The sequence below is a fragment of the Equus przewalskii genome, chromosome 17 (assembly GCF_037783145.1).
Source record: "Equus przewalskii isolate Varuska chromosome 17, EquPr2, whole genome shotgun sequence".
In the NCBI taxonomy this organism is placed as follows: domain Eukaryota; kingdom Metazoa; phylum Chordata; class Mammalia; order Perissodactyla; family Equidae; genus Equus; species Equus przewalskii.
This window is the reverse complement of record NC_091847.1, coordinates 54,138,428-54,206,799: the sequence shown is the minus strand read 5'-3', so window position 1 is coordinate 54,206,799 and position 68,372 is coordinate 54,138,428. Positions and strand designations below refer to the sequence as shown.

Below are 68,372 nucleotides of genomic sequence, written 5' to 3'. Positions count from 1 at the left end.
TCAAGTAATGGAAATTTTATATGTTATTAAATGCTTTATTTCTTCTTTCTCACTCCCAACTATCTTGAATCCAGAAAAAGAGACACTTGGTCATTCTGTGAAGACAAAAGACCATTGAACAGTTAGTTATACAACAGCCAAAACTGTCCACTGTGTATTCATTCTTGTAACGGATTGCTGGAGGGTAAATTAGCATACTTAGTTTGAAATCTTACCAAATAGAAGTAGGATTGTTTTAGCAGTTTCCCAGTTTGCGTAGTAACCATCATGCTTCACGGAGGATCTGACTCAAAATAACACAAGGCTCCGAATAATGAGAAGGGGAATGCTCTATCAAGGATCCACATGGGCTAGGTACCTCCACTGATGAGACGTATTTAATAATGTCTAAAATTCACCTTTCTTGTATAAACATAGTGTTGTATCCCTAGGGACTGCATTTGGTTTCTTAGACCTGAACTCTCTTTCTTCCAATGATAGGCCCAGAATAAAATGTGTAGGAGTCACCGAATTGTTTCTGTGGCATTTTCACTGCCGGAAGGGACCTCTAGACATCACCTAGTTCGTCTCGATCTCCAGCCAGGACTCTCCCTAATACTGAATATAGCTGTACAGCAATCTGCATTAAGAAAGCTTTTAAAGATCCCTGGGGTTGGTCAAAAAATAGCTAATATTGGCCTGATTCTTAGAACAGCATTATATGTATGTCAAAATAGCCACCTTCATCCCGGAAGACATCCATCAGAGCTAAGTGCTAGGAGTAGCTTCAAAAGGAAAAGCAGTATTTTCTCAGAGAAAAGGGTGGTAGATTAAGGAAATGACCAAGCGTGTTGGTATTTTTTTGTTGAGGTGTACATTTAAATGCTTATCAAAAAGGAAACATCATCTTGTCAAAGACCACTGCAGGGGAAGCCCAGAGGTGGCTGTAAGCAAGCAGGTTGCAACTCCTTTAACAAGTCTTTTCAAATAGCTACAGAACTCAGAGGGGGGCTGTTGCTTCAAACAAGATCTGATTAGCATCAAGTTAGTGAAGGGCGGCCGGTGAAACAGAAGCAGAGCATTGACAGACCTGTTTGTTAAGTGATACCTTTTCCCCCTCATCACCTGAGTTTGTTAGAGCTGAAAATTTCACTTTCTCAACTCCATTAAAATGTGGGTGCAAAGGACGGGAGTTTAAGTGTAATTTTAATCTTCTAAGACAACTAATCACATCACTGTTTTATAGGGAAAGTAATCCTCCATGATTGCTAAATTATTGGATTTGAAGCACTACACTAGAATCTAGAAATCTAGCTAAAAGGAGAGCTGAGCTTCTTACCTGGATTATTTGGGACTTAAAGCCTTTCAGTTGAACTACACAGAGAACGTAAAGATACAGCTGTAGCTATTTGTAAAGTGAAGAAAATAACCTGCCCTGACAATTGTCCCAAGTATCCAATTGATTTTGTGTATTAACATTGCATTTTTCCAAATACTATTTCTGTAAGGTTACATAAAACCCTGGTCAGCCATGGGTGCCTTCAGGGTTGGGAACTGGAGAGCTGGGTGAAAATAAGGGGTTTTGCCACATACCCACTTGCAAACTTTTACATTTTGTGCTTGTGCTTCTTCCAAAGAATTCATTTGAAAATATTTCATTTTTGAAAACAGAAAGGCACCCTTTGCTCTCTTATAAGGCCGGATGCACCATCTGGGGTACAGGAAGCGGAAAGCTCTGACTACTCTCCCCGCCTCCTCTGCAATTCTTGACTTTGGAAATGGGAGTTTGGCTGTTGAGAGCTTTTTGTTGTGCAGCCACCTTTCTCAGACAACACTAAGCAACTAACCAACTAACAGTCTTCAGGTCGCCTTTCTTCTCCTTTTGTGAGAGCAGGAGACAAAAGAACAAGGAGATCTCTCCACAGCATCTCTTTGGCTGTAAGTCATTCCCACAGTGGACTCCTAATCTTTGAGTCAATGCGCAGTCTACGCATTGACCATAAAACTGGGGCACTGAAGCCAAGAGTGCTTCCTTAGTTACTTGGATATCTGGAAGAGTAGTTTTTCCTCTCCCTTAATCTGCTCAGATAATTGTCCCTAACTTGTTGTTTGTGTATACAACCTATAAGAGGTGTTATTTTTTAAAGTTATCAACCTTAAACAAATCACCATAGCAGAATCAAGAAATTCCAACCAGAAGAAACTGAATCAGCCTTAAAGAAAGATAATCAAAATGAAGAGTGCAAGGAAAGGCAGAGAATAGCAGATTCTGTAGTTTTATTACAAAGGAAAAGTTCAAACCCTTTACATGCTCTGACATTAAATGTCATACATAAGTTCATTGCAAGCAAACCTTTTAAAAAATATACACACTGTATATATTTACATTCAAGTTTGAGTAACTAGTATCAAGATGTAGTTGAGGTTCTAATCTTTACCTGCCCTATGGATGTGTTCAGCTACTAACTAAATAGCGATTGTATCTTCTTCACTCAGGCACATGGAGAGGTAGAAATTGGTTTTTAAAGAAAAAGAAAAGAACTGGAGTGCAAATGTGAAGATCATTGAAGCAGCTTAGCTACATCAAGAGGCCCTAACTAGCTTTGGTCATCTCAAGGAGCTGCATACAGGTAGCCTTGCCCTTTAGATTAAAACCAGAAAAATTTTGGGCAGATGCTCTTCTGAGCACAACAGGGAGTTGGCAGAGTTCAGCAACTAATGCTCTGCCACTCTGCACCCAAGAATTGCATATGACTAAGTTACACAACATAGCAGCAGGGCTGGGCTGGGCACCTTTTCCCTGATAAGACACAAGTAATACACAAACGAGTGGCTTAAGAGACCTGAAATTAATATCTGTACACTCCTAGCCTGGAACTCAGAAGCCGACTAAGATACTTCCTCTCCCAAGTGAAACCTCTATTAATTTCTGCCCATGCCCACCTCCCTCCCGAACTGAGCAAGTCTAGAAAGGGATGGGGTGGCCTATGACTTCTGCAGGCCAAGGTTCCTCAGCCTAAAGACTAAACCTCATGATGGTTCTTGGGCCTGAGAAGGGCTCCCCGGGTTCTTGCCCGACTTGGTGGGACTCGTTCCTGAGAGGGGAAGTTGGAGAGAAGCCACGGGCGTGGCCGAGGGCAGAAGCCCTTCTCGTTCTCTTTTCTTCTGTTTCATCCTGCGGTTCTGGAACCAGATTTTGACCTGGGTGTCATTCAGCTGCAAGGAGTTGGCTATCTCGATGCGTCGGGCTCGAGTTAAGTACTTATTAAAATGAAACTCCTTCTCCAGTTCTGTCAGTTGCTTGGTGCTGAAGTTAGTGCGGATCGCGCTGGAGGGGCTAGCGGCTCCATACTCGGCGAGTTTGCCTGCAACGGAAAGACAGGGCGTCAGCGGGGCGAGAGGACGCGGGGACAGGACGCGGGCGAGCAATGCGGCTACAGTTAGAATCAAAGTCACAGCGCAGCGCTCCTGGGTCCCTGTAAACACACTTGTGCCAGGAGAAACGCTCCACGGAGAGCTCTTTCCTGCAACGTTCTCAATGCCCGGCACATTTTCAGAGCGTGTCCCCGGGGCACGCTCCATGGAATTCGCCTACTTTAATAACGCTTCGGGACGCGTTTCCTCCATAAAACCCAAGTTGCCGTCGGGAGGGACAGCTGCACCGCGCTCCCAGCGCCACGCCGCGGAGGAGGCTCGGTCCCCGACCCCAGCTGCGGCCATCCACGGCCCAAGTACTCACTTTTCTTGGGGGCGTTCCTCTTCACTTTCATCCACTCGAACGTGCTGAAGGCGGCGGGGAGGCCGGAGGCCGGTGAGGCGCACTTGGGATAGGCGCCGGGCGCCGGGGACGCAGTCTGGAAGACCCCAGCGTGGCCGTCGGCGGGCTCCTTGAGACACGCTGGGAAGGGGCCGGGCTCGCCGAAGGCCGCGTAGTCCACCTGCCCGCTGAGGAGGAAGGGGCCGCCGCCCGAGCAGACGGCCGAGGTGGCGTAGTGGACTTGCGCCCCGCCGTCGTCGGCCGGCCGCCCCGGTGCGCCCGGGAAGTCGTAGGCGGGCCCGGGCCCCAGGAAGCCGTAGTCGGTGCCCCCCGCCGCGGCCGGGGCGGCGCCCGCCTCGTAGGCCCCCTCCAGGCTGCACGGCGCGTACGGGGGCGCGGCCGAGGGCGGCGCGGGGGCGGCGGGGGGCGAGGGCGCAGGCCGGGCGGCGGCCAGAGCCAGGCAGCTGACGAAGGCGCGGTCGCCGCTGCCCAGGGGGAAGGCGGGCTGCAGGGCCACGGGCCGGGCGTCGGCGCGGCAGAACTTGGGCGCGAAGCTCAGCACGTCGCCGCCGCCGCCGCTGGCGCCCGCCACGTACTCCAGGTAGGAGCTCATGGTTCCGGCCCACACCCCTGAGCGCGCGGGCCGGGGCAGGGGCCGGGGTCGGGGTGCCGGGCAGGGCGGGGCCGCCGCGGTCTGCGCCGCTCCGCCGCTCCTCTCTACCCGAGCTGCCCTTGCCGAGCCATGGCGAGCGAGCCGGAGGTAAATAGTGGCCTCATATAGCGGCGGGGGTGACCACGTGGCGCGGGCCGGCCAATGGGCGCCTTCCCCGCACGGCCCGGGGCCAGACGGGCGCGCGGCTCCACGCGCCTGCCCCGCCGCCAACTTGCCAACCCTGCGGGAGGCCGCCGCCCGGCGCCCGCGGGCCCGGGGGAGAGCCGGCGCGGCCCGGGGGGCTGCCTGGGGGAGGCGGGGCGAGAGCGCAGGACGCCCGCTCCCCGGGCAGCAAAGGAACGAGGTGGCGGAGAAAGGGGGGACTGGCCGCTCGGGTGAGGGCGAGAGGATGGAGAGGGCGAGAGGATGGAGAGGGCGAGAGAGCTTGCTCTCCTGGATCGTGGGTGGCTAGTCCCTCGGGCGCGCAATGTGGGCGCCGCGGTGCGGAAGGGGTTACAAGGGAACGTGGAGCTCGGCCCGTGGGGACTGCTCCTAGCCCTTCTCCAGGGAAGGTAAAGTTATTCTCCCTTTTTCTCTGAGCTCTATGAGCTTTCAGTTTCCTTGGCACTGGTGTTATCTCTCTCCTAAACCTGGCTGGGGTAGATGTTTGAATTTCCCTCTTTTTCCCCCCTCCCGCCGACGCATGGGACTCAGTTTTATGCTGTAGGTGCTGTGTACCTGCGGAGGCACAAAATCTTCATTTTAGACTAGATTTTCACATTATTTCGCAGCATTCCCTTCAGCTTCTGCCACTCCTTCCATTTGTGGCGGCATGGTAAGGGCGAGTGTTGGAGTGCCAAGTTTTGATTTGGACAAAAGATAAAGTTTCTGCCTGGTGGGGAAGTTTAGCAGATTTCCCCCCTAGATTGTCAAAATAGAGGATCTGCCCTTTGGTGGAGCGCTCCTTGTGCTCCTGTCTGGGAGGCTGGCTCATGCGCCAGTGCTGCGCACGCTTTCCCGAGGCGTTTGGCTCTGAGAGCGCATAGGCTTCCCAGGGACCGGTCCGATCTCAGAGGTTTGGATGGGCTTGTACCTCAAGGCAATTAAAGCTTCTGTTCCATCAGATAAGTGCTGCGTTGTCTCTTGCGAGTGAAATCTGAGGGCTCACAATGTTAATGGGCTCATGTCTTTCCCTTGATAATATGGTTTTGTTTACTGAGTGGAGAGAGACGGGAAATAAAAGTGCAACTGGCACAGGAAACGAAGAGTAGACGGGTTACAAAGACAAGCTTTACATTGACAAACTTGCCAACTTCCTTGACCATTTCTTTTAGTGTTTCCCACTCTGGGGCTGTTGGAAAATAACAAATTAAATAAATAAGTGTTATTTACACACAGCAGTAATGAAAGAGGGTGGTTTCCTAAAACTGTGTGAGTAAAGAGTCCTCTTGGCTTGTTCAAGTGCCCTTGAGAACTTGATGTGTTACAGCCTCCGAGTTATGGTGACGAGGTTTTGTTATTGTTTTAGTGATCCACTTGTTATGAAAGAGCGATTGAGCCCTTGCCTAAAATTCCAGTCAAAGGAAGTCTGGAAAATAGGAGCCATCACAGTCCAGGGAGGCGGTTCCTTACAGGGATGTGAACCTGAGGATAAAGAAAGCCGCTCCAGAAGTGTTAGTGCTGGCGAGGGCTGAAGCTGAGTCAAGATGCAGAGGGCAGTAGGTAGAGGAATGAGCACAAAGCTAAAGGGGTGTGGGGTTCCTGCTCTGCTGGAGTTCTTGGATTTGATTGGGAAATACAATCCTGTGCTAAAATAGCCCTTCACACTTGATGTTGCTACTTCAGTTCTCTTCTGTAGCCAATCAGATGACAAACATCCTAAATCTTTTTTTTTTTTTTAAGATAAAGGCTCTTCTCTAGCATCCTGGTCAGGAGATGATAGAGCTGTTCAGACCTAGCTCAGGCTTCAATGTAGATGCATTTCTTCACTGTCCTCCCTCTGTCCTCTTCATACAAAAGTACCAGCAAGTCCGATGCTGCTGAGTTCTCAGTGTCCTTCATCCACCTCTTGCTGGACTCTAATTGCCAATTTTTACCAGCATAATGTCCCAGCTCTCACATTCGTATCTCAAAACTATAAGGCCCTTTCTCAGAAGGTACTCATCTGATCATAACTCCTAGGCCCAAGGGACCCAGAGGGTCCAGAAGGAAGGACGGCCTTGTAAACCTTTCTGGAGAAGATGTCCAGATGGCTGCAACCTAGGACGTAGGACAGAAAGTCCAGCCTTGATTGTCTGGCAAATCTGACCCAGATCTATCAAATTAAGAGCCTTTTCTCTAAGGTTTCAGGAAAAACAGGCAGCCTAGGTGCCTTGGCAACCTTCACTGCGACAAGGACCAGGTTTTTGCTGTTAAGCCTTTGGGGCAAAGGTGGGGTCCTTCCTGTCAGAATTAAGCATTGACTTTGATGCACCCACAAGCTGTCCACAACGTTTCCCAGAAGCACAATTTTGGAGATTTAGCTTTTGGTGAGGGAGTATGTCCTAAAAGAGAATGAGATCTTTAAAAAATTGTGTTTTGTTTTCACAACTGTGGGTGAGAGTGGGTGGGTAGGGTATTCAGTGTTTGCTCAGACCAATAGTAGTTCCCTGGCAATTGCACACAGAGGGCTACACTCTGTGCATCCTTCTCTCTAGTCCCTTTAATCTCCCAGTCTTTGGCATATCCTACACCTCGGGGCTCAGAGTTGCCACCTCCACTCCTGGGCTGGTTCTTGACTTGCTCAGGTTGGAAGTCAAGACTCTGGTCATCTCAGGCTCAGATTCAACAAACTTTTGCCAAGGACCTACTGTGTAAGAAGATTTTGCTGGGGGAGGTCTAGGCTGGGAAAAAAGATATTCTCAAGCCAAAGGAACGAGGGATTCATTTCGGGCACAGGTCTTAGCTGTACTATAAATCTACTCCAAGAGAATCTAGATCTGTAATTTTCTAAGGAGAGATTGGAAGATAGTGGGGGAAGTGTGTGTAGAAGGATGTGAGTAGAGAATATTTTGAGTAGCTTTAAAGTTTGTCCCCTAGATGTTCACAGGGTATGGGAGAAATGTCTTTCTAATTTATTGCTTGTTCAAGCCATGAATTCCCAAGGGTCACTTGCCCTGCTGGGTCCCAGTGCTGTGAATTCTCAGCTGGAGGTGACAGCAGAGGCATCTGATTGCCAGGTTGTGTTTGATGTAGGAATGCTTTGAAATCTCTCCCATCCTGCTCACCACAGCAGCCACCCCCTACCACCCCCATCACTACCTTTCTCTCCCACTGGAACAACAACAAGCTTCTTTTCTGCAGACAGAGGTGATAGAGGGTGGCAGTGTGGTCTTCTGTGTGTTTACTGTTGTTCCAAAGAAGCTTCTTGCAACCCCTGTCCACAGGCCACACTGTGTTACCCCTTGGAGATACCTGACCACATGAACTCGGCTCCACCACCGCCAAGGATAGAAAGGCTCTTGCCTGTTGGAGTAAAAAAAAGAGAGGAGTCTTCTTTTAAGCAAGATTTGCAGTTCTCTGCAGCATCCTTCAGTCATCCCAGGATGGAGGTGGGGATAAAAGAGATCCTAAGGACAGGAATTCTAAACCTGGCAGAAGTCTGATAACGTGACCCTCCCCGAGGAAAAGAGTTTAGAGTGCTGTGTCTTTCCCTTAGAACTTTATGAGTAAAAGGCTTATGGGTCAAGTCCATGCCTGACATACGGTAGGCATTTAATAAATGTTTGTTGGACAGAAATAAAAATGGACAGAATGGTGTGTCTTCACCATGACTAACATTGACTAAAGGATATCCTTAGATTATTGGCTCCCAAAACCACTTCATGTGGGTAGGAATCACTATAGAAGCTTGTGTAAAAGTGCAAGCTCTTCAGCCCACCCCCAGAGATTTTAATCCAATAGGTCTGACTCAGGAGTCTATTTTTATTTTATTTTTGTGTGTGTGTGTGTGTTTTGAGGAAGATTAGGCCTGAGCTAACATCTGCAGCCAGTCCTCCTCTTTTTGCTGAGGAAGACTGGCCCTGAGCTAGCATCCGTGCCTATCTTCCTCTACTTTATATGTGGGATGCCTGCCACAGCACGGCTTGACAAGTGGTGTGTAGGTCAGCACCCGGGATCCGAACTGGCTAACGCCGGGCTGCTGAGTGGAACGTGTGAACTTAACCGCTGTACCACCGGGCCGGCCCCAGGAGTCTTTATTTTTAATAAGCCTCTTGGCTGATTCTAAAGCAAGGTTCTTCGGAACCACACTTAGGGAATTGCTGCTTTAGGAGCTGGGGGGTGGGCAGTGTGGGGAGAGAGGGGTGATTCTGTGGGAGGGGCCCTTGACCAGCATGATGAGAGCTTGTGGCCAGCTGGAGCTCAAGTATACCTGAAGTGTCCAGAAGCCTGGTGGATGGTAGGGGCAGAGAGGTCAATATCAAGGTCAAACTTAAGTTTAGTTGGGCTGAAGTTCCGGAAAATATCCTTAAGTAGTCAGTAGGAGTTTCCCAAATTTTGCTGACAAAATAGTGCTTTGCAGAGACCTGGCTCACTTCTGCTCCTTGCCACTTCCCTGACTTGGCTTTGAGGATGCCAGTGGGGCAGAAAGTGAAGAGTTTGTCTCTCTCAGTCTCTTCAGAGAAAATTTAGAGTGGTTCTGAGGCAATGGGAAGAAGGAAGGAGTAGGAATGGGAGTTTTAAGAGGGAGGAGCCTCCTCTCATTTCCTACACCCCTCCCAAATTGTCTGGGATGAGCACTGAACCCCAGCGATCCAGAGGGGGTGAAATGTCCCTTGGTCTATGAGGTAACTCTTCCTCTGGCTCAAGACTGACCTTTCACAGCATAAGATGCCAATGTTAAAAGGCCCCTTAGAGATAAGTGACATCAAACCCCTCATTTTAGAGAGGGAGTCACTTCACTCAGAGTTAAATGGCAAAGCCATCCTGCAAAAAATGAGAGCACCAACTTGGCTCTCTGACTCTGCCAGTCGGCTGCCTTTCCACAGTCTGCCATGAGCGAGGAGTGGGGCAGCCCCTCCTTGGCGCCATGGTGGCCTGGATGCTGAGTGAACAGTGTTCAAGGAGGCACCCTCATTGGGAGACCGCACGGTCCGGGTGCCTGGGAGGTCTGCTGCCCTCCCTTTGGGATTTGTGTGCTAAACTTGTGGCCCAGGCTTCTGGGGCCCCACCTGGAGCTACTCCTGCAAGAGAAGACAGAGGTGGACCTGGGGCCCCACTCCCTCCACCAAGCAAGGGTAAAGGATCCCCCCATTTCTTGCTGAGCCCGATCAGCATCAGGGCCCTGGGGGGACAAAACAAGAGGTGTGCCTAGATTTATGTACCTGAATAGAGCAAGTACAAATAAGGACATGTGTAAACACACACAGGTACACCCAGGTCACTCTTGTACGATCATTTACTTTTTTGCTCCTTTATTTTATAAATAGGTAGTAAATTTAAATTTACATGGTTTAAGATTCAAAGGGTACAAAAGGATATGCCTGAAGGTCTTTCTCCCACCCTCATCCCCAGCCACCTAGTTCCCCTTCACATAGGCACCAGTTTTATGAGTTTCTTATATATCTTTCCAGAGATCCTTTATACCTATACATTTATATAAATATGTGTGTGTGCATCTCCTCACTTTTTTTACAAATGATAGCATATTAGATAGACTCTTTTGCACCATGCTTTTCCCTCTATTGTATCTTGAAGATCATTTCATATAAATGCACACAGAAGTTCTTGGTTTATTTTTACAACTTCATGCTGTTCTACTGTATTCCTCCACCACAATTTATTTAGCCAGTCCCCTATCAATGAGCATTTAGCTTATTTTCAGTCTTTTGCTATTACAAACACATGTTGAACTTTTTACTTATTAGAAAAATTCCTTTTGAAATTACTTAGTCAAAAGCATGTGCACTGGCAGTTTTGATACATGTTGCCAAATTGCTGTCCTTAGAAGTGAACCCCTTTACACCTCTACTGGCAACATGGGAGAATTCCTGTTTCCTCACACCCTTGCCAAGTCAATGGGATATTAACGTGTTTTATTTTTGCCACTCTGATAAGTGAAAAATAATACCTTTTACTTACTCTTCTAGCATCTCCAAAAATGTCATTCTTCCTTATCTTATTTGATCCTTTCAAAATTCTATTTTACAAATGGTAATGCTGACACAGAAAAGATAAACAACTTACTATAGTCAGACCCAATGTAAATGGCCAAGGTTAGATGTTCAGCATTCCTTCCTGTGCTACACTGTGCCACAAGGAAGCTTAAGGAGGTTCAAGGGAGTGGGTGGCTTCCAGGATTCCTTGAAAGACACGTGATAGAAAAAAGCACAGCTTTCTGACATCTGTTAAGAGGCCTCCTCTTTAGTGGTCTGATACCAAGACCACATTTCTGCATGTGTCCCCTAGAGAGTACTCTCCGGAAACAAAGGGGCTCTGATTAGCAATCTGATCTGAGCTAGTCCTAAGCATTAGCTTGGATTCAATATCTGGGAAGCAGGAGGGTGTTGTTTTTAATTTCCCTGAGACTTATTTCTCAATGACCACCCAGGACCTAAGTATTGATCAGCATAGTGTGGGTAAAAGGATGTTTCCCCTAGATTTTAGCTTTATATAGGACACTCACTTGGACCTGGTGAGGATAATACCACACACACACACACACACACACACACACGCTGCTTGAATGATAAACTTATGAGGTAGGTATGTTTATTGACTGTTTCATTGACCATGAACCTGAAGGCCAGAAAGATCAAGTGAATTACTTAGGGTCAAAATACAAAATGTATCAGTTAGCAAATCAGAAGACACAATGTAGACCTAAAGTTGAACTCATTACTTTCCCCTGCAAAGTATTCTCTGCGCCCTCCTGTATTCATTTTGGTGAGTGACCTATTCACTCCGCCTTCAAAATAGAAACCTAGGGATTAACATCCACAACTCCTCATTCACTCATCCAGCTGATCACCAATCCCTCTGAATTCCTCATCCTGAATGTCTCTCCTCTTCATCCTTATTACCTTAGTTCCTCTCTAGGCTGGATTATTTCAGCAGCCTCATGTTTTGTTCTTCCTGCCTCCTCTTTCTCTTTTCTCCAGTCAGACACAGTACCCCCAAGGGTGAGCTTTCCAAATAATGACCTCATGTCCCAGTTTAAAACCTTCAGTGACTCCCCATTGCCTATAGATTAAGTCCAGATCCCTTTCCATGGACCTTATACAGCCTCTCTTTCCAGCCACATGACCCACTCCCAACTACTCTCCGTGTTCCAGGGCCAGACCTTGCTCTTTCTTCCCTTCCTGCTTTTAGCCTGCACAGCTCTCTCTTCTTGGTATGTCTCTCCCTCCTGGGCCTAAAAAACTTCCATACTTTAGGGACCCAAATTCACCTCCTCTGAGAAGCCTTTTCTGAGAGTACAATGCTGTTAGTGGCTCCTTCTCCGTATTCTAGGAACATTTTGGCCACACCTCTGTTATGGCATCTGTCACACTGTTTTAGGATTCTTTTTCTCCCCCAGGAGATAGAAGGGCACACACCATTAGTGACTCATTTTTGTATCCCAAAGCCCAGCACAGTGCACATAGGAGCTGTTCAGTAGGTATTAGTAAAAGGCAAGAAGAAAGGGGGCAGAACAAGGACAACAGGACCAGTTATGTTAATTGCTTAATGGGTTCAGGACACTATGCAAGGCTTAATGCTTCAGCTTATGTCTGTCTGAAGTAAAATGATAGAATATTTCTCCAAAACAAGTTAATTTCCACCCAGAAGATGATGAGAGCGAGGAGGACTGAGGGGATGGGAGAGAAAGCTGGGACTTTCTGTCCTTCAGGGGCTCTTTCCTATAGGCTGAGGCCGCTCATTTAACTAACTTCAGAAACTTCTCAGCTGATGTCACTCAGAAAAAAGGTAAAAGGGGGGTAGCCTGGAACTCTTAGAATTTACAAAAGAGGACACATGTGCCACTCAAGAAAGTATAAGAATGCTTCACCACCGGCTCACCCAGCCCTCCCGCTGTAAACAGCTCTAATGCTAATCACGGCCCCCTCCCCAGCTTGCAGTCTCTCCCTTTATGGTGTTTCTAAAATGAACCAGAAAGAGCCGAAGTAAAAATACTCGAGTCCTTCCCTCACTTGAGGAAAGAGAGGAGAGGCATATCATTGTGGTTGGTGTTTTAAGTCTATTTTTATTTTACATGGCATTCAAGTTTAGTTCCAAGTTCAACGGAGGTCTTACCCTGCTTCCTCCTACACAGATACTCCTGCAGGTAAATAAGGGAACGAAACTACTTCAGACTCTCCACTGAATTCTAGTCCCTCGGGACATCTTTTTTAAACTCTTAGTCTGCAAGAACCTTCTGACCCATTGGGACTTTTCTTGTCCTGTCTTCAGAAATGGATTTGTCCCTTTCTGGTGCAGAGCAGCGTTTATGTGTGTCACTTGAGCAAGGTGGGGAGGGGGGCGTCTGGGGGGATGCAGAGGATGCACCGTGAGTCAGGGGCGGGCGTGGGGGCCCCGCGTGTTGGGAGGGCGCTGGGCACCCTGCGTGGTCCGGGTGCGGTGGGGACCGGCGGCGCGGCCCTGGGGCCGGGCGCGGCGGAGCGGGCGGCGGGTCGCGCCCTCGGGGAGCGCTCACCCCGCGAGCCTGCGCCGCCTCCGCTCGCGGTTTCTGGTCGGATCCCAGCTGGCCCAGACTTGCTCTGAAGTAGGAGGAACCGCTGTCGAGCGAAGAGTGCACACCGGGTGATTGATGAACTCTTAATAGGACTAACCTCGCGCGCGCTCCCCACCCTAGACGCACACAGAAGACTCCTCCCCGGGCCGCCTCGCAGGCCAGAGGGGACGCTGCCGCCAGCCGGCTGGGTGATTAACTCACCGTTTGTCTTTCCGAAAGTGTTCCAGGTGGATTCAGGACAGCCCCCACCCCGACACCCGCCCCCAACACCACCCCCCCCAACACCCCCCCCCCGCCCCCCCCCCCGCAGCCGGGCCGCTCCGCCGCTAGCCGGCAGAGCGCCGAGCGAGCGCGCATCACATAGTGGCGCGGGCCCACCCGGCCTTTGTGCCGCGTGACCGCCCAACCGACCGGGGGTGGGGGTGGGGGATCGACGGTTATTGTTCCCCGAGGGGAGGGACATGCTCAGACTCGGGGTCCACGCTGGCCGCCTCCCCAGAGCGTCCCCAGGTTCGAGGACGGCTGTGGGCTTCCTTTGTGTGTTCTCTGCCTGCCGCAGGCGTCGGTGCTGCCCCCAGGGGCGGCAGACGGGGGTGAGGGAGGTTGGTGCCAGCTCTGCCGCTGCCTCGAGCTCAGCTCGTCCGACCCAGTTTCCAGCTTGGCCCTTCCTGAGGAGGGTGGGGAGGGACGTGGTGTTTGTAGGGCAGCCTTTGAACAATAGAACCATCAAAAGACCTTCTCCCCGTCTGCTCCTCCAGAAAGGCCCTGGCCCAACAGGTCCTCTTAGCCTCGTTTTATGCCTCCTTCCTCAGCACAAACATTTCATCTCTATCAAGGTTCTCCACGCATCCTCATTTAAATTAAGATCTCCTCCTTGGGCTCATTACTGATGTTAAAGCCCTATTTTCATGATTTTCCAGATATCGTTCTTCCATAAAAATAATCCAGACTAGCTATAGGAACCACTCAAGATATTTTGCCACAAGATCTAGGACAAGAGGACTCACGGAGTATCTCCCACCTTGTGGGTCTCTTGGGGTCCCTTCACCTGCTTCTGCTCCTGAAGATGGTTGGACATCCATCCACCTTGCCTCTTCTGGCTGGACCTGGCCTGAAACTGAGTCTTTTGGATTGTCTTTCTACTTTTCCAACTTGCCAAAGTGGGTATGAGACCTGAGGGAAGTGTTTAGGCCTGGGCTTTAGGCCAGGTATATAAATCCATTTGGCACTAACTTTGGACCCCCAAAATAAGGGCATTTGTAGCTGGAGTACAAGACAAGGGAACAGTGAAAACTAAGATTTTTTCCCTCTTTGATGATCCTGTCCACCACCAGCACCACCAGTGCAGTAAGTGTGGAGGATTCATCTACTCACTGTTTTTCCCTCCATGCAGGCCTTCTGCAAGAGAGATCTAAGCGAGCCAGTCCTCAGAGGTGGTACGGGCATGGCTGGCAGTCTCAGCTTCCTGTGTCCAAAGTGTCTAGGGATAGGTCAGCTCACCCAGGCCCTTAGCTATAGCCTCTCTGGGAAGTTACAGTGCCCTGAAATGATAAGGCTGTAGGCCCATGGCAACTGGAGCCTTCTGCCTCTAGTTTTATTTAATACTCACAAACTTCAGTTCATTCTCTTCTTTTCCTACAGTTTCTGAAAGAAGGACCAAAGTAAAGCCAAGAACTCCCAGATGAAGAGGACCTTCCTGGATTTGTAACAGGGATTAACCAATTCTTGATTTCAGGAGGAAGTTTCAGCTAATTCTCAGGATAAAGTCAAAACAGGCCTGTCCCTTGGATACTAAACGTGTAAACAAGCTTCTGGCCCCCCCAGGTCAAGCAGAGACACGCTTTTTATTGGAAGGTTGGGTTTGTTCTTTGTTATTCAAAAAGACACCCCCACACACACACACATCCTCTTCCCCCTCCCTAATGAAAAACCTCAACAGATGGAGAGCCTAGGCTCTCAAGCCTGCTGGCTGAAAAGATGCACTTCACTCAAGGGTCAGTTGGCTGGTATGGAATGGGGGAGGGAGAAGAGATGAGTAGCTAATATAGGTAATCACTGTCTTTTAATACTCCTTATAGATAGAAATTCGAAAAATCCTATTCAGCAAGGTTAGCAGCCTCTGGGGCCTGAGAAACCAGTCTAGCTGATGTGTCTCTGATAGGGACGGGGCTTGGGGCTGCACCAAAGAGAAGTACTCATTCTGTGTTCTCTCCTTCTTTCCTTTGAAAGCCTGTACAAAGAAATGGCACAAATGGATGGTTAACTTAATGATTCCATCACAGGCGGATTTTTCTCTGTCAGGTCCCTGGATGAGGCTGAGGTCTGAAAGCCAGGAGGCAGAATGTGAACTTTAATGGCCCTTTCTTACCGCCTTTCTGGGGCCAGGACTACTCTTCAGGGCTTTCCTCTGCAACTTCCCCATCCTCCTGGCTAGCTCAGTTGAGTCTTCTCACTCCACTCCAGGCTGGGGCCTGAGCCTCTCCTGGTAGCCAGAGCAAGCTCTCCCTCTCCCTAAATCTCTTTCCCCACCCCAACCTCCCATTTTGCAGCGGGCCATTCCCACTGCCTCACCCCTACCCTGCATTAATTCACATTTGACTGCCTGGACAGAACAACCACGGGCTCCCAAACGACTGCCACCCCCCAGCCATGGGCCTGGGCTTGCAGCCCTGATCCCTTTCTTCAGGCCTCAGGAGGATCCCCCACAACCTCCCTGGTCCCCACCTTCCCCAAAGCGGTCTCTATGGGAAGAAAATAGAACAGGCCGAGGCCTGAGCCAAAGAGCCATTTCCTCCGCTTAGGCAAGCGAGGGGAGCCTCCCAGAGACCACGGCCGAGCGCAGCCTGGCCCTCTCCCACCGCCCGGCGCCGGCCCCGCGCTGCCTTTGTGTGGCCTTCCCCGCCGCGGAGGCCTTGGGGGCGCCGCGCGCACAATGGCGCGGCCGCTCCCGGAAGACCCGGCTGCTCCGGGCGGCCAGGGCCAGCAGCCTCGAGGCTTCGGGGCGCACCCCGCGGCCCCCAGCGCGACGGGCCCGGGGAACGTCCCAGGCTAGGGCAGAGGCTTCCTCCCCCTGCCGCCTGGTCCCTGTCCGCCGCAGGTCCTCCTCGGGAGAGGGAGAAGCCTGGCCCAGGGCGCCATTGCCGGGCCGGGCTCCCCTCCCCCACCCTCGTCTGTCTCTGCTGCTCCGAGGCCTGCGAGGGAGGAGGCGGGCGCCTCCGCCGATAGAGCCGCTATTGTGACCTTCCCTCGCAGAGCGGGAACCCAGCCGAGTGTGGACCGCCGGCGGTGGCGGGGGAGGCGGCGAATGTGTGTGCAGACCTCGGGGTGCGGAGAGAGTGGCGCTGGGAAATAAACAAGGTTTGCAACCGCGGGCAGTTGGGCCCTTCAGAGGGCGTTTGGTTGTGTTTAGACTCGGGTGCTTCCTAACACTAACTGCAGGCTCAAAAGGAGCAGAATTTATGGCGAAGGCCGAGGCGGCTTGTTTATAATTTATGAAGTTTTAAATGGCTGTGCCGCGGACCGGCGCTCTCGCGGGCAGCGCCCTCCGCGGACTCGCCTCAGACCCCACCCCGCGCCCGGAGGGACCCAGTGTGCCCAACACATCCAATGGCAGGAACGGATCCGAACCTTTCTCAGGAGACTCGGGGACACTTTCTCCCGAGGTGAGAAAAAGCCGAAGATTTGTCCCAAGCAAAGTCCCCTACCCCACTAGAGAGGGGTGCGGCACTTGGGGCGGCTGCGGCTGCCTAAAGAGGGGGCCCCCAACCCCGCACTTCTCTGGAGCCTGAATGCGAGAGGAAGCTGATGTCAGCGGGGCTAGACACCGTTTAAAGTCTAATCCATGAAACCCTAAGCCGCAGATGACACTTGGGGCCTTGCAGACACCCGCAGACTCAGCAGATACTCCTGCGGTAACACACCGCGCTGGAAAACGCCTGGAGCCATGATGCATTATGTATTTTTATTATTATTTATGATAGGAAGAGGAGATGAGGGAAAACCAGGCTGAATCTAAACAGCCTGACAATTCATCTATTTAATATTTAGCCAGTTAAGAAAGATTGTTGTAATCCCTGCAAGGCAGCAAGCTCTTCCTTGATTTCCCTAATAGCTTAAAAAATAATTTCTTACAAGACAATTAGAAATTCTGCCTATGGATGCAAATTTCATAGAAACCAATTTTAAACCTTGAAAGTGGGTAAAATATCCCTTCAGTTAAAGTCATTTATTCTGTTGATACACTTCTACAACATGTATGCTTTAAACCTGCTTGGATAGGGTGAAATTTAGCAAAACGATAATCCCCTCCCACCCCCATCTAACATGCCATTTTAAAAACAGCACAAAGGAACAAGGAAACTAAATATTATTTTGAGCCATCATTATTTAGCGAAACACAAACATCCAAATAGAAACGATTGTTGTTCCACCAGAAGATTAGAAGTTAAATTATTTCCACACAATAGGAATTTCACCTCGTGTCACGGGGGATGTAGTAGGAGTTGCATTATTTGTCAACCCAAATAGAGATGCGTGGGCCGACTTTGCTGAAATACAAAAGAATTGAACCTTATCTGAAGGCGTTTTCTAAGTGCCTCCTCCCAGAGAAGCGGGTGTAAATCGTCTGCCCCTAGCTAAAGCCATGCTAATGTTTACAAAATGGTTATAAATCCTTGAAGACATTTTTGCCCATTTTGTACAAAAGAAACTGGAGTAAACAAGGTGTTTATACTTGTTATGTTCCATTAATGAAACTTTTATTACGTTACATAGTGGGCAACGTCCGTTTCCTTTAGAAGTGAACCACCGACCACTACAGGAAGAAGTCGTGACAGCATTTCCTAGAGAAAAAGCTTAGGTGCTACCCCCAAATAATGGTTTCTTTTTCTGCACCTTAGCTTTTTCATAGCTCAATTCTTCCTACAACTTCTCTCGTGTCTTTTCTTTGATTGTCAGTTTTCTTTAAAAGTTTTTTTTTATTAACGCAGAAAAGTGAGCTCTGGCCTCCCCAGTGTAAGTACAATCTTAAAAAAGTCGTTCGGCATCTAGAAAGGGGGCGGTAGAAACAGCAAAGCAGGCGCAGAGACCCCTACCCGCCTCATCCCGCCCAGAACACTTCTAGGTTTGCATCCTAAGATATTTTCCCCCAATGTCAACAGCTAGAATGCAATCAAGTGTCCCCAGAACCAATTTGTGTACTAGAATTCAAATAAATGAAAACAAACATTTCAAAGGGTCAGCCTAGTTTGGGGCCTTCCACGGGGACTGTGCGAAAGATAAAGGCAGAGAGCTCTAGTTGCAAGTGTGTGTGATTAACACAGATACGCTTCCGACTGAGAAATTTTTTTATTCTAAATATTTGTTCAAATATTACCAGACAATTTGAAATCAATAAACTGTGTCGAGTGGCGAGGGCTGCAGCTGTTGAGAAATGAGTAACGGGTGTCGTGCCTCGCCACAGGGCCGCCTGACTCTACCCATGAAGGACAATTTGCGATCTTAATCCTTTACATCAACTACAAACACCAGCCACGGTTACAACTGTTCAAAACTACTCTCTCAACTAGTTCAGACCAAGCGGACTAAAGAGGTGAAATGTGGCCCCCGCGGCCTGGGAGCGCGTTCCTAAGCTCGGCTGGAGAATTCTACAAATATACACATAAATACATTAAGACGAGGATAAATAATCAGGGAAACGAAATGACTCGCTTCAAATAATAAATACAGATCGTTGAGTCCGATGCAATCCTTACGGGACGGGAAGGAGCATATAAATTAAGGTCTCCGCAACTAAGCTAGACGCGGGCCAGACCCGGGACTCTCCGGGCTCAGGTCCCTCTGCAGGGCGCGCCGCCGATGGATTCAGACTTACCTTCGGGACACCATTACCAGACTAGAGTCCCTCGGTCTGCAGTATATGGCTCTGTCAGGCTTACAGAGGAGAATCCTTGCGGCTGATTTATGGCGAGTCGCCCAAAGGAGGGCGCGCCGAGAGGGAAGGCCCAGTCGCCTGCGCCTCGGCCGCTGTTGGCCCGAGACCCGGGAGGCAGCGACCAGGCCAGAGCGAGGGAGGGGGGTCACCGAGCTGTCCCGCGGGCCCCGCCCGCCACCCCCACCACCCGAGCGAAAGAGGTAATTGCACCGAGAGTTCGGGCCGGTGGCGGCCGCTACAGATGCGTCAGTTTGGGGGCCTCGGGCAGGCGTCCCTGAGACGAGTGGTGGGCCGAGAGATCTGTGTAGGTGGGATGGGGGTCGCACGGTCCGTGGTGGTGGTTGCCCGGAATCTGCGCGGCGCAACTGTAGTCCACGCTGGCCGAAGACGGGTGCGAGAGGTGGCCCAGGTTGAAGACGGGCCCGGACGCGGGCGCCATGGAGTCGACGAAGTTGCCGCCCACGTACACCGGGCTGCCCTGCAGGTTGGCGCTGGCGAAGCCGCCGCCGTTGCTCGCCATGGGGTGAGGCTCGAACTCGGGCGCCGCGTAGCGCTTCTGCTGCGGCAGGCAGCTGCTGAGCGGCGCCGTGTAGGCGGCCAGGCCGTACATGTTGGGCTGAGATTTGGCGAAGGCGGGCGGCGAGGGCGCGTCGTAGGCCAGGCCCGGCACGGGCGGCAGCTGGCCTGAGTAGGCCACGTGGCCCGCGGCTCCGCCGAGCGGAGGGCTGCGCTCCGGGGACTGGCCCGCCGGCGAGTGCAGGATGCCCTTGGCCTTCTGGTCCTTCTTGTACTTCATGCGCCGGTTCTGGAACCAGATCTTGATCTGGCGCTCGGTGAGATTCAGCAGGTTGGCCATCTCCACGCGACGTGGCCGGCACAAGTAGCGGTTGAAGTGGAATTCCTTCTCCAACTCCACCAGCTGTGCACTCGTGTACGCCGTGCGTACCCGCTTGGACGCTGGGCCCGGCGGGCTCTTGTCCTCGCAGCTCTCTCCTGGGCAGGGAAGGAGAGAGAGGGGACGCTGAGCGGGAGAGGTGGGGACCCCCGAGTAGGGTGCTTCCCTGGTTCCCTCCTCTTCCTCTACCCCTTCTCCCATCTTAATCCTGGCTGGAGCTGGGGAGGGGCGTCTGAGAGGTGAGGTTCCAAGGGGGAACTCACCCGCCCCAAGCCTACCTATCAGTTGCACCTGAAACCCCCATCTGCCTTCTGAGGTCCGATTCATTCTGCCCGCCCCCTCCCTTCCAGCCTAGTCCATCATCCCGTCCCAAAGGCCGTGGAGGAGTTTAATGAGAGACTAGTAGCAGCTGGTAAGGCTTCCCCTCTGTCAAAGAAGGGCCAGATTTCTTTGAACACTCCTCGGAGCCTCTGCTGGGGGGGGGGGGAGGGACGCTGGGGGCGGGGAGGGGAAGGCAGCCCCAGCCTGCCTTACTGAGAGGCTGGCTCCTGGGCAAAGCATCCCATGAAACATGGAAAGAGGGTGGAGATCTTGGCACCTCACTCTCACTCCGGTCCATCTGCACCCAAGGGTTCTGCACCCAAACACAGGGAGCTGATAAACCATAAAAATACAGCCCAGGAGTTTCGGGGGATCCAAGGCCACAGGCTCATTTTGAGTACTGCAGTGCTAGGAGCAGCAGCCTCAACACTGGTTTCTACCACCCCTGCCACCTCTCAGCAGCTTGTCCACTCCCTCCCTGGGAAGACAAATGGATTTCTCCTGGGAGGGAGGGCCTGGGCCTGCAGCTGGGAAGGAGGGGCAGGAGGAGAAGGAGCTTACAGGCTGGGAGAGAAAGCTGATAACATGTTAGCTACATCCCAGGCCTCAAACTAGCCCTGGACCTGGAAGCAAGTTCATCTACTTGAAGATAAACCGCATCAGAGAACACAAGGCCAGAAAATTTCAGGAACCAAGCAGGCTGAGCAGAGAGAAGAGCAGGCCTCAGAGCTCTTGGTCTTGCTCATTTTCCATACACCAGGAGTGGACCTAGGGAAGATCTCAACTCTAGGGTCTTCTTTTCCAGAGAGAGAAACCCAAGGCTGCTCCTGTTTCAGAGCACATCCTCTTCCCCTAGGATATGCCCTTCCCCATCATGGATTGGCTGGGATGGCGAGATTGGGCTGGGGTGGGCCAAGTAGAGTCCCATGGTTATGCCTTGCAGGCCCTTTTGTAGTTTTGTGATCTTGGGCAAGTCACTTATCTCTGACAGTTTCCTTATCTTTAAAATACAGGATGTTATCATATACCTACATGAAAGGATTCTTTGGAAAATTAAATTATATAATGCTCTTAAAGCACTTAGCATGGTTCTTAACATAGCACTCCCTAGATTTTAGTTCTTATTAATTTAAGAGAGAAGAATTCATGTGATATGGGCTATGTAACCACCCGGGCTTGGGGATTGTAACACCTGTCTTCAAGTTTTGAAGAGCTATTGAATGGAAGAAGGACCTGAGTTATGACCAGCAGCCCAGGAAAGCAGATATTAGATCAGTATAAGGAAGAGCTGTCTGTTAATAACTATGAGACTTGTCCAGCAATGGCACCAGCAGGCTGGAATGGAAGTGAGCACACTGTCACTGTAAGGGTATGACCCCAATCAAGGACATTTCTGCATGATTTAGACATATGGCTTCCAAAGTTGCACTTCCAGCCCTGAGTCTCCTGATTTCTGGGTGAGCTAGCTTCTTGGGGTCAGTCTGAGGGACTCAGCCCAGGAGTGAGCCCCTTCAGAGAGCTACCTGCAGTGGCACAGCTGTTCTTCTGCTTGGAGTTCTGTCGGGACTCTTTCATCCAAGGAAAGATCTGCTTGCTGATGGTGGCTGAGGAGCCAGAAGCATTGGGCCCACCCTTGGCCTTCTTGGCAGGCACTCCACCTCCTGGATTGGTGGGTGACGATGGGGGCAGGGTGGGTGGTGGAGGAGGGGGTTGTGGTGGCTGCTGCTCTGAGTTCAGACCAGGAGGCTGGCTTCCACCACCACCACCCTGGCTGTTCCCAGTACCAGGCCGCATGCAGCTGCCATTGAGTTCAGCCCCCTTGTGGGCTGGGGCTCTCAGAGGTGCAGAGCTCTGGATGGAGCAGGCAGAGCCCGGGTAATCAGTGTCCAGGGAGTTGGCAGCAGCAGGAGGTGGATAAGGCTGATGGGGGGCACTATAGCCATAAGTGTCAGTGGCTTTACTGTAGCCATAGCCTCCAAAGAGTCCTGGGTTTTCATAGTAAGCAGCCTTCTGCATCGTGCACTCAGGAAGCTCCGGGGCCTGCTGACCCTGCTCAAATAACATTGACCACCACTGTCTCCTTCACCACCACCTCCAATGTCTGCCAAATCCTGAGAGAGCTGGGGCAGCCCCAGGCTCCAGGTGACCTGTGGAAAAAAAAAGCGAGAGGCCCCAGAGGGACTGTCACTGGCAAGACTGGTCAATGTAGAAGGACTAGCCCAGACACCACTTCCCATCCACTTCTTAGTGGGAGGATCTGGGATTTTGTGAAGTTCGACTTATTTGAACCCTTGGAGAAGTCAGAAGGAATTTCTCATAAATATACCAAAAGACCATTCCTTCTCTTTAGCGCAACTCCATCCAATGGCAGGGGCTTCCCCCCCCCCCCCCCCGCCCCAGGTATAATTTTCTTTCTCCAGGATTGTCAATTTACCCTTTGAAACTACGCAGAAAAGCACTTATGGTCTCATACATTTTAATGGCTGATTCTCCCACTAGATGCTGAGCTCCTCGAAGGCAGGGACTATGTCTTATTCACCTATATATTCCTAATATCCAGCCCAATGCCAAGCACGTAGTAAGTGCAATAAATGCTTGGTGAATGAGTGAATGAATGAGTGGATCAATCACTGAACCAGTGGGTCACCCCAAAGTTTCAATGGGTAAAAGAAAGCCCTATAACACACGCAGAACAGCCAGAGCTCTCAAAACAAGTATCTCCCCCACCTGGTTTCAAAATCACAGCATCTTTCATGGAGACCCAGATTGTCCACTTTCTGGTGACAAGGTGAGCTCTATGGGTCAACACTGTGAAATCTTCTAGGAGATAAAAACCAAGAAGAGGACTTAAAGACTCCCAGACTTATTTTGAGGCTAGAAAATGTTTCTTTTTCATCTACATTTTTCTAGACTCTTTTGTCCTCCACTACTTTTAAATGGATACCAGTGGAAATGGGTGAAAAGATGTAGAGTTTGAAATTCATGGAGCATGGGTGAATGGAAAGTGCTTTATAACTTTGTCATTTTTATCCTGAATCTATTGTATAAATATTATTATTGACCTCTGCTCTGGATCATCCATTCCGCCCCACCTCCCACTCAACCCACAACCAATGAGAGAACCTCTCATGGCATGATGAATGGACCCAGAATTAGAAGAGAGAGAGAAAAAAAAAAAAGCTAAGAAAAATTCTACCCCTTTTGTGTCCTCTGACTCTTGATGGAGGTTTCCCTTCTCACCCTGCCTGCCACCCCCCCCCCCAAGGCTCCTAATGAGTTAAAGTATAACTAACACCATTCAACTACTCTTGTCTGCTTGTTAAAGAAAACTCACAGGTCAGCTCCCCTAGTCTTAATTCTTCATCTCCTCTTTCAGACGAATTTCCTTCCCCAAAACTCTCTGGCTTCCATCATGGTCATCATGATGCACCATATTATCTAGATAACTTATGCAGCCTAATGGGTTTGACCACTAGCACCAAAACTACTCCTCCATTTACTCATTTCCCCTCCACTTTCACAAAAGATCCTAACCCAATTTAAAAAATTCTTCACATTAGCTTTTGTTTGGTAGTATTGTTGCCTATTTTGTTTTAAAATATAAGTGAATATGCCATTTATCTTTATGAGAGACAGGCCCTTGTCAATGGGATAATAGAATACTAGGATGTTTCAGGAATTGTTTCTATTATTGTTCTTAAATGTATGCTGTTAGGATATCTACCTAGCAAAGCTGGTCTTAATCTTTCTTTCTATTCATTTTCTATATCATTCTTTGATATTAAAGTAACTGAATTCAACTGGACAGCTACATCCTCGTCCTGTGGCTAATATTTATATGTGTTTTCTGCCAGACCAAACGGCCAGCTACTCTGGGTTTGGTTAAGTTTCTGGACTTTTCTGGGATCCTGCTTCCAGTCTTCAAACTTGGGCCCTCTGAATGTCAAAATGGTCACATTGGACACTCAGACTGCTAGAACTCACTGCTGCTTCTGGAATTCCATTTACAACTGTGGAAGCAAAACATCCCCCTCTTGCCTCCCAGGTTGACCAAGTCTATCTTGTTAGATAGACCAGTCACATTAAAATAGCTTCTTTAGGAACTGACCAGGTCTTTGAAACAGCTGACTTTACATATATATATTTGTTCCTATGGAGTATTCCTAGAAAAAGCTCTGTGTATGGACCTCAAAAGTGCAAACACTGGGCAGCTTCATGAGTAACCACAGAGTCTGTTCTCCTGCCTCTGTTTTCATTGTCTGAGGGAATCTCAAGGCCCAATGATGATCCACCACCCCAATGTCCATTCCCCAAAAGCAAGGGCAATAGCCCTTTCTCAATGGGAATGGCTTTGCAGCCTCCCCCCATCCCCAACTATAGTGTCCCAAAGAAGCCACCTCTCCTAAAACAGAACCTGAGAATATTGTTACAAAACTGGTTTAAAAAAAATGCTTCTTTCCAGAAATCCCTACTCCTTGTGAACTCTGCTTGAACCTAAAAAGCAGGAACGGGTCATAAATCACTTGGACAATGGTCAACTGTTCAGTGACGACTCATCTTTTCGATCCCCCCCCCCCCTTTTTTTTTAAGGCTTTCTTTTCTCGCCCTTTGGTACCTCTGCTCTTTTGGGCTCAATGCCTGGGGGTAAAGACTAGCCCGTATAGGGGGAGGGGCAGTCTCCGAAGTCCTCAGCTGCCCTTTCCTCTCACTCCTCTTTCCCACTACCCCCTAGCTCAGAATCGGCCGGCTGGGGCAGCGTCCCCAGAACCGGCGACGCCATCCTCGGCCTCTCCTGAGTAAGGGGCGTCAAAACGGGGCCTGGCTCGTCCCTTTCTCATGATCCCGGGAAGTGGCCCAACTCCGCTCGGAGGCCCAACACCAGGCCTGGAATACAGGGCCAAACGGTCCCCAGTCGGAAGGAGGGCGGCCTCGGGGTGGCCTGGGAGAGACCCCCTCCCCCCCAGGGTCGCGCTGGCCCGCCGCACCCGCCGCGCCTCCGAAACAGCCGAACCCTGATACTTGCTCGTTGCACTTAATTCTGCCCAGGATCAATACCTAATATGATACCGAATAAATAAAAGGCGCTCACAGCGGCCAGGGGACGGGGTTATTAAGCAGCTGGAGCTCTCACGGTGCATATCAATGCACCTGTCATTGTGGTTTGTAACAAAATTTATGACTGCGAGCACGGCGGCAGTAAACGCTTCAGTAAGGAATGAAAAGAAAAACACTTCCCAAGGCCCGGCACTTTTCAGAAGTGGAAAACAGGCTCCGCGTAGGAGGAAGCGCAGCAAAAGAATCCCGACTCCGCACTTTCCCGGCCCCGCGCCCCGCGCCCCGCGAGCAGGCGGATTATATAAGGTGCCGCGGCGGCCTCTTGGAGCAGCTCCATCGGCGGCCGGCCGCGGGGCGGGACGCGCGCAGCCTCGCCGGCCCGAAGACCTGCCGCCCGCCCGCCCGCCGCCGCCCGGGGACGCCGGAGCTCGCCCGCCGCGCGGAGGCTGGCCCGGCGCTCGCTCGCCGCCGTGGCCGCGTAAAGGCCGAGGGGCTTGGGGAGGGAGGGGCGGCAGTCGCCGGGCTGTGACTAGCGCCGCAGTCGTCGTAAATCACGGGCCGGTGGAGTCAGTCCGGGCACGTTGAAAGAGAAGGGGGAGGCGATGGAGTGCTGGTTGCTTTTCTGTTCCTCTCCGATTTTTCTAAGGTTCGAGTTGGCCTCGGCTCCTCTCCCGGTTTTGCCTAAATCAGGGCCTTGGAATCCTATAGATCTCTTTTTGGCGGAGAAGACTGTTGCTGGGCATCCCCGTTAATTCACCGGAACCCTGCAACGATTCTTCCCTCCCTGTTGGCTTGCTACTTCGGGATTTCGAAACCACTCCTTTTTGGTTTTGCTCAGAAGGGGATATATACCGCAGAGCTGGGGCGGCTTTCTGCCCAAGTTCTCCCGATCTCTCAACCTGAGCCTCTTCTGCCCTATGGGAAGCCCTGGGCGCGCCTTCTAAATCACTGTTATTTAGCCCAGATAACTCAATACGTAATACACCCTGCATTTAAGGCACTGGGCTAACCCCATTAAAGCGCCATAAATTTGAAGGTTGATGATCGGTTATCATGTAACGGGCGGCAGTTCACACTGAGGTGATCCACTTCAAAGCCGCCCTTTGTTTTATGTCTTGATGTATGAATCCTGAGATGGCTACCTTGAGTTGCAGGACAGATCGAAATGTTAGTGGAAATTATTTTTTAAAATCACGCCACTCACCACAATTATGTGTGTGTGTGTTTTGTCACATTTTGTCTCTAACTCTTTTTGTAGGCTCTTCAGGTTCCTTTTGATATTCTGTTGAGGTGGATCTGGAACAAAATGGAAAATTCAGTGGCAGCGGTTCTTTCTTACACTTTTGTCGAGAGGTTTTACCCCCTTTAAGGGTGTCATAATCAATGTGGCTATTGTATAAGGTGCCTGAAGCCATTCTAGGAGCCTTCTCGGCGGCGGGCAGCGGCGGAAAGGAGACCTCAGTTGGCTCCTGGGGAGTGAGTGGCTTTTAACACCCAAATCCTTGGCTGGATGGGGGAAGCGGGAGCCCAAACCTGAGGGAAGGGCCAGACCCTCAGGCAGGGGGTGGGCCAAGTGGGTCAGAGGCACAGGGAAACCAGACCCTCTCCTGCTCCAACCAAGCTCTAAATGCTCCAGGTGCCCCAATCGGTCAGGCCAAGCCCATCTCCTAGGAGCAAAAGAGAGGGACTGTGGCGAATTGGGGTGAGAGGGAGGCTACCTTATAGGATGCCAGAAAAGGAGGGTGGACATTTAGATGGGCCTGGGTGGGTCCTAGTCAAAGGCTGCCACACACAGCCCCAGTGGAGAGGGAGCTGGGCGATATTTCCTGGTTTGTACTTTATGTCTCCGATGGCGTGCCTGAGTTTATTTCATCCCAGTAAATAGCCACCACACTCCTGGTCTGGGCTGCCCACCGCCTAAGGGATCATGCTGCAAACCATCTAAGAAACAAACACCCCTTCCACTCCCACCCAAAACCAGACCAAACTGCCCACCACTGCCGCACTCAGCGGGTGCCCACCCCGGTCAGGTAAAAGGAGAGAAACAGTCCCCCCTCTTGCATCTGCCCTATGCAATTTGTCGACTCAGTAGTTTGCAAACACTAAACCTCGACCGGGAAAGCCCCACACAAAGCGTTCTCGGCCCTTCTAAAGACCAGAGCGCGCAGCCATAAGCCTTTCAAGTGACCTTTGGCTCACGCGGCAATAACTCACCCCTTAATGAACACCCAACGGAAGCGCCTCGGAGAGATCCTGGCCCGGTAGGGCTCGTAACATCGCGCCCGGCTTCAGCTTCCCAGCCGGCCCCGACCCAGGGGGCCCACTCCGCTGGCCGGCCCCAAGGGTTGCGCGGTGGAGACGCAATGTACCCGGACTCTCGGACCTGACTGGCGAGTCCCGAAGCCGCTTTATATGATACATTCACGTGGGCGGACGTCAACTTTCTCCGCTTGATTATTTTTTAATTTTTTTTTTGGAAAAAAAAAAAAGGTTCTTTAAAAGTAGGGGCTTCCCCTCAGAAGAAGGGCTAAATTGGGAGGCCACCCAGGGCCGCGATCCTCCGACGCCTGTAGCTAGATTTTGTCTTCCCAGTCGCGGAGGAACAGGGTAAGTTTGCTCCTGGGCGTTCCCGGGTGCGCGGTGCGCTTGGTGCTCTGGGCGCAAGAGGCTTGGGAAGGAGAAAGGATAGAGGACCTCAAGGTGGCCAAAGTTGGGCCGCCCAGAGTCCCCAGCGACTTCTCTTGCGGTGCCTCCCCAGCCCACCCACCATCCGGCACCGGCCCAACTTTTGCCTCCTGCTAGCCTAGAATTGCAGGCTTAACCCAACTGGCTCTGGGCCACCACCTCAAGTACCCTTTCCACAGCCAGAAACCGGGGGAGCAGTAGGGACCGCAGTCTGCGAGCTGTCAACGAAGAGCTGGTCCCTGGCAGACCCGGCCCCATCCCCCATCCCCCACCAGGACCCCGGGAAAAATCTTTAGGATAGGGAGCCTTGGTGCGGATTATTGAAATTTTCGGGGAAGTTATAAGTGAGTGCTCCATGGGGCCAAATGAAATGCTGCTCGCAGTAATTGGATTCAGCTGACTAAGTTGGCAGGCGCGCAGCTCCAAGGCAGCAAGCGAAGAAAAATGTCCAGCGACTTTAAGTTCTGACGGAGCCAAGTGCAGGCGATTGACAAAAAGAACTTTACTGCTCTCCTTTGATGACAACGCCCCTAGAAGTTGGTCCCTCTCGGGCTGGGGCCCATCCCAATCTAGGCTAAGGGAGTGCTCCTTGCTTTCTGGGTCCTTTCCCCATAGAGGCCCAGTCTAACCCGGCCCTGTGGCATTCCCATGAGCATGAAGCCGCTCATTTCCAGCTCTTGGAGCCATTTACTCAGGCTTTGGCCCCGGAAAGACCCAGGATGAATAGTCCTGTCCTCCTCTAGCCAGAGCCACAGGACACAGTAAACAAAAGGATGAGTAGCATATGGGAGCCAAAATATGATTTAGCTTTCATTCCAGGTTCTTCGGGGAAATGGACCCAGAAGCCCTAAACCTTTTCTCTGCAACTATCGAAGTCAAAACTTCGATTAGGGAAAAGTGTGGAGGAACCTCCCAAACTCTTTTGGGTAGTTTGGGGGTTCTCTTGAATTTGGGGGGAGAAGCTTGAGTAGCACTTTAACCTCCTAAGAAAGAAATATTAAGCCAACAGCAAGAGATAAAGGCATGCGTATGTGGAGCTGGCTCCCAGAACAATGCAGAGAGCTGGCTGGCCACAGAGTTTATTTTAAATACATATAAATCAACCTGCCTGCACCCAGCCAGGCAGCCCAAGACACGGAATTAATATGATGCTCCATCTTACTTTGGCAGTGACAGTGTAAAAAAAAAGTTTCTTTTTATTCATTTCATTTTTCAGCCCATTCTCATAACTGCACATTTACCCCCAAAATACTTTTTTCAGCCCCCAACCCCCTTACCCACCCTTTCCTCAAGCTGCCACCCGCCCAATGCCACCAGCCACCCTCCAAGCCTGGCAAGGTAGTGTGTCCTCCTAACCTTTGGGTAGGCGGGGAGCATCCCCACAAAGCGCACCTCCTTACGATTAATCACCGTCCTCGATGTATATGTAGAAGTGTATCTAGGTCTACGCGGGCTGCCTCACCAATTGGCAATAATCAAGATCACAGATTACACAAAATAAATCATATTTAGTATCCCGCTCAGGGCAGCAAGCAGCCCCATGCCCAAAGATTTCCATTTTGTCATGCAATTGCTTACCTGGATCCCAATTTATCATAAACCTGGTGTCCTCGGCCTCAGAGTGGGCGCCAGTGGGGGGCAGAGCTAGCCTTCCCCCTTTGTCTGCAGACAACACTGTCCCAACCCTGGTCTTGCGTGCTCGCAGACGCGGCCATATACCCGAGCACAAGGAATTCCCGGTAGAACGGAACCAGGCTGAGGTTCAACTACCAATAAACGCAGGAGGAACGAGTTCGTAGTCCCCAAGCTGGCTTCGCCTGAGCTGCGCGCCCGTCAGTCCACCCGCCCGCCGGCCCGCTCCCAGGCCCAGAGCGGCGGCCACCCGCGCCCCCACCCACTCCTGGGTTCCTGCCCAGCCCTCCCAGGCCCCCCAGAGCTCGAGGTTTGTTTTGCTTTCGGAATGTGGCCCTTGCTGGATTTGGAGAGAGCCCCGGAATCCCCCTCATAGTCGGGAAATACAGACGCTGCCTTCAAATGCGAGCATATTTGTTCACGTGACCCCGAGGGAAGATTGTACTGATCGAGGCTGAAACTTTCACGCCAGCCAGCCCCGGAGCGCAGCCAGGCCTGGGGACTGGGAGGAGGGGCAGGAGGCGTGGGATTCAGGCCCCTTCCCCAGGGCAGACTTGTAGGCGGAAGGAAAAACCTTATCTCGCTGCTCGGGATCAACCTAGCTCTAGCCTGGCCACAGGCAGTGGGGTGGGGGCGCTAAGAGTCTCTCCCCCCACGACCTCTGACCCTGGCCCGATCTTCCACTAGACTGGTCCAGGATTGAAAATTTTAGAGGCTGCCTCTCTTAGAGGCATCTCCGGAGGTGGCTCTGAAGCAAGAGAGGCTCAGGGTGGCTCAGTACCCCGCATCCACACGAACCCGGGCTAGGCGCCGCCTAGGCAGACACGCTGCTCTTCTCCTCCCCAGGCGAGGCAATTACATTGTGACACAGCGCAGGTCCGGCCCTAAGGTGGAGCTTCCAGCTCACAGACCAGGCTGGTCACCCCGGGGGAACCCCACCACCACCACCACCACCACTACTTGTGGCCTTGGTTCCGTCCACGGACGCAGCAGAGGAGTCGCTACTTCCTAGAGCCAGAAAAGGCTGGCACCTGGAGCAGTCTCCCCTCTCTGTGTCTTGGGCACTCCACCGGGTTCTCCACGGCCTGGAGCCGCCGAGACGCTGAGCCGCTGTTTGCCGTGACCTGTACGCCTCCGGATCTGGACATGGCCCACGGATTCCACAGGCCCAGTGACCGCCAGGCCGCGGCTTCCCGCGGCGTCTCCAAGAAGGCAGACGGGCTGCCGAATCAGTCCTGGCCAGGCTTATCTCGGAGACGAGGGAGCTTGTATTTTAGAAATAGTAAACCAGGACAGGTTCCCAGCACTTTCGGAGCGGTCAGATAGAATTTACGGTAACAAGTCTGCATGTGGGAAGAACAGTTAAGCTCCCGGCCAGGGCCAGCGGCTGGCCTCCAGCTCCTGGCCTGCACCAGCCCCCACCACCCTCTCTGAGCCTGGCTTGCTCCCCGGAATCCAGCACCATGCGGGGTTTTCCATCCTATCCCCAAAGTCTCGCTTTCATGACCAGTTCTGCTTCTTAGTGGCATCCTGCAGGGAGCAGATGCCCAGTGGCCACTTGCAAGTCTTGGACAGGCGAAGGTGAATGTGCCCGGCAGCCGCAGAAGAGCCAGGGAGAAGAGGGTAAGCTTCTCCGCATCCCCACTCCAGAGGCACTGGAAAGTCCTGGAGGACAGATCACAGGCTCGAACCCCCCCCCCCCCCCCCCCCCCCGGCCTGTCAGTGAGCCCCTCCATTTGTTCACCTGGCTGGGCCTGGCTGGAGGCCCTCTCGGGGAGCCTCTTGGAATCGGACCGTGGGTGCCCCCAGTCCACCCCCACCCGGAGGACCCCGCCCCCTCGCCTCTCGCCAGGGGCCGAGCAGCCAGGCCACAGCAAGTGTTAATCTCCAGCCAAAGAGGGGGGCCGCTTTGCGGGAATTTGTCTCCAGGAAAGGATCTAAGCCTTCTTCAATCGGAGCATATGTTCATAGAGCAATAAACCGGAAAGATTTACAGTCCTCGCCCGGCCCCCAACAGCCTCGCACCCTTTCAGGAATTACTTACGATGATTTATCACACCAACCCGGGCAATTGTCACACTGATAAAATAGCCCGGGCTAGTGCCCGCCAAGCCTGGGCCTTGGGAGGCAGTTGGCTGCCGGGCTTCCAGCGGGGCTGGGGAGGCCTTTTGCGGGTTCCTCTCTGGGCCTACCAGGGGACGACGAGGTGATTGTGGTGGGTGGGGTTGGGGGTGGGAGGGGAGCCAATTCTCATTGAGAAAAACGCAAGCGGCTCAGAGAAAGCGCCCGGAATCTCTGCCGGAGTCACTTGCAAAGCACATAAACATTTGTCATCTTTGAATAATTGAATTAATGTGTTATTGTTTGAATGTATAATTCATAACGGAGGAAACTTTGTCTCTGTCCTGATGGGGAAATATACACACACCAAAAAAGAAATGAAAGCACACACAATCCCAAAACAACCACCAAAGGCAGCCAGCCCCAGCTCGCCGAAATCATGCTTGAAGCCGATGAGAGGGAAGAAGGCGAATAAAGAGGCTCTCCTCCTCGGCATCTGGGCCGCAGTTGGGAGCTGGAGGAGGAGAATGCCCGCTGCTGCCCCTAGCCCACATCACCGGCAAGCTGGGGGTGGCGTGTGCTGGGGTCGGGTGGGAGCGAGTGGCTCCTGGGACCTCGAATCTCCTTGGGGTGCGAGATGAAAAAGGCTGCAATGGGAGCGAGCAGGAGAAACAGCCTTTGCATCTCACCCTGGCCTCTCCCCTGTATCCCTTCCTTTAGGTTTCCCCTCGTCCTGGGGTCTCCCACTCGGGCGTCAGGGAATTCTTCCTCCTGCCTTTATTTTAGATCTTCCAAAAAAATTAAAAATACAAAAATAAAAAGGAAGAAGGGAAAACTTCTTGCTGGGGTGACAGAAGCAGCAGAGCTTGGGTGCTGAGGGAGGGGAGTGGGAGAAGCAACTCGGAAATCATTATCTGTTGGTTAAAACCTGCCTGGGGTAAAATTTCAACTCGATTTTATAGCCTTCTATTATGACGCAAAGAAAAATTTACGACCCTCGCTTGAAAAGAGGGCCGGGGCCTTTTCTCACCGGTTTAAGAATAGGCGGCAGATGCCGTGACAGCGACCATTGTTCCCGGTAGACACAGGCGACCGGGCAACCTCGGCCCGCGTGCGCCAGGCGCGTCCCCCAGCCGGGCGGGTTTTTTACAACTCCTGTTGTCTCAGAGCAGCCCGCACGCACCCTCGCCCCTCGCCCCCCGCACACCCTCACCTCCTCACACACACCCTCTCTCTGTCACACACACACACACACACTCGGCCACTCTCAGTAATTTTTCATAAGTGCAAAGCTTTGCTGAACCAAAGGTCACCATCCAAGCCACTAACAACTTCTCGCCCGCGCACGGTTCCAAATCAGGAAGCAAAGGGAACTATTTGTCAGAGGCCCTGACAGCTAAGTTCATTAAGGATTTAAATCTGCAGAAATAAAAGTCGCCAAAATATTTACCTGCCGGCCGCGCGCCCGCGCCGCCGCCCGCCGGGCCGAGGGTGGAGGCCCGGAGCCGCGGCCCCCCTCGCGGGTGGTATTCTTGGGATCCCTGCACTTTCCAAGTCGGAGAGAGCCCTTTGCGTGGCAGATTAATGACGACTCCGTGTTTCTTAAGGGACGTGCTGAATTAATTATTTCTCCAATCACGTGGTCGGGACTTGTAGAAATCTATTCTTATCATCTTCCTCGCACTTTGAAAATTCTCTGGGTTATGAAAGGCCCTCCCCCGGCTGCCGGCGAGCCCCGGCCGTCCAGCCCGGCGCGGGGGGCAGGGAGGGCTCCCCAACATGGCGGGCGGGCGGGCGGGAAGCGCCGTCTGCCGAGGGTCCCGACTTACTGTACTGTACTCAGGCGGCTCGGCTACGGACGCGCTTGCTCCTCATCCCTGCCCGCGACTCAATCCACACAGCGGTATTGATGTATTGGTGGGCACGGGAGGAGCCATTAACCAGAAGACGGGCAGAGGACAATCATAAAATGTGTCTGAATATTTAAACTTCTGTCTGCGCACTTATAAATACACATGTCCACGCGTCTGAGGCGAGCCTTTCCATATATTAAGGACACATGTCTGATTTTATGCATTCTGCTCATTTCCTGTCGCGGGCAAGCCCCCCCACCTATTTTGGGACTCCCGTCTTGGCCCCCTCTTCCAGGCAGAGGCCAAGGCGTGGAAAGGCCCTCACGATAAAAATAGCGCACGCCACTTTTTATAGTGGGGAGTGTTTATTGTCGTCTGGAGGGCGGAGGGGCGCTGGAGGAAGGAGGGGCAGGTGCTGGAGGCCCCAGTGGTGCTGAACAGCTCAGGAAAAGTAGAAGGAGCCCGAGATGGGAGGCCAGAGGGGTCAGGTGGGAGCAGCCAGTGGCCAGCGCTGGCTCGGCCCAGAACCCAGCGCCCCGGCACTCTCCCAGACGTGGCGGGTGGGGAGGTCTCTCACCCACCACTTCACAAAGAGAGACAGGAAGGGGTCTGGGGCTGTATGACAGGGGCCACGCAGAAAGCCAACCTGGAGACTCCTTTTAGCCTGGGAAGTTACTTATTTTCCTTTAAAAAGTAATGCCCACCACCTTCCCTGAGCCTGAATCCAACCCAAGGCTTCCCAATACTCACAAAATATGGTGGCCAAATTGGGAGTGTGTATGTAGGGGGGAGGGGGTAATGACAGAATTGCTAAGTCTTACAGTTTAACCTTCACACGCCAGGCATGTTGCAGACAATAAAAGATGGCTTATACTGAATGTCAGCTTTTAGAAGACTCAATGAAGAAGGCTGCTGTGGAGGCACCAAACAGGAGGGAGATTTCGCTATACCTTTTATTATTTCAAATATAGATCAATGAATTACATCAAAACTACAGGCAACAATTAGTATAAATAATACTTTAATCAGTGGCAGCAGAACATTGGTCAATTCTATTAAAAAAGCATCTTGTGTGAACAGACACCATGGGGCTGACTGACCATGTCCTTTCCCAACAAAAGGCTGCAGTGGACAAAGTGAGGTGGGAGTGTGAGGAGCAATGTCCTCCGCAAACACTCCACTCCCCCCGAACACGGCTTTAGGAAAAAAACACCAAAACAAACACTTCTGGCTCATATTTGGGGGAACAAACTGGAAACAAATAAAAGCAAATGGGCATGGAGCCTTTCCACATCCAGCTTTCTCCAGAGCACGTTCCCAGATGGAAGCTCATTTCCTTCCCTGCCCTAGGTGGTTGGGGGCCCTGCTTCTTCCCTGCCCCACTCCTGTGGGCCCAAATGGACGCTGGGGTCCGATTGGGACCTCAGGGTTGAGGGCTGCCCTCTGGGCCATCCAGGCTCCATTAACATTTCAAAAGACAATCCCTGGAAGCTGAGAAGGAGAGCTGAGACTTATAAACAAAGAAGTTGTTTCTCTGATTAAGTTACTTTCCAAGGAGTGGGGCTATGTTTGAGAAGGAGCTTGGGTTTTCTTCATCAAAACATGCCTCTTGGCTGTTCTCTGCAGCAGGGGTGAAGGCAGTTAAGCAGTTTTGGCGTTTGGTCTGAAGCTGGAGTGAATAACCTGAACTTTTGGGAAGGGGGTAAATCTATATAATAATCTTTATAATATATATGTCCTTGGATGTTGTGAAAATATATACTTTCCCCTGCTGCCAAGGAGAAGGTTCAATGTATTCACAGATTTGGGTTTTAGGAAAGAATCTTAGCAACTTTGCAACTTGCCTAAGGATAGCGGCTCTTTTCAAATGCTACATCCAAAGACTGCTCTCCATGTTAGAGGGGAAAAAAGAAGAGAAGGGTAGTTAGAGTCCAAAAGGTTAAGGGTTTAGAGGTCAGTCCTCCCAGCTGAAATACAGCTAATCGAATAGAAAATTTGTCCTCTGGATGAACCTGATTCTGTAATTTAGCCGAACTTCAGTAAAATACCTTTTCAGCTTCTCAACGTGAGGGCATCAGAAAAAAGACATCTTGACTATGTATGAACTCTGTGCTTTTTGTCATAGAAACAATGATGCGAATAATGCAGGAATATCCATCTTTAATATCCCGACATGGAGATATTCAAGTATTGCCATGTGCAAGTCTGAGAGCCAGGCTCACCCCAAGGAGGAACAAAGAGCTGTCCCCAGGATCTAATACAAAAGACCAAGGCTTGGAAGATACTTTGAGAAGTGGAATTTCAGCCTAGGGACTCCAGTAAATACCTGCCCTCGCTCTCAGGAGACACCGAACCAAAGAACACGCCTGAAGAGAAAGTCTTTTTTTCCCTCTCTACTTAGATATATTTTTAAATTACCTCTGAAACCTTCTAAAGTGTTCTGAAGCACTGAAAAAATAGCCCAATTCTGAATCTCCCTTTCAAGCTCACCCCTACTGCCTCCCTGCTTTTGTCACTTTTCCGTAGCTACTCCAGGGGTTTCTTTTTGGAGACTGAGGCTTTGGGGTTTAAACTTCCGAAGCCCTCTTTCATTTGAGTATACAAACTCTGGTCATTGCCTTTGACTGTTTCCCTCTTATGCTTAGGGTCAGCATTTTAGAAAAATGAGCTTTGAACCATTCTCAGGCAAGGCATAAGAAAAATGACTAAAGAACATCTCTCCTGTTGTTTGAGTGGTTTTGAACCACTATTCTCAAGACAAGGAAGAGGGCCTGAAAACTTTCATACTTCTACCATTTCTGCTTCTAATTGGGTTGAGAAAAAACGGGTTGTGAAAAACTTAGATATGTTTAAAAGATAACAACTTCAGGGGAAAAAAACCCTAAGACCAACTTTGGTGGATGTCTAGAATCAGTTTTTTCTTTCTTTTTTATAGCAAGACATCCTCACCTACCACTTTCTCCCTACTGCACATCCCTTCTCCCATATAGCCCATACACCAGTTCCTATAAAATACTGATATATGGGGTATTCGGAATCCAGTTGGAACAGAAAATTCAGTCATTATCTAATGACCCAGAACATAGAGGTTTTGTTTTCTTTCCCCAGAAGGAAAATGTTGGACCATTTGTTTCTTTCTTTTTCCCCTTTCCTTTAATCACCCAGAACTGGTTGTAAGCACACTGCTGAAAAAAGCACATGTGGAAATATATTTTCAAGAACTCACTTTGAGCGGACCCTTGCTTCCCTCTAGAAGTGTAAAGCTGCCCCCCCCCCCATTTCCGGGGAGTGGGGAGGGGGTGGAGTTCAAAATGCTGGCTACAGCCAAAAGTAAGTCCACACATCTCTGATTCTGCTCCCCGAAACTCAGCCCCTTTCACCATCTTAAGATTTTTGGCATTAAGATGTCAGTTATTTCTGTATCCCACTCCCCAACAAATAAATATGTAAGCAAATATAATCTAAACATAAAATAACCCGTTTCCACTTCCTTCTTTTCTTTGGGCATGGGGCCACTGGGAGCAAACTATTTTTTTTTTCACACGGGAAACTATAGAGACAATCCAGAAAGTTCAGAAATCCTGGCCCAGCTCTCCTGCTTCCACTGAAAGCACCTAGCACAAGGGTGGCCAACCTTCTGCCTCAACTCCCCCACATTATTAAACCACAAAGATCCCTGGAGGGGTGGAGTGAGGGAGGATGTTCAAATTCACACTGGGATAAAGCATCCAACCTTCAATTGCAAATTCAAAATCCAACAGCAGAGATTTTCATGAATTTAATGACTCGCCAAGGTTTTGTGTTCTCAGTAGCTCCTGCCATATGATAATATACTTAGAGAGAGAATCCCGCCCCCCTCCCACCCCCATCCCCGCTCCAGGGAGGGGGCTGCCCTCGGGCAGGATGCTAACCTAGTCCGAGGGCGGCCTGCGTGTCCCAGGTCCACCCCACAGTACCTTAGAGCCCAGCGAGGTGACAGCAGGCCCGGCCTGCCCCCGCAGCTTCGGCTCAGCCGGGAGCGCAGGGAGGAATGGGCCCAGGGTCCCCACTTCTATAAGGTCGTCAGGTCCGTGTGGTGGTCCTTGGCCAGCGGCTGCAAATGCTGGCCAGGGGCAGCTGAGGAGCAGGAGGAGGAGGAGGACGAAGACGACGATGAGGACCTGCCTTTGGTGTTGGGCAGCTTGTGGTCTTTTTTCCACTTCATCCTCCGGTTCTGGAACCAGATCTTGATCTGGCGCTCCGACAGACACAGGGTGTGAGCGATTTCAATCCGACGGCGCCGAGTCAGATACCTGTTAAAATGAAATTCTTTTTCCAGTTCTAGGACTTGCTGCCGGGTGTAGGCCGTCCGAGACCGCTTGGGCTCCCCGCCGGTGTAGTTGGGGTTCACTGCGAGACAAAACACAGCACAGTCAGGTCAGCGCGCGGCCACTAGCTAGGCCCCTCGCCACCGCGCTCACTTCCTGGCGCGCCCCGAGGCCCGCGCCCTCCCCGCGCTCCCCAGCCCGCTCTCTTCCTCCCTCCCGCCCTCTCCCTGGCGCACAAGCTTCCTCCCACCCACCCCCGCACCCCCACCCACTTCCCAAGGCTGGCCGGCAGGCGGGGATCCCAAAAGGCGCTCCTATCTCCCCGGCCCACCGCCAGCCCCGGAATTCCCAAGCATTTTGGAAAGCCGCCTCTCCTCCACCAGGTTCCCTCCGCTCTGAAAATGGAGTCCTCCCCCACCCCACCCCCATCTCCACCCCCTTTTGCGCCCACAGCCAAGCAGCCAGCCACATGGTCCCGGCCTGCTCCCTCGGCTATAAAAATTTATGGAGAGAGTAATTGCGGCGCCCATTGAAGCCCCACTCGCCCCCACCCACTCGCAACCCCTCCCGGGCCCGGGCCACCGGGCTGGGGTGGGGACTGAGCGGTCGCTGGGCCGGTGCCTTACCCGAATTCACGTGCACCTTCTTCATCCATGGGTAGACCACGGCCGGCTGCTTGAGGGCCGTCCCGGGGGGCGGCTGCTTGGGGCCGCCCGGCTGGCTGCAGGCCCGGGCGCCGGGCAGGGGCGCGGGCGGGGGTGCGGGGGGCGCGGGGCACGGCTCTCCTGGGGCGCCGTAGTGGCCGCTGGGGCCGCTGGGTTCTGGCCCGTGACCCCGCGTGGGCAGCGCCGATCCGGGCCCGGGGCCGCCGCCTCCGAAGGTCTGCTCACCGAAGTCGGGCCGCGGGTAGAGCCCCGGGGGCTGGAAGTCGGCACCCTGCGCGCCGCCGCCGTAGTAGTCGGCGCCCTGCTCGCCTAGGTAGCCGCCCTGCAGATATTCCTCGCACGGAGGGAACTTGGGGTCCACATACTTGGAGTTCACCAAATACGAACTCATGGCCATTAATTTCAGAAGGTAGAAAATACTAATTTTTCTCGTGTTGTCTTTTTTTCTCCTTCCATAGGGCCCTCCTACTTGCTGTCAACTGAATAAAGTTGGTGGCCATGTGACCAGTCCAGCCAATAGCAAGGGAGCGAGTTTATCACCGGGTTGGTGAGCATCTCATAATTTTCACAAATTTAACTAAATAACATACGTGTAATCGAGTGACTCGCCATGGCACATTTGAGGGCCCCCGCCAGATGTGAATGTTAGTTCTAATCCCCAGCACCCTCATTCGGTGCAGGTAACCCCAGCTTTTGTCCGCCACTGAGTTCGCTAACCTGGAGTGCCCTCTCTACTCACCCCGCCTGAAAGCAGCCCCCCAAAGCGGGCACAGTTCAAAGGGGACTGAATCCCGGTATCTGTCCAGGTGCAGGGCTCCAAAGGCGAGTGAGTGAGGCGGCCTGTGAGTTGGGCAGAGGACCCCAGGCAGACAGGTTCCCGCCTGCCCAGCCCGCGGGAACGGGGACTCTGCCATACAAAGGACGAGTCCCGGCTTTGTCTTCATCAGGGTCACCCAAAAGTTACCACAATCTGGCTGGCGTGAACCAAATTAGGCAATGAGTAATCGCCAAGCTTTCTGCGAGTGCCCAGGCCGGGGTGTTTCTAGTCAGAGTCGGGCTCTGCCGCGATGGCAAGAGGCCCTGCTGGCCCTGCCTGTGCAACTGAGGAGTGGGCCAGGAATGCCGTGGGGGCACCGCCATCTCACCCAAATGGGCCCCGAAGGACCCTGCACGCCTTCTTCCCGGCTCCCCTTCCTCGCACAGGGCAGTCAACGGCCAGTGAGCCCCCGCATTGGACACCCTCCAACCTCAAGCTGGAGGGCAGAGCTGGGGTGCTACCTGGCCTCCCACCTCAGTCCCGAGTCTCCCAAAATCTAGCCCTTTGGCCCTGCATTCATACAACCAATTAAGGGTTTACACAAGAGCCTCTGTTTAAAGGTGAGGGTCTTCTCCAGGGAAAGGCTGCTCTCTGCCACCAGGCTCCGTCGATCCTCCTGGAGTCCAAGGTAATAAAACAGAAAGAGAAGACTGACCCGCGCCGGCTGCCTCTGGCCTCCACTTCCCACTCTGGCTGTTTTGGAGAAACGTGAAGTTTTTGCATCGACCATATATTCCCCTAGAATCGAATCTGTGACTATGTGGATACCACACAAATTCGGTTCTACAGGGTATATATAGACAACGTTACTACCTCCGGGTTCCACCCAGAGCAGGTACCCAGACTGCTGCCAGCCTCGGTCTCTTCCTCGGAGCGGCCACCGCACGGACTCAGCCACCCGCACTCTCAGAGACGGTTCAGGTGGCCTGAAGGACTTGGTGGCAATTTGCAGCAACGAGTTCCCCATCCTTGTACTGGGGCTGAGGTTACCGAGCAGCCAAGGAGCCAGGAGAGTCTTCTTAAGAGAGAAAGAAGAGAAAAAAATAATCCATCCCAGAAATGGCGGCTTTATTACCCCCCTCCCCAGATCCAAATATTCTCCCCCCCTCCCTTATCAAGTGGTATTTTCCAGAAAGGAGCAAATCCCTCAGTGGCAGAAGAAAAAGAGGCAAGAGGGGAATATCCTCTGCCCATTCTTTTTCCCACTGCCGAGGCAAGCCAGGATGGTTACCGAAGCTAGTTCTCCCAGAAGTTGCGCATTTACCTTCCTGGGCCCTGAGCCCGGCTGGCCTCTCCGTCCTGTCCGCTGCTGCTGCAGACCCCACGGCAGGCGCTGCTTGCAGGCATCCAGCTGCCCTGGGCCAGGGCCAGCGCACTAATGGTGAAGGGCAGGGCGAGGGGTCATTCGAAATCATTTACAAACATATCACAAAGTTTCATTATTTTTGCTTTGCCGACAGCAGCACACAAGAGTACAAAAGTTCACGAATTGCGCCCGCCGCCAGCGCCTCTGCGCCATCTGGGGCTCACCCCTTGGTTCAGGGCACCAAGAGCACAGAGGCACTCAGGGCCAGGATGGAGTTTGGGGGCAGAGGGATGCCCGGGCTTCAGTGGGGCTTTTGGATCCCTGAGCATAGGCCAGAGGTGTTGAAATTTTTTTTTGATTGTTTTGATTTTCCCCTCATGATTCAAAAATCAGTTTCAAGCCTCAGCCTGGGCCTGGTGGGGTGGAGAGGGGAGCATCCATCCCCTCTGCCCAGAGCCTGGCAAAATTGGCTGCCTGCTTCTACTCCGCACTTTGCACTTGCACACCCCTCCCCCCTATCCTTTGGTTCCAGTGCTTTGGCTCTTTTGTAGGGATTTCCTGGGTGCCAATTCTAACAAGAGCTCCGAGGCTGCCCCATGCCCAATTCCCTTGCCCCAAGGGGGTTCACCTCAAATTCCCCTAATGCCAAGTGCTCCCATACACCAGCCTTCCTGGGGACACTGGGCCTGGGCTTTATCCAGACAAATTGGGGGAGCCTGCTGGGCCAGGTGGGGACCCGGGTGAGGGTACACATTTTCATATTTGTTAGACTCTGTGACCTGCATTTCACCTTATTGCTCCACTTGTTCAGACAGGTCAAAGCCAACGAGTTATTGATGAACAAAAGCGTTAAATATTCACCTCCCGCTCGACTGCCCATACAAATGCTTTTGATCTCTCGATCTTTTTGTGCTGTGTTCAGCTACAGGGTGCCGAGTGTGGGTTTGCAAGGGAGGAGCGCAGGCAGAGATAAGCACCCAGAGCCAGGCATGGACAGGAAGGGGGGCAAGACCAGGGGGTCCTGGCGACACCAGGTTTTCTAGCCTGGAGCTCAGAGCCCGTTTCACTTGAGCCAGCCTGATTCCTAGAGGGGAACCATGTAGTGGGCAGAATCTCCACTTCTAGGGGTGAGCCCAGGCCCCAGGGAATCAACCAGGTTGCCCAGCCTGTAGGGCAAAGAAACCTGGCCCAGGGCCAAGTCCCAGCTTCTCTGACCCTGGAAAGAGGGCGTCTCACCAGAGAGGGAGGGTGCCTGGTTCCCACCGCTCTCGCATACTCCATCTTCCATTAAAATAAAATCATCTCCGTTTTGCAGTGAGGGAGGGGCCGTACCATCATCTTAGTGAAATCTTCTTCCTGGAGGCTTCACGGGCCTCCTCAGAAATGTACCTGTCCGCGGCACATACAACTCAGATCCAAACTTCCGAGTCCAGGACCCCAAAAATCTATGCCCCCACCGCAACCCTCCCACCCCCCAAGTTTGCCTGCAATACCAGCGGCTCTGGTGCGGGAAATTCTCGAATTGTAATTACTGAGAAGCAGAGGTGAATGCTCCTCATTCAGCCGGTGTCCCCAACCCAGAGCCCAAACGACGGGGGCTGGGGCCAGGGGAGGGGCGAGGAGGGACTTCCACGTAAAGCTCAGAATTCACAGCCCTTCCCGGAAGAGGGCCAACTGAAAACACCCGTAGCCATAGAGGGTTGTTTTTTGTTTTTGTTTTTTTCCCCTTCTTTTCATTAAAAACAAGAGAAGATTGGCCTAGGCTAGACCGGGTTAAGCTGGGCTGGGCTGGGCTGCGGAGGGGGATCCCGTTGCCTTGGTGTTTAGCAGGTTGGTTCGAGCAGAAGGCAACGCTCGCCGCAACGTGTTAATAGGGCGGGCTGCTAATTAGCTGCAAGCTCTTAACAGAAGCGTACACTGCGGCAGAACTGCACCTGTGCGAGCTGGGGAGGCCTGGAAAGGCCCGGAAGGTTCCAGGGAGGCCCAAGGGGACAAGGTCGAGAGCTCGCGGCGTTCCCTTGGTTAGGTGACTGTGAGCTAGGCCCCAGAAAAATTTTCTGGGAGCTCAACTTAAGAGCCGCCACCTCCAAGGGAGCTCCCCTCGTATCGCCAGGCCAGGGGAGGCAGGGCCGTTCTCCCTTCCACCCACCCCCTAGCGTGGCCCTCGCCCACCACCTCTCCAGCTATCGGTACCGCCTCTTCGCGATTCGGAAGAAACGGGAAGGTACTTACAGCGGCGGTGTCTCATGGTCCCGAACCTGTTGCAATGAAAACGAGGGTCACTCAAATTCCACAGGATAATAAAGCAGAGATAGATGATACACAGAAAAATGACAAGGCCCAGACACCCCACCAATACCCAGACCTCCTTGCTTCGGGTGCCCGCCCCCAGGAACTGCGCCAAGTTCTCCGCGGAGCGAGAGACCGCAGTCTTCAAGGGCAGACCCACGGAGTAGGAGAGTATGGCCCCTACCACCTCCCCCACTCCATGCATCCTTGGGCAAAACCTTACTGGTTGCTTGGCCCGACTCAGGCTGCCTGTAACAGGGTTTCCCCAGTGGGAAAACGGGAAGCGAGGAGAAAATAGGCCTTTGTGTGTTTCCTTCTGCACAATCGGCCGGGTGGGCTCAGGTCCACTGGGGAGGGGGCAGCCGCTGCATCTGTCTCCCGCCCCAGCTCCCCGTCAGTCTTGCGCTGGGAGCAATTCAGCCCCCTTTTCCAGGTTCAGATCGGTTTCAAATTCCCCAGCCCCAACCAGCACTCCCAAAACCTGTCTTCTTCCCAAAGAAGGACCACGCATGGCTGGGACTTGCCTTCCCACTTCTTCTCCAATTCAAAACAAAGAGCAATTTCCAAGGGAAATGAGGACCCAAATGATAACCAAGGAGGAGGAAAATCGATGGGTTTAAAGGTAATTGGCAATGCTTTAGAATGTTATCCAGCTCTATGGATATGACATCATTTTGTCAGCATTGCTGCTGGAGAACCCACAAAGCAATCTTACAAAGCAGCGGTCCTCACAGGCGCCGGGGTCCTGCTTTAAGTTTTCTATCTCCTCTAGTTTTATTCTAGGATGGTAGGCTTCTCTGAGAAATCTCAGAGGCAAAGCCATCTCCATCCTCATCCTTTCTCTCTCTCTCTCCACCTAGACTACCACAGTTTCATCCCACTTCGGAAGCAGATGCTCCATTATGGGGAGGGGAGAGACAGTAAGTCCCTCTTGTAAAGTGGGAGCCCTCAATTCCTAACTTTCTATGCCCGGAGAGAGGGGAGAAAACCAGAATTCTCATTCCATTTGTTAATTTGGGTTTAGGCTAAAATTAGAATTAACTTCGATGGGACTTTTCTCCACCCCAGGCAGACAAGACCAAGAGGAGGCAGAGAAATCCCCCACCCCTGGAGTTGTCGTGGAAAAAGTAATAAGTGACTTACTGGCTTTCTCTCCTAGCGGGCAGGGGAGCTGGGAGGAGAACTGTCTCCTTCTGAGCTCGGTGCTAGCTGGAGCCTCTCCCATTCCTATCGCTGCTCCAGGAACCAAGCATCTGCACTTGTATGCTCTTAACCTAATTTATGGTGGGAATTATATTTTGGCTTGTCAACTCTCAAGCCATAAAACAAAGTTTATTGGAATCACGTGCTCATAAATAGCCACTCAGGTCCCATCTCTGCAGAACCATAAATAACCTTTGGCTTTAAACTTTTATTCACTAAATAAAGGTTCACTGCAACTGTTCCCTCACATTTAAATAGTTCCAAATATCCAGGATGCAAGGGGTATCAGATTCATATCAATACCCCGTGCTTTTCATATAGCATCTTTTCAGAGCCGTCTGTTTAAGTTGGGAGATAGTACAATTTGGAAAAAGCTGGTTGGTGGGCATGTCTTATGGTTCTTTGGCTGCATTCTCTGTGAGTACCATCAACTCCTTTATTTCAATCATTTTCTAGCTCTAGATGTGGTAAATAAATAAAGAGGAAAGTCAAAGGCTACTTCTTACTTGCTTATACTAGAAGTTATTTGAGATTTTGTTCAAGCTCCAATAGAAAAAGGGTGGTTAGGGAGAGGCTGGGTGGGCTTGGGGGTGGGTTGGCTGTTGGAGTTAACACTTGGCTCTGTATTGTTGTAGATGGGCTCAGCAAAAGCTGAAGGTAGCCCCTTGCCTAGAGCTTTCTATAATTTGCTTAGATCTGAAAGGGAAGTCTTTGCAAGTGACCAAACTGCTTAAAACAGCAAGACTTAGGGTTTGGTAAAGTGAGAAAGTGGAAAATAGCCCCATCGGAATCTTTGGCAACTGAAGCTCTAAAGAAGGTTATAAAACAATAAAACAGCCCTGGTGTGAAGGGGACAGGGTGTGAGGAAGCAAATGAGGCTCTAAGGAACCAGAGCCCAGGAAGTCAGATGTCCCCAGTCCCACAGTGCCCCCAACCACAGGGCTCAGGGCTCACAGTCCTGGGGGCCCAAAGCTGGGTGGGATCCTATCCCCCCAACCCTCTCCACTACCACTCCCACCAGAGGGAGAGCCTAAGGGAGGAGGAGGGAGCGTGCACTCTTGCTGAGAAAGCCAAGAAAAGGGGCTTGGGCCTGAGCGCTGCTTTCCCCGAGAATGTGAAAGTCTACGCTTGGGGAGGTGGGGGTGAGAAAGATGCCCCCAGCTTCCACCAAGAGAGTAAGCAAAAAGAGAATTGATCCCAACATCCTTCTATAGCCCGCTAGAGTTGCCATCAGTGTGAAAATGTGTGATTTTAACTATTGCAACTAACAGAATGGATGTTCTGTGTGGATTTGTAGAGCACACACACGTGATTTCTAAATCAAATTCAGTTGCAAAAGTTCTCATCAACAAATCCCATCAAGCCCATCTCCCTCTCTACAAAGATCTCTTTGCATCCCAATTTCCACCCATTCTCCGTGCATTTCTAAACCCGCTTCCTGACTTGACTTTCATTAGCTAGAAAGCAGGGGGCTGTTAGCTTGGACTGTATGGCATCTATTTCTCCTCCCCCCCCCCTGCTCCCCCCCCCCAGTCATTAGCCACTTAGGAAGATCTTTTGCTTTTACAGTTGGTAGCATCTGTTTTTAAAGTATGAGTAAAGATCAACCCTTTAAAAATGGTTTCTGATTCTGCTAGCACTAGGTGAACAGCTTCAAAAGCAGTCCCTGTTAACCCACTATAACAAAGTTATATTGGAAAATCTTTATTTTTCCTTAAGTTAAAGGAACAATCCAAGGATGCATGACTTTCTAGGCAATTGGATGGCATAAGGAGAAGACCAGGCTGAGGAGGTGATGTTTGAAACAACGCCTGGCACCTAATCGGGGCTCAGGAGCTATTTTTTGAGCAAATGGTGAAGAAGGTGGTGATTGGGATTTGCCTGAAGTCTTCACTGTGGCTTACATAAAAAGAGGAATATAATTACACAGCCTACTCGGTCTATTTAGATAACAGGAACGTAACTAGCTATGCCTAGGGAAAAGGAGGAAAGAAAGGAAACATCGAGGAGGCAGACGTCTTCAGCTACTTTCTAATCTCAGGACAGCCAGGCAACGTGATGAAGGAGAGAGGGTCTACCTTCCTACAATCTTCCCTTGCCCCCAGTCCTCAATGTCCTGGGCTTCTGTAGATGAATGAGACAGTTGGGATAGGGAAGAACAGTCTAGCAAGCAGGCTGAGCACCAGGGGGAACAGCAGACTAGCTTGGTCCAATTTCTTGGGGTTTTCCCAAGGACTTTCAGTGGTGGTAATGGAAGAGGAGTCCAAATTCTCTCCAGAAGGAGAGAATGAAAGGGCCCCAGGAGGCATCAGCTGCACTCAAATGTAATGAGGTCAGCCCTCTGCCCACCCAAACAGCCCCTTGTGCAGAGGCCTCTTGCTCAGAGCTGGTATTGAGTTCTCCTCTTTAAGTGTCTGCACGACCAGGATGGTTGGGGATGGGGCTTTGGATGAACTCCCTAGGCTGGGGGCAGATGGAAGAAGAGACTGCCCAGGCCTGATACTTAGGGACACAGGGACATAGGCTGGGAGTAGAGCCAGAAAAGAGTTGAGCAGGGAGTATCAAGCAGGAGAGAAATAGGATTCCATATTGTTGGCACTGTACTCTATCACTGAAAGAGGAACACTTCTCCCACCACCCCCTCCCCCTAAAATGGAGTCCACTTATGGGAACTCTGGCTTGTCGTCCTCTGGGAAGAAAAGATGACCCCAGGGGAAAACTCTATTAGCAAGAGATAGGATCCAAAAAGGAGGGGCCCTGGGGTAGGATCTCTGATGGTGGGGTCAGCGGCTGAAAAAGGTTCCAGTGGTCCCAAAGGGCAGGGTTTGGTGTGGCTGTCTAAGTCCTTTGAGAACCGGGGATGGCGGTTAGATGGCACAGAAGTTGGGGGTGGCTGGGGGGCTGCAGCGCTGCCCTCTGCCATGGGCCAAACTCTGCCTGACATGGTTGATAGTAGAAGAGATATGTGTGCTGAGAGAAAATCTGACCCAGGTGGACTCCTGGTTAAGCCAAGAGAAGCAGCTTGGCCAAGGGCTGCCGAAGCCCTCAGGAAAAGTCTATAGGCAGAAGTCAAGGCGATGGAACCTGGTTGCAGGGGGGTGTGCATGTGTGTGGGTTGTAGCCTGAAGTAGCATTTACATAACTCTTTTTAAAAGATATAAAGAATCTCAAACAATTGGAAGGGCTGATGGAGATTTGTGGGGTAGGTCTTCTCCAAGACATACCCTGGCATGACAATGACCCAAGTTGGGAGCTGCAGCTTGGCCATGGCCCCAGAGCCCAGATCTTGGAGCACAAGCAGATTCACAGGGAGTGGGCACTCCTGGCCTCCTCTGCTGTTGCCCACTGGCCTTTTGCTTTTCTGCCCCAGATTTCAAGAGACTGAAAAGAGGGTACTTGCCCTGGTGAGTGTGACTGATAGGTGGTGGTGGAGGTGACTCCAGGAGGTGGACAGTGGGGCCTGCTCTCTGGAAAGACCTGAAGCCCTCTGTAGGAGCTGCAGATGTCCCTGGTGGGTGTGAGGCCTTTCCTACCTGACATCTGTCCACTGAGGAGCTAGGGGCACTTTCTTCGTGGGTACAGCCCTGAAGTCTACCTATAGGCAGCTGCCAGACACTGAGACCCAAGGGGGCCTTTGACACGGAGGATTCCCACTACAGGAATAGGAAGAGTCCCAGAACAATGTTCTCCTGGGTCTGCCACTTCCTGTGTGACCAAGCCTAGGCCTGTCTTCTCTGTAGAATGCAAGGATTGAGTAAGTGAACCAGGTCTCTTTCAGCTCTAAAACTCTAGGTCTGATTGCTGAGCAGAAAAGGGATACGGATTGAATGTTTGCTGTGCGAACACACTGTTGTAAGTACCTAACCAGTGAGTTAAGGTATTGTAAAGCCGTTAGTCAAAATTCTCATAACAAGCCTTGAAGGTACTCTTATTATCCCTACTTTTCAAATGAGGAAACAAAAACGTTTGCCTGATCTGCCTAAGGTTACACAGCAGGTAAGTGGTAAAGATATGACCAAGGCAGTCTGAACCCAGAACCTACTCATCTCTTTGAAATCTCCAAGTTAGCAAGGGATCAATGTCCCCTTCCCTAAATGGGACCAATTATTCAGCCTATAGGATAGTGACATTAGAAAACCCAATTAGGGAGGGAGCCCCTGGAACTGTGGGAGTGCTGAGCAGTAGAGGAAATGTGTCCCCTGGAGACAGAAGAACTGTAGAAGAAACAGGAGAGACCCTTGACCAGTAGTTCTTAAACATAAGCGTGCATCCTAATTGCCCTGGAGGAGAGTGTTTATAAAATGCAGGTCCCGGACATTCTGATTCAGTAAGTCTGGCATGAGACCCAAAAACCTGCATTATAAACAAGAGATTTGAATGCAGGCCTTCATGAAGAATCATTGCCCTAAGGTAGAGAAAAGAGGGAGGCAAAAGACTGCGCTGCCAGGAGACAAAGGAGGATCAGTGGGGTTGGATCAGAGCCAGTTGTTGAAGTTGGGTGTCACCCCTGGCGCAAGAAATCCCCCGTGGGTCCACCAAAGGCCTGAAATGGGCACAATGGTGAAAGAAGGACGTGTGGGCGATGTGGAAAAGGGTAGAGATGAGCATGTGTGGAGTTCTCAAGCTGTAAAGTCAATGGGATTCACCTTGGCTCTCAGCGTCAAGGAGCCCCGAGGGAGTCCTGGAAGCCGGGCCCTGTTCTGGGTAAGCCAGGGCGAGGCCCGCCAGCCAGCCAGAGGCGCTGGGCAACAATGTGCTTTTCAAGGCTGCCCAATCTGGCTCCCAGGATCGAAGAAAGGGAAAGTGGCAAGAACAGCAGCTCAGCATGAAGGGTCTGTTTGGGATCCTGCGGATTGGGCGCGGTTTGCCCCACCACGGGACCCTAGTTTCCTGCTCTTAGGAGCCCAGCGCGCAGAAATCGCGCCCCCTCTGGGAAGGCAGAGGAAGTGAGGTGGCCTGCTACCCCAGAACCTGCCTTCAGGCTCTCCCGGGCCTCGTGGCTGCCTCTGCTGTCGGTCCCGGGAAGCAGCCCCCCGGGAGCCGGCGCAGCCTCGGCGACCCTTCTCGGAGGCCGAAAGCAGGTTGCGAGCAGGACTGGAGGGCGGGGCGGGGTCACGTGACCTCCCCTTCCCCGCCCGCGGGCGCCCAGGGCATCTCCGGAGTCGCGGCAGCCAGCGAGACGCTTGTCCTACAGCGCCTCCTCCTGGACAAGGCGCCAGACAGCCAGGCAGGGGCGCTGCAGCAACCCCGGAAACCCGAGGCCGGGCTGGTCTACGCCGGCCGAGGTCTTCCCGCACCAGAGGCCGTAAGCTCGTCCTTCGGTGTCTCCGGGGCGGCCCGAAAGAGTCGCGAGGGCCCTGAGGGGGCCTCCCACCCCACCTCCCCAGCACTGACCACAGGCTCGCGGCCCGGGAGCGTGCATCCCCCATTAATTAGGCGAGCCCAAGCGGAAAATCCCTCCAGTTTGTCCGTTTATTTATTTATTTGACCGCTCTCCGCCAAACCACTGGCCCCCACAGAGCCCTCGAACGTGCTGCGCTGGCGTAACAAGATCCGGGGATGGTTCAGCTGAACGATTGGCCTCAAGTTTGGCGGTTTGAACAGGCGCCAAGAGGAAAGGCCTTTTTCCAAAGCAGAAGCACCAGACTGAAAAAATCTATATGCTTCCCCGAGGATCACATATATATAAACTCTTTTAAGGTGTTAAAAAATGTGTGTGTTTTAACACCTTGAAGGATTTGGCTTCCCTTTGGCCACTAGCTCGCATTTGCAGACTGTTTCTAAACTACAGATTTAAATTGGGGTGGGGTGGTGAGTCAAGATGATTGAAAATAACGTAGTGAAGGGCAAGATGTTTGGCTATATTTAGATGGAAGGCTGGAATAAAGGAAAGACGAGTAGCGAATCAAGAGGGAGGGAGCAGTGGAGGGATCGTGTTATATCTTCCTGCTCTGACCCACTCGCCCCCTCCCCCCAGCCGTGCCTTGCTGGTTGGATCCCCGGGCTGGGCCGTCTCACTGCACATGCGCCGGACGGGACGCCGGACGAGCGTGCGTGGCAGGCGCTGCGGGGCCCTGAGCGGTGCGGGCGGAGTACGCAGCTCTGTGCGGTGTGCGACCCGGGGCGCTGCCGCAGCGCCTGCCTGCGGACGGGCTTGGACGTCCTATCTCAGAGAGAGAGGAAACAGACTTTTCTTTTTCAGGAAAACCTGTATTAAAAGGCTCAACTATGCTTTCTGACTTGCAAGCCCTGTTCCGCCAAACCAACAAAATCGCCATGTTGCCAATGGACACTCTCAAGGTTGTCATTTGGATCAGCAATGTCACGTCTAGTGCACGACTTGTCTTGAGTTGTTAATCAAGGCGGGGAAAAACGACCCTGCATTCAGAGAGCACAACTTCTCCCTCATTCTGCACAACTATCAAGTCTAAGGGACTAGTTCCTAGAAAGAGGGTATCTATCCACACCAATTCCGGAAAGTGGCCCTAAATTGGACTTAAATCGGAATTCCGAGTTCTTGGTGGCTTCTCCCCAGCTTCCGGTGGCCCCGCGTGCCCTGCTCGGCGACCGCACTGCGGCAAGGCCGTAAATACCTCTAACAGCTGCCTGCCAGCCCAGAGTGAAATACTGTCTTTGTTCCAATTCCCCCTGCTTCTCGAGCTCAGAAAACAGATTTCTGGCGAAATTTATTTATTTGGAGGAGCATCTGACAGGAAAATACGTTTGATTTTCAGCCCTGATGCTTTGGCCACATTTCTAACAGGGAGCTGCGCTCTTGCCTAGTCCTCGCGGAGAGCGCAAGCCCAGCTCACAGCCTGACCCGTGGACACCAAGGCCTGGACATGCCACCGACTCCCTGATCTACAAACGGGTAGAGGTTGGCGCCAAGGACGCTGGAAGTGACACTCTCTGGCTTGTGAGCTCTTAGGGTCCAAGTGTTTTTTATTTCATTTAAATTTTGTATTGAATTAACAGTGACAATGGGAGCATTTCCAGCAGTGGTAAAAGCGTGAACTAGTCTCCTCGTGGACTAAGTGGCCTGAGTTCAAATGTGGTTTGCAGATTATTTATTCTTAGATGAAATCGATCATTTAGTTCCAATAAGCTCTTAATGCTACCGCAGTCCTCCATATCTGCCCAGGACATCACCCTCTGATGCGTAATCGGATCTGCAGCCCGCCCAAGTTCGTAGTCACTTGGGCAGACTCGGCCACCAAACCCAGGGAAAAACGACTAAAGGTCTGAACACTAGGGCTTGGCCATCACTGCCACAACTCCTCCCCACCTCCACCCAGGTCCCAGCCGACCTAGGGACTCCTCAGGCTCTGCCCACCAGGGGCCTGCTTTTCAATAGGTAATGATTTTTTTTCCAGCATGAATGATCTCAACAGCCATTGTCCCACAGTAGAGAAATAGTTACAAAATACAGACATTTCAAATAAGAAAGTCATTCAGTTTATTTGTGAGTAATCATAGTTAGTGATGCACGACAATTCCGCAGACGTGAACTAGCCACAAATCGTGGCCTCCATTTTGAAACGAGCGTGATTCCATCGTTAATTACTAAAAATATCTTTCTACAAAGATGTCATTTATTGTTCTGAAATGCTTTTACGGCCAACACAGTTACACTGAAATATTTAGGGGAACATTGTGTTAGGATTTGTAGCTAGGTGCAATGGAGATGATACTCGCCATGCGCAGGTCAACCTCATGCGCAATGCGGCAGATTGTGCAAAGGTTTTAATATTTCACAGCGTGCCCATGAGGGAATAGGCAATAGGATTTAAGAATTGCATCCTCAAGTGCCGTGCGAAATTGGTGAGAGAAAATAGGATTCTTTTTTTCCTGCAAGGATTTTCTTTTGACGCATAGATAATGTTTCGGTTAAGTAATTTTGAAGTAGAGGAGAAAACGTGGCTATAGAACATTTTTTTTTTGGTAGGCAAAAAACCATGACACTATATTTACAGAGCAAAATATCTATTCTTTTCCTACTCTGGCAAATAAGAAACACACACGATGTTTGAACTTAGGCATGCTTCACATTTCTGAAATGTCTATCGGTTTTTCCCCAAAACCTGCACCAGATTTTCTGAGAGTATTACCTCCCAAAACATGCATCCATTTTGTGATATAAAATAATCCAAATTCACCTGACAGATTAGCTGGGGGAGGGACCTTTCTTGAGTCGTTACAAAAATTCTCTAAGAACTAGAGAAACAGTTAAAAATATTTAAAATTCCACCTGATACACAAGGCCCAATAAACCATAAACCTTAGAAATTAGCATCACTCACCAAAGCCTAGAGTAACAAACCAAGCACATCCAGGGTACACAGAGTCCACCCCACCCCCACCTCAAGCCCCAACCCTAGCCCTAACCCTCAAAAAACACCTGTTAGCCTTCCCGGTACCTCTGACCACAGACGAACCGCAAAACCCTGCTCTATACAACCGAGTGCCTTTAGTGCCCCCAGCAAAGCTGAGCCGTCCAGGAACCGTCTACACACTCTTCCCAGGGTGAGGCTCCACAGCCTCTCCATCCAGGCAGTGGAGTCCTTTCTGCCGCCATCCACTTCTCGGAATCTCGAGAGGAAATGGGGCTTCCCTCCGGCTTCTGAGCTCAGCTGACCCGACCCGGGGCCCCAGGGGACGCCCGCGCAGAGAAGGAGTGATTGGGAAGCATGGGGCGCAGACAGCCACCCACAGGTCCCGGGGAAGTGCAGGGGGTCTGGCCAGCCTCAGCGAGCTGCCCGAGGAGGTGGGCGCCTGGAGCTCCTTGCCGGCAGGGCTCGGGGCGAAAGGGGGGCGGGGGCACCTCTTACCCGGAGGCGGCCGAGCTGGAGGCGGCGGTCGGCCGGGCGGCTGCTGTAATCCATTAGGCGCTGCCGGTCTACGCGCGCTCCGGGCGGCAGGGACCCGCTCGTGCCGGGACCGCGCGGCGGCGGCGGTCACCCGGAGCAGGCCGGCTGCTCCTGGCCGGCGCTGTCGGCGCCGGCGGGGGCCTGGGAGCCCGGGGCTCCTTCCGGGCTCTCCCGCCCGCACGGCTCCCCACCGGCTCCGGGGGCGGCAGCGGCGCGGCCCGAGCGAAGCGGCCATGGGGCCAAGTTGGGCGCCGGGCGGAAGCGGAGGCCGCTGCGGACCCCGCACTCCCGCAGCCGGCGACTGGAACCCACCTCTGCAGAGACAAAGGTTAGAAAAAGAGGGGGTGAGGCTCTAGGAAGGCAGAATGCGGGGGGAAATTCGCCTGGGAAATCAGGAAAAAGGCCGTGAAGGCGAGCGGCGCCTGCACATGACCAGCCGCAGCCAATGACGACCGCAAATAGGTCATAAAAAGGTCTATTACCAAGTTGTAAATTTTCTTCAAACAAAAAGGAATTTACTGCAATTCCTTGCGGATTTTGCACATACAGCTCGCAAGCGCCATGTTTTTTCCTCTCTTTCTCCTCTCTCTCTTCTCGTCTCTCTCCTCCTCTTTCCTCCCTCCTCTCCTCCTTCTTCCTCTGTGCCCCTGTCCTCTGCTTTCTGCCTCTCTTGCCTCCACGGTTCCTGACTCTCTCTCTCTCACCTTTCCTAGGAATCATTATTTTTTCTTTCTTTCTTTTCTTTTTGTTTTTGTTTGTTTGACTCGAAACCTCTACTCGATTGGGCGCTGTTAGAGGGGAAATGAGTGCGGCGTACTGCCCAGGCGCTCGGGGAGGTGATCCTGGCAGTCACCACCCTTCCAACTCTCTCTCCTGGTGTGGGTCACTTGGCTTCTCCTCCCCTCCCCTCACCAAAAGGCCCGCTCAGGAAGGGCGGCCAAGCACTTTCGGTTTTTGCCCCTTCTCATCTCCAGGCAAGACAGCCCCAGTGATCTTGCTCAGAAAACCTGGGCTCTGCAGGCCAAGGGAGCTCACAGTCCCTCCTCCCCTCTTCAACATAAATTGGGGTCCCTCCCATTTCTTGGGGTTTCTGCAGTAGGAGAGTCACTAACCAGCTCAAAGGCTGGAAATGGTTTTAGATACTCGTCAACCTCTCCAAAATATCAGTTTGAGCTCCCAATGCCTGGCCTTTATCAGGGCAAAAGCATCCTCTTGGATAGTCCTGGGTGAGAGAAGAAATCTTTCTGGATCCCTAATGAAAGCCCTTGCTTTAGGTCTTCCTGAGTGCAATTCTCATTTCTAAGAAATTTCATTCGAGTTCTCCCCCTTCCCTTGCCCCCTAAATGTTTGTCCATTCAAAAGCTTGCTCAATGCAGTATTGAAGAGAGGGGCTCCTTTTGTCCAGGAAAAGAACAACTCCCCAGTTTCAGCCTTGAAAAAAATAGGCCTTTTTCTTCAAAGGCAGGAGTCACGTTCCCTTTGCACTTCTGGTAGTAGCTGCTCCAGTGAACATCAGCAGAAAGTAAATGTCCTTGCCTGGCCCCAGCCTTCCCTCAGCATTAATGCATGAGCATGGACACGCAGGCTTCAGGACCTGCCTGAAAGAGGTAAACCCTCTCCTGCTATCAAGGACACTGTCTTTGGACTTCTAGTAATACCTTTATAAATATTTGCGTTGGATGTCTATGTGCAAGTTCTCTGCTATTAACATCCTCACACCCAGTAAGTACCTAAGTGGACATGGACTTAAAGCAGGAAGCGCACAGCACCCTCTGGGAGCAGGCCATTTGTATCACTTGAAAAAGCTCCAGTGACCTTGGATGTTTTTGATTAAAGGACTTCTGTTGCCATCTGTCAGCAAAGGTCATATTCTTTCTAGAAAAAGTCAGTGGGCTCTAACTTTGCTGCAGGGAACCATAGCAGCAGTCAGGGTCCATTAAAATGTTCTCTCTCTTCCCTTGACCATCCCCAGATACCCGTGGATTCAGCCAACACCTGGAAGCAGAAGACACAGGCTTGGATGAGAAACAGCAACACCTTCTACAGTGAAGAATAATAAAACAATATTTTTAATTATACAAGAAAATGGGGCAAGTTGTTGGACCCTCCCAAGCTAGAACACTTTACACTGGTCTATACATGTTGAACCAGAGATTGTTCGATCCTAAAATTTTCTGAGAAATAATCTCAATTTTCAATTTTCCTCTCCCCTTCTACCCAAATAAAAGCGGAGCTTTGTGACCCTCCTTTTCAGCTTGGGGAAGGACAGCTGGGAAAAGACTCTTTGCACTGAAAAGGCAGCCATATTTGCACTTTTTTCCCCTGTACAGAGGTAAACGATGTGCTGGGCTTTGTGGAACCTCACAAAATGGCAGTCCCTGAACTGGCTTTTCTCTAAGAACCATTGAGATCCACACCCTCCTTTGTGTGTTTCTGGTCCTTGCAAACAGAGAACCTAAATCACTTCGAAGGCTTGGTTCTTTCATTCAGTGTTAACATTGGATGGTCCTATTTTTCTCTAAACGGTTTACAGACCTCTCTAAGCAGACTCTCTAAGCAGCCCAGAGCAGAAAAGCATCGTCTGGGTTTGCAAAGGGTTCTCTGAAGGTTTATGCAAATTTCTGCAGCAAAAAATGTTTGCTCCCTTGTTGCAGAAACCCTCGGGTATTTACAGATTTGAGCCAATTAGAAGTGCATCTTCCGAGCTCGTCACTGCAAGTCTATCTGCGTGAAACACCATGATGGGGGGTTTCTAGCCGCTGTAAGAAAGAAGGTGGCAAGTGGGTGTGTGATGTGTAATTCCCCCAGCTCTTTATTTGCAGACAAATCCATGCTTTTCCTAACTACAAAAGGAAATATATATACCTACATTTATTACCAACACTTTCTGCACGTGTGATCTATGTATACGCACAAATACACCAAATATGCAAAAACCCCACCAAATTTGTGTATGTTCAAATACATCAGTTATTGCAACCGCGTCTTTTTCTGTACATGAGCTACAATGTTACCATGAGTTAGGGGGACAATGAGGTCAGAGGTATAACACTTCCAGAGCAGCACAGAATGCCAAGGAAATAAGGGCATTTCTGTCTCCCATTCCTTCCTGGATTTCCACATCCATCCTTGCACCAGATCCCCCACCTGATAGAATGTTGCCCAAATCAGTGGCTCTAAAAGTGATATTTGGGGAGCATTCTTGAGTGGGAGACACTGAATTTTGGTAATAGACAGGAGTCCCTTAAATGGAGAGCTGGCTGACGTTTAGCCAGCACTAGTCTCTGGCCAGCTTACCCCGCACCCCCAGACTGTTCCCTAGCCATACTTTCAGGCTCTTGGCATCCTTGCTCTATACCAGCCAACAGCAGAGCCTCAGGCAGCACACAGAGCAAAACATTTCCAAATCCAGCATGGGCGTTTGCAGCTGTCTCCTCCTGTGCAAATGTTTCTTAAGCCCTGGGCCACCCGTGACTTAAAATTCAGGGTTCAGGTCAGTGAATGCCACAGCCACGGCCTCTTCCCTGGATAGAAAGCCAGGTGGTCCTTCGCTTCTAGCCCGATCTGTGCCAACATTTCCCTGGTCCTTGAAGCAGCAGGCAAAAGCCCACCAATGCCTGAGGGGGTGATCCAGGCCTAAAGCTATAGGATTTCCTTTTCTTACCTGAGCAACAAAAGCCACTTTGGAAATTAAAATGTACCTCTCTAAAAATAAACACAGCTAGAAAAAGCAGAGCTCCTCAATGTCTACCTGATAAAGGTGCTTTCCCTTTTACCAAGAGAAATGTTGGCTTACTTGAATTTCTCCTCTCTCTCCCTCCCCTCTTTCCCCTCCTCTTCCCTCGTAAAATGGCAGCTGCAGGAGCAGCCTCGAATGGAAAATGGATATCTTGTTAATAACAGATCCCAAACCCCAGCATCAGTGTGGGCTCAGTGGAATCAGCTGTGATGTAACCTGGACTCTGGGTCGTCCCCCAGTGGGCCTACAACTCGAGTCCTTTGCGAAGTTCAAAGCTTTCACAGTATCTGACCAAGGTTATTTAGAACAGGATGAAGCTAGGATAGTGTATCAGCCCTCTCTGCAATGAAAGGAAGTCGCCCCCACCGTTGCATTTATTTATTTATTTTTACCGCTGGGGTGCATGTAACCCCCACCCACTATTTATCAAATAGAAGCTTTAGCGGAAGGTTGCCTTGGTGTCAGCCCATGCAATTGTTCCTGACTCAGGAAAAGGGTTATTTGCGGCGCTCAAAGACACTAGCTCTAGAAAAAGATTAATTTCTTTATTAAGGAGCTAGCTATTTTTTGGAGCGGTTGTTTACACTCAGATTTTTCTGCGTTTGCTCTCAGGGCTTGTTTCAAATAGGTGAGGCCATCCTGGAGAACAGCAGAGGACGTACCAACCGACATCTGAGACGCGCACAGCAAGTTGGCTCAAAATGGGTGTGCAAACAGAGCGAAGGGCATACAAATAAATATGGCACCTACTCAAAAAAACGGAATCATAGCGGCGGCCACAGCATAGAGACCTAGCGCTTTCAGGCGATACCAAGCACGGTTCAAAATGAAAGCAAGTTGAGAAACTAGAGGCATTCCACAAGGCGACTTCCCAGAGTGAGAAGTTAATGAGTGAAAATGTTATAATTGGCTTTTCAAGTATTCATTCACTCTAGATGATTACATTGCCATAATTTGTACAGACTATAGAAAAATTATTAAATGTCAACTTTGACATTGTCCTGAAACTTTTGTCACTGGCCCAACATTTTCCGCAAGTTTAAGGAAGCTGCAGAGCCACGACTACACATTACACTCTTCAGCTAACATGTGCTTTTCGAATATTTGGCCCAGACTTTTCCCAGAGATAGTACATTTACAAAATACTCAAAGAAATGTTTTAGGAGTAAACAAAAGTCACCCGAACCATTCATTATAAAAGCAGAAAGAAAAAAACATAAATAATATATTTAAATCAAATAATATAAAGTAAATATTCTGCAGGCATAATTTTTTAAAAAATTAATAAACTTCTTTTAATTTACTCACCATAAAGAAAAGATTTGAAATGTTCAAGTGCACTTGTTTGATTAATAAAGCATTTTATATTCAATTATTTAGTGCTAATCATTAGGAAGTTTACGTTGTTGAGGCAAATCACCAGCTCAGACATTAAAAACTACCATTATAAAAATATAGCTACAGGATGAGTATCAAATTACCCTTACATAGGACAGCTCGAAGGCTGCTTCTCTGCAATACTAGAAACTGTTTTTAACACCCAAATCCCTCTCAAAGCGCAGAAACCTCAAGAGCAGTGACATGAAGGTAGCTTGAAATGCAGGTAAAGTCCTTTCCAACAAAGAAAATAGGTGGTGTCCACCAGCATATGTTGATCATTAGTTTTAATAGTCTGTGGTAAAATTTTAAAGGTAGAAGTTAATTTGTTGGGCCTTCGGCTCTGTCGTCCTCCAGTTCTTGGGCTTCCTTTTTGGTTTCCCCATCCTTTGCCTCCTGTCGGGAAACCGGGAATTTGTCCTTGTTGTTCTCCTTTTTCCATTTCATTCTCCTGTTCTGGAACCAGATTTTTACCTGTCTCTCCGTGAGGGCTAGGGCGTGGGAAACCTCGATCCTTCTCTTCCTGGTCAGATAAGGGTTAAAAAGGAATTCCTTCTCCAGCTCTAGGGTTTGGAAACGACTGTAGGTTTGTCTTCCTCTTCGTCTACCAGGAGCTGCTGATTAAAATAAACAAACAAAAAAAGAGGAAAACAAACGTTTTAAAAATGTAATGGTGTCTCAGCAGGTTGCTGGAGGTTTCTGGAACGGGTCTAAGGGGTGAAATACACACAATTCTCTTTAGCTCTGATATATATAGGATGTGCAAGCAACAGGGGCAGAGAGAAGATCTTGACAATTATTGCGCCCATCTTTACATGGTTTCTACTTTAAGGGGAGAAAAAAAGTCTTATTACTCTATGAATGAGAGACACTGCAGCTGCACAAGAAGGAAAAGGAGAGGGAGAGAAAGAGGGAGTTTTAAAGCTAGAACGTGAGACGAAAGCAGATTTCTCCCCTCTCCCCGCTTAAAAAAAAAAAATGCATCCCAACCTTGTGGTCTCATCCAGGGAAACATTTGAGAAGGAGACGAGCTCTGATTTAAGTGGTCTGGGTCTTCGCCAATATTACCACTGGACGATTTACAGTCAGGATATTGTACCAGCTCGGCCTCTTGCTGGGTCGTAAAAATCGGCTGTCTCTGTAAGTTATCGTATCCGTAAAACTTCGCGGGCTCCCCGTGACAGGCAATCCCGCCGCAGGGGGGAGGCGGAGGCGGAGGATGCGGAGGAGGAGGGGGGGCGGCCTGGTAGGCTGCGGCCGGGCTGCCCCCGCCGGGGTGGAAGTAGTCCTGGCCGGGGCCCGGGCCGCCCCCTCCACCGCAACCCGGCCCGGCGGGCGGCGGCGACGGGTGCGGGTGCGCCGTGCGGGAAGCCGGCAGCGCTGTTGCCATAGAGCTGCAGGGCGGCGGCGGCGGCGTGGCGGCTGCCGACCTCGGGCGCGAAGTGACAGTCGTAGTAAGTGGGATTGATGGCCTCGCCCGCCGCGGCCGCCGCCGCGGCCGCCGCCTTGTACTTGGAGTACAGCGGGTTCACGAAGTACGAACTCATCGGGGCGGCCGCGGCGGCCGGGGCCCGAGGTCGGGCGGCCCCGGGCAGGCGGGCGGCGCCGAGCAGGCAGAGAGCGCGCCTCGGCGCGGCCGCACTGCCGCGGGGGCCTCTGGGGCGGCTGCTCGCGCCGCTGGGGCCGCCGGACTACGTTGCCGCTGCCGCCCGCCTGCCCGCGCGCGCGTCGCCTCTGAGGCCCGGCAGCCGCGGGCGCTCCGCTACTGGGCGCTCATGCCCGGCTCTCGCGCCCGCCGCCTGGGCCTCGCACCGCCTCCCTTGCGGGTCGCGGGGCCTCGCCCAGCCCCCGCGCTCCACCGCCCGCCCGGCCTCTCCCGGCGCGCGCCGGCTCGGCAGCAATATAATCGCCGACGCCCCGGGTGACCTGCCCCGCTGCCTCCACTGTTTCCTCTCAGGCACCAGGCGGCCCTGAACGCACCGGGACAAGAAAAAAAAGTGCGCCCGGCCCACGGGGACACTCTTTGGCTTCGGTTTACAAACCCCCGCTCTGGAGGGAAAAGAAAAAAACACCCTCTGCCCGCCGCCACCTCTCACCTCGCCCCCCCCGCGGCCCCCTCCCACCGCTCTCGCCGCCGCCGCCGCCGAGGCTGCCGCCCCGGTGCGCCCCGGCGAAGCATTTTCGCACCACGCCACTGCGCGGAGAGGGAGCGAGATAGGGGCGAGATAACCGCGCGGAGGGATCCGCGCGGAGGCGACACCGCTGCTCCCGACGGGACGCCTCACGCCGGCCGGGAGATGCCTCCGCCGGCCTTAAAGGGGGCCCATAAAGCCGCACTGCCAAGGGCTCGCCGTGCCCCCGGGGCCGAGAGAATGCGGTCCGCGGCCGGCGGGGCGGGGGCGCGGCAGAACCTTACACTTGGGGGAGGCAGGGAGGCCACTCCCAGGAGGCTGCGGAGCAAATGACCCCCTCCCCCGGCCCCTAGAGTAGCCCGCAGAGGTTGGCCGTGGCTTTTGCGCCTCTGGACACGCGGGCGCAGCCCAGGGAACAAGGGCAAAAAGCGTAGACGGACCGGGCCCTACATTGAGTTAGGTCCTATTTGAGTGGTTTGATTAAAGGCCACAAGGGTGACCCCCAAACCTGGCATTATCAAAGCGAATCTAAGCTCTCCTTTCGCAGCCGAGCGGGCTTGTGGAAATGAGATGTACATTTACCCTTGACGCACTGCACGCCTGGCTGAGGCTCCCAGGTTAATTGATATTTAATGGAAATCATGCCCATGAATATAGTTTCCATCATTTCACCCTTGATAGACGTCAGCACCGGGCGCAGGGGGGAGGCTGAAGAATGTGGGGGGAGGCATTAGCATTGCTGAGGGAGTAAATAGAAAAGCGGACAGAAATGTTTCCAAGGCGGGAAGGAGGACTCACGCTGGGGTGGGCAGTGTTTCCTCGGGCAGGACGCGGGCTCCCGGGTCTCCGCCCCGGCGCGGAGCGGACGAGGGCAGGCGGTCGCCCCGGGCGGAGCGCGGGGGGTCGGGGCCGGCGAGTCCCCCCGTGGAGCCTGCGGGCCGGCGTTCGGATCGCGCCGGTTCCAGGCGGCTGCAGGCGGCTGTCTTCTGCTAACGATTCTAGTTCGGCCGCCAAGCCTGTGAAATCGCTGCCGAGAGAGCGGGCGCCGGGCTCAGTTTAAGAAGTTACTAAATTTTCCAAAAGAAAAGAAAGAGAAGGCTCATCCGAGCTTGTGAACGATGAGGAAAAGTCCCGAGTCAAGTGGCAAGTCGAGTGTGAATCGGCAAGATATTCCTGCTTCTAGAAGATCGCTCTAAAGCTGCTTGGCTTACACCGCCAACCGCCTTCTCTCCCCCACATCTTTTTTTCTCTCTCATTCCCGTTTTAATGTCCAATAAATGTAATAGGTCTCTGATGAGTGCGTTTTCCCTCGCCTACTCGGCCTTTTCCGTGGGCGACCGAGCCCCTTTTCCTTGGGGATAATCCATTGTTGCGAGGGCTCCAGGCCCACCGGCCTTGGGAACCGACCTCGGAAACACGCCCCGAGCCCACCGAGGAGGCTCCCGTTAAAGCTAAAACACACCACGCCGCTTCTCACGCCCAATGCAAATGTCTGCACCCGCCAGACGGCCCCCCAAGGCGCAGCAGGCGAGTGATTTCAACCACCCCTCACTCCCCGTGGGTTGGCCCAGCCTGTGAGTGCGATCCTGAGGTCAGCCCGGGTGGACTGAATATCGTATTTTGCAAATAGAGAAAATAAGGTCGAGATGGAAAGGCATAAACAAGACAACAATGTCTAAGACACTTTCAATTGTTTCTGCAGGGAATGGCTGGAAATGGTTAAGGTAAACGGATTGCTAATGAATCTTCAGATGATAAAGGCATACTTTATACAATTTTTAAATTAGTAGGGAGTGCAGGAGACTTTCGTTGTTGGGGTAGTGATGGGTAGGGTTTTTTTGTTTTTGTTTTTGCTTTTTGCTGTTGTTTTCTATCGGTTATCGCCAGGTAAGACTTCCTTTAAATCCGAAGGCGCATGAAACCGATTCTGACAGTTAACGATTTGTACTTCAATCTTGCAAATACCCAATTAAAAGAGTATTATTTTCAATGAAGCCTTGGAACTAACTTTGTAATTGTGCCTTTTTATTTCACCGTTTGGCGTGTGTGCGTGTTAACCCCTCGATAAATGAATGGGTTTTGGAATGGAATGAGGGAAAAGAAGAGCTAGCCCAGATCTCAATAATTCAAGGCACGCCCTAGAATAGTGTGATTCCTGGGAGGCGAAAAAGAAACATAAATACTACAAAATTCATTTCTACACATTCTGGCCTAATTAAGAAAAACATTACAACACAGCGTTTCCTCTTGGGACAAAGCCGGTCTCCCCCTCCCCCCCGGCCCCCCAAGCATTCTGTTTATAATCTGAATGGGAAAAGAGCACGATTAACTTCGTAAATAAAAGATCGATGCTTTTACACGTTTCTGTTTTGATAGAATGCATTAACTTACCATAACGTTTTATAGTTTCAGCTGCGCCATAGACCAAATTTCCTGAAATCCTGACTAAGCCAAAATTTTATACCTAACACACACGGCTGGAGAATGTAACAGTGCACATTGCTTCTGTTAGGTTAAATTTATCCTAATTTGGAATTAAAAATAAGATTGTAAATATTTTTACTCAAAATCTTTCCCCACAGCAACTCCAGCTTTACGAGATCACAAAGTGGAGCAACGGCGCTCTCTAGTGGCCAAATGCCACCTCGAGCCGACCGGACTGAACTTCCCTTTATTCGACTCAAACCAATTCCAATCTTGTTCCTTAGTTTGGCGCTTGGATCGCTGACACTAATAATGCTTCATCCCTTTGACTGTCAACAAGTCAAGTGCAGCAAACAGAGGCTCCTGAATGCCAAAGATAATTGTGCTCCCAAGAGCTTCCACTAGCGTCTTTTTCAAAAGCTTCCAGTCCTTCTTTTGCCAGACACAGTAGGTCGCAATTCTGTAATCACCCACAATTATAGGAGGGGCAAGATTTAACAAAAATCACAACTGTCTAAATATCAACTGCAGCAGGCTTTTTTTTTTTCAGAGGAGCCAGGCGCTTCGAAAATTAAGAAATTGCAGAAGTTAAATTTATTAATTTTTGTCTTTTAAAGCTGTTAGCATGAAATCATGAATATTTGCTGTTTTAACTTTGTAATTTTAATGCTTCAGGCCCATTTCGCTGGGCAATGCGGGGGGGGGGGGGTGGGTGGGATGGAAGCCGAATTAAAAGCTTCTTACTGGATCTGAGTGGCGGTCTGGAAAGGCACGGTTGGGCTGTGTTCATTGGAACTTCTATGCACAATAAATGAGATTTTAAATCTCCATCAAAAGTCAGAGTGAAATGAATTGGCGAAGCATTCCACCTGAGTTTTTTTTAATAAAAGCAAAGACTTTAATCGACTTAGGTGTTTCCTGGGAGGTTAATCTTTTATTCTCATTTTCAAAAATGCCTCCAATTTGGCTGGAAGGATTATATTTTCTATAAGCAAACAGAAATAATTTCCCACAATATTTTTGCTGCAAAGTTTGGGATGGACGGCCAGATAATTTTTGAAAAGGCATTTAAGTAACTTCATCTTTTCCGGGCAACCATGCAACTGGGAGACCCTAAGTAAATGACCCGAGATCACTCGCTTCTCCCAGCCCCAAATAAGAGGCCGATTTTTTCTTAAAGAATGAGCTAAGCTACGACCATAGTCAAATATTATAACGAGCTACTGACCCTAGGCTACTTCTAATATCCAGCCCATTTTAAAAATCAGACATACACCATCTCCTCCTTCCTACCCTCACCCCCATTTTTATTTCCTAGGTGCTCACACCTCACCCGGGGCACCCAAGCCCCCCGCCTTCTTGGTCCAACGCAGACTTGTTTATATTTTATTGTCCAGATTTTAAGACCCAGTTTTGTCTGCATTTTTCCTTTCCTCCCACAAACACAAACATCAAAATGAGATGGTTTCAAAGCGAAGCGCCGGGCCTGTCGTAAACTCATTACCTCCAGACGTCTCGCCGGCTCGATGGCTTTATGACACCTTGGCTCTTCCTGTTTTCAAAGGGCCCTAGGTATCGGGTTGGCTGCAGGGGCGGGGGTACGCAGCACCTTCTGCCGGATCTGGGCCTTGGCTTTCCCTCCCAGGCCCCCTCTGTTTTTCCTTCAAGTCCCCTCTTTCATCAGGATCCCCCCAAACTCTGCCATCGTCCCCGCCTTCCGCCCAGGCCGCCAGGCGCCGCCGCCTCTCCGGCCTGGAAAGGCTGTGCTGGGCCCGAATCCTCACTTACAATGACCTTCATTTTAGCCTCTGAATGCGGCCCTCAGAGGGCCAAGCTGGGGGCTAAACGTGCACGGAAACTGGGTGGGGGGAAGGGGCGGTGGGTGGGGGCAGCTGTGGAGAGCCTTGACCATTTTGATCCGCTAAGGTCACTTTGGGGCTCCTGCGGGGAGGGGCGGAAGCTCACAGCCTCACCGGCTCAGCCCTCCCGAGGCCAGCCAGCCCTGCCGAGCTGGAGGAGCTGTTCCAGAGCGCAGAGCTGGCCTTTCCCTTGTTTGGAGAGGGGAGTCGATGGCTGGGACTCCCTGAGCAGAAGAAGACTTGGGGTGCGGTGTGCCAAAGCCCTCGCGAGAGGGTGCCTGGCTTCTGGGGCCCATCTCATCCAGTGGGCACTGCTGCGAGGCTGACCCCGGGCCAGGCCGGGGCACAGAGCTCAGTGAGGCGCTGGAGGGGGGCTGAGGGAGGGACATGGCCACCAAGGGTCCCCCAGGGCTTGTGCTCTAGGCTGGGTCTGCCCACACAAAGGGGGACTCAGAGGCACATCAGAGTCTTTTCAGCGCCCCGGATTTTTAGCAGTGTCTCCCAGGGATGGGAGAGAAGTCCCCTGAGGGTGATATTTTGCAGAGAGACAGAGAAAGCAGGCACACAGCGTTCAGGGCCAGCGTCGGGGCTCCATTTGATCAGGTCAGCATTTATTGGTAGGAAGCGGTAACATTTACAACTGGTCCTCAGGCAGAAACCGGGAGGGTCTACACCCGCGGCCGCCCACGCGCGCCGAGCCCTCCCGGGGAGAGAGCAGCTCCTCCAGTGCACTGAGAATAAACCCCCGACCCACCAGAGGCCCTGAGCTTCTCTCTCTGCCTCATTCCAGGTCTCAGTCGAGGGCCCGCGGGCTCCCTGAGGAAAGGGGGCTTTCATAACCGGTGGGCAACCTGGCCAGGCCTTGGCCTGGGCCGGCCTCCGCACGTCGTCGTTCTGCCTTCATTCTGGGAAGTGGGGTGCGCTTGGCCCCTGCTTGAGCAGCGCTGGGAGCTAAACTACAGCACTTTTCAGAAACACAGGGAACATTTACACAGGAGAGGGCTCCTCAAGCCAGCGTGCACTCACAAATCTAGCATTTCCTAAGGAACCCTCGGGCAGAAAAGGGAGGGAGCAGGATAGGGCAAAACCTCAAAGCCACTTGGTTTCTCCAACACATAAGCGAGCAAATACAGAGCCCCCCAAATACCTCACAGAGACCAACCACACAGTCACTTCTACCTAAAAAAGGGGGGAAATGTCCGAATCGCTGGAGAGTTTCTGGAAATCAAGCACCCACAAAGAGAAACCCCACTGCGGTCGCACAGCAGAGCGGTCAGGCCGGCACGCCGGGTCAGTCTCCTTTGGGGCATTTCTCCTTGCTCATCTTTTTCATTTTCATCCTACGATTCTGGAACCAGATTTTGACCTGTCTCTCTGTGAGGTTTAGAATCCTTGCCACCTCGTAGCGCCGGTCCCGGGTGAGGTACATGTTGAAGAGGAATTCCTTCTCCAGCTCAAGCGTCTGGTATTTGGTGTAGGGACAGCGCTTTTTCCGGGTGGAGCGAGCGTGAATCCAGTTTGCTGCGGGGTTGTCTACGAAGAAGGGGGTTTGGAGAAGGGGAGCGAGGGGCGGAGGGGAGGCAGGGAGAGATGACAGGGTGGGGGAGAGAGGTCGTTAAATTAATTTCACCAAGGATGGCCGCTTTTCACAACTTGGGGGGAATTATCATAAAAACCCCTAATGCCCGCGCTCTGTTTACCGTACAAACCGGGCGCCCAGGGTAGGTGGTTATGGGAAGCTTTTTTATGGATGCGTGTTGCTCGCCCAGGCTAGGGTAGGCGTCTAGACGTTTTTATAGGTTAGTAAAACTATCAGTTTTGCACATTCGAGCCTTACAGGTTTCAGCAATAAATCAGGGGGCAATTTCTTTTGCACTTACTTGGGTCAAGTTGCTGCTGCGGCGGCTGCGGCTGCTGCTTCTCCTCCTCCTTCAGCGGGCAGCCCGGGCTCGGATGGTCGCTGCAAGTCGAGGGCTCCGACGAGCCGCCTGCCCCGGACCCGGACCCGATCCCCGCCCCGGGCCCGGTTCCCCCAGCCGCAGCTGCCACCTTGTCCCGTAGGAACGAGTTGCAGGAGAACTCGGGGCCGCCACTCCCCTGGGACTCCCGGGCCGCGGAGCACTCAGTCCGTTTGGAGGAAGAAGACGAGGAAGTGGAGGAGGAGGTGGAGGTGGCGGCAGCGGCAGGGGTCGGGGCTGCTCCGGTTTCAGGCTTAATCCCGTAGTGGCGCCCGTTGGGTGGGCCGCTGGGGCCGGGGCCGGGGCCGGGGCTGGGACCAGGGCCCGGGCCACCGCCGCCTCCGCCTCCCCCTCCGCCACCGCTACCGCCGCCGCCCGCGCCGCCCGGGAAGCCGGGCAGCGGCTCCATCCAGGAGCGCATGTAGCGGCCGGGCTCGGAGGCGGCGGCGGCCAGGGGCGGCGGGGGCACGTACGGGTGGTAGAGGCCACTCATCGCCGCCGCCGGGGGCTGGGCCGGCACCGCGGACCACGAGGCGGAGAACACGGCCGATTTGGGGGCAAAACTACACGAGGCAAACTCGGCGGCAGCAGCGGCCGGGCTGTCGGCCACACCTGCGGGCCTGCCCTGCGCGCTGGGCCCCGGCGGTCCGAAGCGCGCGGCGAACACCTCGTCGCCCTCATGGCCTATGAGCGAGTCCACGTAGTAGTTGCTGAGGGTGCCACTGGAGGACATTTTGAGGCGCCGTGCGCTCCCACCCAAGGTTACACTGCCCGCCGCGGCGCCGCTCCCCGCCGGCGCCCGAGCCGCCGACTAGTTCGCAGGCTCCAGCCTCCACCATTGGTCGCGCGGCCCACGTGATCATATTTACCAATACCGGGAGTAAATCAGTCCGCTAAACTGGGGGCTGCTGTGATTTAAAAAAAAAAAATCATCAACATAAGCGCCGCAATTAGAGCCCGCGGGCTCCGGCCCGTGCGCCGGGGCTCGGCCCGGCCTGGCCCGGCCTGCCCGGCGGCGGCTGTGACCACACGCCCGAGCGCGGCCGGAGGAGGCGCTGGGGACTATTTGTTCGCCTTCTCTTGCCGCCCTCGGTCTTGCAGTTTGGTCCCTGGCGCTGCTGCCCCAGTGCCTGGGCTCCGGGCTACCGGCCGCGCGCCCTGGGCGCCCCGAGTGCTTGGCCAGAGCCGAGGGCAGTCGGGGGCGCGCAGGGCCGGGTGCGGGCCCGAGGCAGGCCGACCTTCTGAGGCGGCCCCCTGGCGCCCGAGGGGAGTTCTTCTCGCTGTGGCTCTCTCCTACCCAAAGCCACCCCCTCCCTACACATACCCACACACACGCTCGCTCACAGCTTGTCGTGTTGTTTAAAACAGGTGGAAGACCTCTGTAATGATATTATGCCTTTCAATAAAAATTTTATGAGGTGTATTTGATTATAGATTAATGTGTCCCTAATAAAACGGACGGATGGAGCAGCTCGGAAGGCCCCCTCCCCCTGCCACACTCACACACGCCCGCGTAGCCACACACACCCCGACGTGAGGCTGAGCACACGCCACGGCCCGAGGGGCGAGCTGGGGCGGCCTGGCCCGCGGGCTGGGCGCGGCGGCGGCCGCGGCCAGGGCTTCTGTCTGCCCTCGGAAGGGCTGGCGGGCTGGCGAGTCGGCACCGTGCGGACAGTGGCGGCCAGGGTGCCTTGTCTTCTCCGGGGGCTGCGGGAAAGACCCTGGAAGAGAACAGGCCATAAGGCAGGACCCAAAGGCTAGCGCAGGCCCGCTCCCGCCCGCCGCCGCGACCCTGCCTCCAAGACGCCAGCAGGACTCGCATCTCCCTGCGCAGGTCCGCTTGGCCTGGTCCCCACTTGGAGGTCTCCAGGTGGATTCCGGAGACGTCTTAAAA

General features: G+C 52.2%; 5 protein-coding genes and 3 long non-coding RNA genes across 8 annotated transcripts in view; 2 read left to right on the top strand and 6 right to left on the bottom strand.

Annotated features, from left to right (window-relative positions):
• Positions 1-2,239: 2,239 nt before the first annotated feature.
• Positions 2,240-4,483, bottom strand: HOXD1 (homeobox D1). Its single transcript, XM_008533059.2, has 2 exons — positions 3,719-4,483; positions 2,240-3,344 (listed from the first exon to the last, which is right to left on the bottom strand). Exons 1-2 carry the CDS (start codon positions 4,347-4,349, stop codon positions 3,010-3,012), a joined length of 966 nt encoding a protein of 321 aa, XP_008531281.2. The 5' UTR covers positions 4,350-4,483; the 3' UTR covers positions 2,240-3,009.
• Positions 4,484-12,833: 8,350 nt separating this feature from the next.
• LOC139076643 (uncharacterized) lies at positions 12,834-13,371 on the bottom strand. Its single transcript, XR_011528436.1, has 2 exons — positions 13,303-13,371; positions 12,834-13,144 (listed from the first exon to the last, which is right to left on the bottom strand). It is a non-coding gene; the product is annotated as an uncharacterized lncRNA (long non-coding RNA).
• A 158-nt stretch (positions 13,372-13,529) lies between these two features.
• On the top strand, positions 13,530-16,471 carry LOC103559443 (uncharacterized). Its single transcript, XR_546979.2, has 3 exons — positions 13,530-13,611; positions 14,022-14,261; positions 14,743-16,471. It is a non-coding gene; the product is annotated as an uncharacterized lncRNA (long non-coding RNA).
• Positions 16,472-18,428: 1,957 nt separating this feature from the next.
• On the bottom strand, positions 18,429-22,313 carry HOXD3 (homeobox D3). The gene is made up of 2 exons (XM_008533051.2): positions 21,773-22,313; positions 18,429-20,026 (listed from the first exon to the last, which is right to left on the bottom strand). The coding sequence occupies exons 1-2, from the start codon at positions 22,311-22,313 to the stop codon at positions 19,269-19,271; spliced, it is 1,299 nt and encodes a 432-aa protein (XP_008531273.1). The 3' UTR covers positions 18,429-19,268.
• A 12,157-nt stretch (positions 22,314-34,470) lies between these two features.
• On the bottom strand, positions 34,471-39,055 carry HOXD4 (homeobox D4). The gene is made up of 2 exons (XM_070580260.1): positions 38,469-39,055; positions 34,471-37,924 (listed from the first exon to the last, which is right to left on the bottom strand). The coding sequence occupies exons 1-2, from the start codon at positions 38,902-38,904 to the stop codon at positions 37,587-37,589; spliced, it is 774 nt and encodes a 257-aa protein (XP_070436361.1). The 5' UTR covers positions 38,905-39,055; the 3' UTR covers positions 34,471-37,586.
• Positions 39,056-52,666: 13,611 nt separating this feature from the next.
• On the top strand, positions 52,667-55,870 carry LOC103559440 (uncharacterized). Its single transcript, XR_546978.2, has 2 exons — positions 52,667-53,317; positions 54,962-55,870. It is a non-coding gene; the product is annotated as an uncharacterized lncRNA (long non-coding RNA).
• A 1,389-nt stretch (positions 55,871-57,259) lies between these two features.
• HOXD8 (homeobox D8) lies at positions 57,260-59,775 on the bottom strand. The gene is given in 3 exon segments (XM_008533058.2): positions 57,260-58,722; positions 59,096-59,465; positions 59,467-59,775. Coding segments are annotated over 3 exon segments (852 nt in total). The 5' UTR covers positions 59,653-59,775; the 3' UTR covers positions 57,260-58,426.
• Positions 59,776-65,090: 5,315 nt separating this feature from the next.
• HOXD9 (homeobox D9) overlaps positions 65,091-68,372 on the bottom strand; it is a 15,706-nt gene continuing 12,424 nt past the window's right edge. The window contains exons 2-3 of the mRNA XM_070580258.1: positions 66,401-68,199; positions 65,091-66,053 (exon numbers count right to left, since the gene is read on the bottom strand). Of these exons, the coding sequence (XP_070436359.1) occupies positions 65,812-66,053; positions 66,401-67,211 (1,053 nt within the window). The 5' untranslated portion in view covers positions 67,212-68,199 and the 3' untranslated portion in view covers positions 65,091-65,811. The remainder of the gene's footprint in view (positions 66,054-66,400; positions 68,200-68,372) is intronic.

Coding starts and splice junctions, on each gene's coding strand:
- HOXD1 (XM_008533059.2), bottom strand. CDS start 4,349: ATGAGCTCCTACCTGGAGTACGTGGCGGGCGCCAGCGGCGGCGGCGGC. Junction 3,345..3,718: donor GAGGAACGCCCCCAAGAAAA/GTGAGTACTTGG, acceptor TTTCCGTTGCAG/GCAAACTCGCCGAGTATGGA.
- HOXD4 (XM_070580260.1), bottom strand. CDS start 38,904: ATGGCCATGAGTTCGTATTTGGTGAACTCCAAGTATGTGGACCCCAAG. Junction 37,925..38,468: donor GAAGGTGCACGTGAATTCGG/GTAAGGCACCGG, acceptor TTTGTCTCGCAG/TGAACCCCAACTACACCGGC.
- HOXD3 (XM_008533051.2), bottom strand. CDS start 22,313: ATGTTATTTGAGCAGGGTCAGCAGGCCCCGGAGCTTCCTGAGTGCACG. Junction 20,027..21,772: donor GAACAGCTGTGCCACTGCAG/GTAGCTCTCTGA, acceptor TTCCCTGCCCAG/GAGAGAGCTGCGAGGACAAG.